Raw genomic sequence first — 70621 nt, 5'->3', positions numbered from 1 at the left:
GGGCCTGGTTCCGGCTTCTCCACCCTAGTCCTGCCTTCATCCTAGGGGTTCCCACAGCCCTGAAGACCCAACCAACGCCCCTTCATGGTCCTGGGATCCCTCGTCACCAACAACCCTCCCCTCTTCTGCCCTCTGCCCAGCTGTCCCCACCCATGACACACCCTGGACATTGTCCTCACCAGGAACTGCCCCATATGTCCTCCCACCTGTCGGTATTGGCCACTCTGTCCCCCTGTCCTTCCCACTCTGGCCTGGCCTTCACTCTCTGACCTCATCACGTCCCCCTCCTCCTCCCCCTGGGGGCACTGCCTTCCCTGTCCAGCCTGGTCCCCAAGGGGCCTTTTCACAGCCATAGTTTTGAGCACTGAATTAATCTGTTTCTGTTGCTTATAACAAAATATGTGGAACTGGGTAATTTATAAGAAAATAAAATTTATTGCTTACAGTTTTGGAGGTTGGGAAGTCCAAAGTCCAGGACACATCTGGTGAGGGTCTTCCTTGGTGGTGGCTTTACAGCAATGCAGGCGTCTCACACAGCAGAAAATGGCAGAGAAGAGAGAGAGAGTCTCATTGCTGTCCTTTTAAAGCCCCCAGAACCACTCCCCTGACCACCTCACCTGCTTCACACCTCCTCACCCCCCAGGAGCTGGGGGCCCAGTGAATCCATTCACTATGCATGGTCCTCAGAATCCAATCGCCTCTTCAAGGCCCTACCTTTCAATTACCATAATAGGATTTCCCACCCTCTTAGCAGTCACAGTGGGGAATAGAGCTAGTAATACATAAAACTTGTGGGACACAATCCATATGATTCTGCCTCTGGCCCCTAAAGATTATGACCTTCTCACAGGTAAGTACATTCATTTCATCCCCAAAGTCTTAACTTGTTTCAGCTCAAAAGTCCAAAGTTCAAAGTCCCATCTGTGAAATCAAATCAAGTTATCTACTGCCAAGATACAATGGTGGGACAAGCATAGGGTACATATTCCCATTCAAAAGGAGAGAAATAGGCCAGAGTGAAGGAGAATCGGGCCCCAAACAAGTAGGAAACCCGGCAGGGCAGGCATCAAATCTCAAAGCTGAAGAAGCTTGTATCTTGACTTCATGTTCAATGTCCTCTGCATGCCGGTGTGGGGTTCAGCCCCAAGTCCTCAGGCAGCTCTGCTTCTATGGTTTTCCTGGTCTCCAGCCATGCTTTCCCTCTCCCAGGCTGGCATTGCATGCTGGTAGCTCTGCAGGTCTGAGGTCTCCATGTCAGTCTCACTCCCACAGCTCCACCAGGCATGGCAGTGGTGGAGTTTTTCTGCTGCAACTCTGACGCCATGTTTCTGCTTGGCATCGCTCTAGTGAAGGCTGTCTGTGGTGACCCATCCTGGCGATGACTGATTTCTTCCTGGGTCCCCAGGCTTTTCCATACATCCTTTGAAATCAGGTGGAGGCTCCCAAGCCTTCGCAACTCTGGCATTCTGTGAGCCTGCAGACCTAACACCATGTGGACACCACCAAAGCTTCTGTCTGGCTTGCATTTTCCAAAGCTGTGAGTCCAGCCACACCTGGGGCCAATTTAGCCACAGCTGCCCGAAGCAGCTGGGATGCTGGTGTGGGGAGCAGCTTCCCGAGGTGGTCCTGGGCACTGAGCCTGTGGAGGGTGCCTCAGGCTTGTTTCCCAAGACCATTCTGTCTCCCTAGGTCTCTGGGCCTGAAACGGAAGGGTTGGCCCCAGAGGCTTCTGCAATGCCTTCAGGGTCTTTTCCCCTTTCTCTTGATAATCCCTTTCTGTTGTACTAATCTCAGCACTGTGGATTTTTCTACTGAAAATGGTCTCTGCTTCTCTACCACATGGCCAGGCTGCAAATTTTCCAAATCTTTATGCTCTGCTTCCCTTTTAATTATACATTCTGGCTTTACATCCTGCCTTCACAGCCATAATTCAGCATAGGCTATTGCAAGTAGCCATGTGGCTTCCTGAATGTTTTTCTGCTTAGAAATCTCTTCTTCCAAATGTCCTGGTTAAGCATCTGTAAGTTCCACATTCCATAAAATTTTGGGGCATGAACAGAATACAGCCAAGTTCCTTGCCAGTTCATAGCAAGGGTGATCTTTGCTCCAGTTTCCAGTAAGTTCCTTCTTATTTCTATCTGAGATCTTCTCAGAATGGGCTTTACTATCCATATATCTATCAGCATACTGGTTGCCACCACGTATCCAGTCTCTAAGACATTCCAAACTTTCCCTCATCTGTTTGTCATCTTCTGAGACCTCCAAACTCCTCCAACCTTTGCCCATTACCCAGTTCCAAAGCCACTTCCACAGTTTCAAGCATTTCTTAAAAGCAACACCCCACTTCTCTGGTACCAATTTTCTGTATTAGTCCATTTCTGTTGCTTATAACAAAATACTTGGAACTGGGTAATTTATAAGAAAATGAAATTTATTGCTTACAGTTTTGAAGACTAGGAAGTACAAAGTCCAGGGAACACATCTTGTGAGGGTCTTTTTGGTGGTGACTTTATAGCAATGCAGGGGGCTCACATGGCAGAGCAGAAAGAGAGAGACTCTCACTTGCTCTCCTTTTAAAGTGCTCAGAACCATGCCCCTGACCACCATTATTAATCCATTCACTGTGGCATGGTTCTACAATCTAATCACCTCTTCAAGGCCCCGTCTTTCAATTACCGTAATAGGATTTCCCACCCTCAACAGTTACAGCAGGAATTAAGCTTCTAATATATGAACTTTGGGAGACACAATTCAATCAGTCCACAGCAGGCACCCACTGACTCCCCAAATTCTCCTACCACATTCTCCAAAGACCCAACCCTGCGACAAGCCAATGGCCCTCCTCTGAGGAGCCCGTCTGTCCCCCAGCCCCGAGCCCAGCCGTCCCTTCCTCGGCTCTCTTCCCTTCTCCACCTTCTCCTTGCTCTCTGTCAATGCACATGCTCACCTCTTGCCAACAAGTTTCTAAAGCCCCTCCCTTAGCCCCACACCTGGCTCCAACCAGGCCCCATCCTACTTCTCCCCTTCCCAGCGAAATGTCAAGTGTTACTTCTGTACCCAACCCAGACTCACTTGCTCACCTGCCACCGCTTCCTCAGCCCCCTGCAGTCCACCCCATAGTCCACCAAAACTGTCTTACTGAGTCACTTGTGACATCATGGCTAAATCCAGCGGGTGCTTTTCTGTCCTTACCCTGAGCAAGCAACAGGCAGCCTCACAGCAAGAACCCTGTGAAGTAGATACTAGTATCATCCCCATTTTGCAGAAGGGACACTGAGGCATAGAGAGGTTAACCACATTGCTCCAAGTAGAACATCAGGTAAGCCTCAGAGCCAAGCTCCCTCTCCTGAATATCCCACAAGAACCCCAAATTTGCCACAACAAAAATGGGCTTTTTGGCTCAGCCTGAACTCGTTATTCCCAGCTACACTGGGCTTTGGAGTGGCCCATTAGTAGCAGCTGGACCTTGGGCGGTTTTATTTAATGCCTGTGAAGTGCTTAGCAGAGAGCCCAGCACCATAAGTGCTCACTGAAGACCCGCTTCTACTTGTCACTTTGAACCTTTCTGAACCTTGGCTGCCTCGTCTCTAAGATGGGGTTGCTAGGAGTATCCAGGCCCAGCACTATGGCCCTGGCCACGCCCTCAGCACATTGGTCTTTTTGTACTTTATCAATCAAACCAGCATCAATTTATAACCTTGTGTGCTTGGCATAAGTGCAGTATTTTTCAGAAGCCAAAATAAAAATCCAAGAAGCTGTAAAACCTAGGAGTCTGGAAGGCTCCCTGCAGGGTCAATTAGGGTGAATTAGAACCAACAGATGTGAATCTACCCACCCCCTCAATGGCAAGTTGGGCAGGTACATTTTGGAATGCTAATGAAGGCATCCCCGGAGGACAAGAGCCAGCTTTGCCTCCCTCCAAGGCCCCTGGAGAGGGGACAGGACCTCGGCCACCCCTGGCTGTGTGATTTGGCCCCACCAACATTTGCTGTGTATATAACTGTCTCCATATATTAGCGTCGTGTTACCCCTCAGCTGAAGCAACTCGAGGGTCTTTGCTTTGGGCAGCGGAGAGTGTGGGAGGCTGGATTCAGTCTGGGGCATTGCTCCTTTTACTAATCACCCTCTCCCTGGGATGGTTACCATTATTCCCACTCTACAGATGAGGAGACTGAGACCTGACTCCAAAACCCAGGATCTTAACTTCTCTATGTGCTTGTGGCCCAGGCTTGGCCTTGCCCACCTCCCTGCCTTCTCCCTCAGTGCCCTACTGCCTGGCAAAGAACAAAGATCTTAGAGCTGGAAAGCCCAGCTCTGCACTTACAGCGGGGCAGCCAGGAACAGGCCTGTCCTCTCTCTCTCTGAGCCTCAGTTTTCCTATCTGTAAAATGGGGATGATGGTGGTCATTGCCTCTGGCAGTTAAATAACTCATGTAAAACACACGCACAGCACCTGGCACGAAGTAAGCACTCAACTAGTGTTAAGCAGTTTAAAGATCCTCACAATCCATTCATGAGATCAGATCTATTGTCTACATTTTGCAGTTAGGTAAACTGAGACTCAGAGAGGTTTGGCAGCTTGTCCAAGTTCACAGAGCTAGGAGGCAGGAGGAGCAGGAGCCGGGCTCAAACCAGGTCTGTTTGGCTCCAATGGAGTCAGGGTGGAAGGAGAGTAGGTCAGGTCGGAGCCCCAAAGGCAGGGAAAGGAAGAGGGAGGGATAGAGAAGGGAAGAAGGAGGGAAAAGGGAAGGGAGGGTTGCCTTTGGCAGAGAGGACAACAGTGCAGAGGTGAGGCTGGTACAGGTAGCTGCCTTGGGCAGAAGGCCATAGCCACCGGGGGTCAGCGGGGGCAGTGACAGGCCGGCAGTGGACACCCTCACCCTCCCTCTGTTCTCTGGTGACCTTGCGGCTCAGCCTGCACTGCCCGCATCCTAATGAGCTGCTGCGGGTGGGAGTTTGGGGCGGCACTCCTGCGTGACAGCGCTCAGCAGAGCCTCCCACCGCTACAGCCAGAGCCAGAGTTCTGCCCCCCTCCCCACGGTGGCCAGACGTGCTCCCCAGGAGCTCTGTTTTGGGCCACAGGGGCAGGAGGTAGGCATGATCCCTGAACAACCAGCAGCTCCTAGATGGCCTCCAACCAACCCCAGAGACCTGGGACACATGCAGGGTGGGTGGGGCCCACAGACAATGGCCAGGCTCCCTGTACCCAGTGGCGGGCCCCGCCCATCTCTCCCTGAGGCCCTAGACAGCTAGGAATTCCTTGGACATGACACAGCCACACAAGGGGCTGGGAACCTGGCCTGGCATCCCAGCCATGGTTCTGGTTACAGCTCTGGTTGCACGCAGGCTGAGTGGCCACCAGCATGTCACTTCCCCTCTCTGGGCCTCAGCTTCTCGCAGTCAGAGGAGGTGGTGTGCAGCAAGCTGAAAGGACCTTCCAACCCAGAGTCTCAGGATCTGGATTCACAGAAGCCAAGGGTGGAAAGAACATCAGCTATGATTTCCTAATACTGTACTGGTCTACAGCCGACAATGTCGGGATCACCCAGGAACGTGTGAAAATGTCGATTTAGGGGCTCCCCTCCACCCCCAGGGGATCAGTAGACTGGCTACCTGGGCATCTGCACATTTAACAAGTATCCTAGACCCATGCCCTCAGTAAGCTTGCTGCCACTTCCGCGGTGGGGGAGGCTCTTCCAGAGATGGGATGCCCAGGGATCCTGGAGCTTCCCAAGATCTTCGCAGCTCCATCCCTGGGGTCTCCTCAAACCTGCTGCTGCCCTCAGCTGGGCTCCAGCATTCACTCCCATCGACAGAGTCTCCATAGAATTTGCCACCACCTCTCTCCGTCTAGGTCCTCTCCATCTGAGAGAGGCCAGAGCTGCTGGCCATTCTGACCTTCCCTCCCACCCGAGGTGAAGTTTGCACTAAGTGCACTAACTTGAAGTGAACAGCTCGATCTTCTTCTACCTGTGTATCCTCCATGAACTCCCCCCAGGTTAAGCTCTAGAACATTCCCCTCACCCAGAGGGTTCCCGGTCAAGACTCTACCCCTGCCCACCCTCCTCTGCTGTTCTGATGTCTATCACCATGCGCTCAGTGTGAGGCCTGATTCTGGGGTGCTCTTTTGTGCTCACCCAGCCCCTGGACTGTAGGCTCTGGGAGGACAGCAGCGTGGTTGTGCTGTCCCCTGGCACTGCCGGGCACGGAGCAGGTGCTGGAAGCCTGTGGGAGTAAGCACAAGAGGCAAGAGGTTGTACCTCTGCTCCGGTATCTGCCGTAAGGCCCAGGATCCCTGGCCTGGCATTCAGGGCCCCCTCCCATGTCTACCAGCCCCTGGCAGACTTCCCTTCCCCACTTCTCCCTCAGCCCTGACCTGCAGGAACACATGGCACGCAGGCTCAGACTCACCCACCTGCTGCAGCCCCACCACGTCCAAGGTCACGCAGCTCTTCCCTGCCATATCTCACCCCTGCCCTGTGCGTTTCCTCCAGCTGCTGCCTCCTGGAATTCTGGATTCACACACGCTTAGGATGAGTGCCCCCAGCCCCTGCCCACGGTGGACTCCGTCACCCCAGAAGGCTGCACTGACTGTGCTCTGTCTCATGTCCTTGTCTCAGCACTGCCTCAAGATGCGGGGCTACTTGATAGTCAGCAAAGTGACCCAGAGCCATAGTACTGAGCTGAGCACACAGCCAGAAGAGCAACTCTACCATACAGTCACATGCTCACACCTTTGCCCTTGGGATGGTCACTCTCCCTGTCTGGGCCTCAGTTTCCCCAGCTGTCAAATGATACAATCAGACTAGGTGGATCCTATGAATTCCTTTGGCTTTGATGTTTTCTGCAGGGCACTGCCTATAGTAGGTATGAATAAACATTTGTTAGACAAATAAATAGGCCCAAAGACTGAGTCCTCATTGATGGTGGAATTGTAGGCATTGGCTAGAGATGTTTTAGAGGCAGAGTTCCAAGTGTAGCATCAAGAGAGCTGGCTGTGGAGTTAGGCTGCCTGGGTAAAAGCCCGGTCTCCACTTTCTCGTCCATAGGATGGAGATCATAGCAGGGCAGGGTGAGGATAAGATGAGAGATCGCACAGAAGCAATTGGAAGGGTGCTTGGCATTTGCCTAGTGCTCAGTATGGTTTAGCTCCTATTGGCATCCCAGTGCCCACTGTCACTCAGTAAGACCCTGGAGTCAGCCACCCAGGGACCAGAGGGTGGAGCGAGGTGTGGCAGCGGTGTCTACCTAGTGCCGCCAGAGGGCGACATGATGCAGCCAAAGCCGCCCAGGAGCTCCCAGGCCTCCCGACTCCTCCTGATGGGGGAGACCACTCCCAAGAGGAGGGCAGGGCCAGCCAGAGGCCTGCCAGCTGGTGTAGTGAGAGCGGAGGCCCTGCTACCCACAGGGCCCTTTCTCTAGAAGATGCCCCACACCACCTTGGCTTGACCTTCTGCCCATTTCTATCATAGTCTGTGGCCAACAGCAGCCTGGAGAGCACCTAGACCCATTTAACAGTTGAGGAAACTGAGGCCTGAGAGAGGGTGAGGCCAGCTCCAGGTTGTGAGGTGAATTTCAGCCTCCCTGTTCAGACTGGCTCCCCTACACATCCCTCTAAGCATCCATGGTGTTACCCCCAACCACAGCTGGCAAGCCAGAACCTATGCCCACCTCTGAAGCTCCTTGGCTGGGACATACAGGGAAGCAGCAAGTCTGATGGTGGGGAGACCTCAGGATGGGGGATGGAGAGAGCTCTGGGGGGTGCAAAGAGAGACAGAAAAATGTGGGGTGAACAGAGGGGGCCATGAAAGAGAGAGGGATGTGGGAGAGACCTTTGAGAAAGGCACAGGAGAGAATGAATGGGATAGGAAGAGAGACGGAGAAGCAGAATCCTGAAGGAGAGAGAGGGAGAGAGAGGGAGAAAGGGAGGAAGAGAGAGAAGAGACCACCTCAAGAGCCAGAGGCAGAAGAAAGGAGGTAGAGAAAGGAGACAGATCCAAAAAGGCAGAGAGAGTGACGTAGGAGGAGAGATGGAGACAACGGAGGGAGACCGTGACAGCTGGGAGACAGACAGAAAGGGGGGAGCACGTCCCCCACCCAGGCCACCCCAGCAGCTTCCCCCTGGGTTGAAGGGAAGTCCCCATTCCCCCTGCTAGGAGCCCCGCCCCCACTCCAGCAAGCTTGTGGGCCAGACACCCCCTCCTGGGGAAGGCGGCTGAGCCTGGCTCCCCAGGGCAGCTGAGGCAGACAGGCAGGGTCCCCAGGGCCAGGTTGCTAGGAGATGTGGCCCCAGGACCCCAGCTTGTCTCCTGAGCCTCTCCCAGGGCTGAGCTTGGGACTCACCTGGGGACTCACTTGGAGCCCTGCCCCCCCAGCTCCCACCCCACTCAGGCCTGGCAGGCCCCCACCAGGCATCCTGTGGACCCCTGTGCAGCGACGAGGCGGTGAAGGCAGAGGGAATTCACATTTGGTGAGCACCTGCTGCTTGCCAGGCCTCACTGATTTTGCCACTCTGTCCTGAGGCAGACTGTGGGGCCTGATGTGAGCTTGAGAAACACTGAACTCCCAGACTAGGGTCTAGGGTACAGAGAGGCCTGGTTCAAATTTCAGCCTGCCCTTTACCAGCTGTGTGACCTTGGGCAAGTCACTTTCCCCCTCCGAGTCTCAGCAACCTCAACTTTTATTTATTTATTTATTTTGGCAACTAGCCTGTACAGGGATCAAACCCTGAACATGACCTCATCTTTAGACAAGGGTAGTATCTGTTTCATAGGGTTGTCCAGAGGAAGGAGACTCTTAATCGGGGAGGGGGCAGGAAAATAGGGGAGGCTGGTTGCAAGCTCTGTCCCTGTCCTGAGCCTGTGAGGGCTGCAGCTGGAGCACCTCCCCACACCTCACCAGTCAGCCCTGTCTTAGCCCCCCTTTGTGCCCACTGATCCACATCAGTCTCTGCAGAAGGGGCTGCCCTGACCCCTCCCCTAGCCACTCAGACAGGCATAATGAGGGCCAAACCCTGGGCACAGGCAGAGCCACGCCTGTGCCCTGTATGCTGCTCTGGGGCCTCAGGTAAGAGTCACTTACCTCCCAGGCCCTGTTTTAAACACCTTAGCAAACCCATGGACCCTCACAAGGCCATGGTGCAGGTATGACCACTATCCCCATTTCACAGGTGAAGAAATGGATGCTTGGAGCTGCGCCTCTGCCCTAGCTTCCCCAACCAGGAATGGGGGAGCCAGTGCTCGGACCCAGGCTGACAGTTTCCAGAGCCCCAGCTGTTAACCTCCAAGCCCCGTGGCCTGGCAAAGCCCCGAGACTCCACACAGGGAGGGAGCATGAAGGCAGAGGATAGGGCCATGGCTCCTCCCTGATGCCCCCACCCCAGCTCCTGGGCCTGGCTTGGGCAGGGCAGGGGAGAAGTCTTGAAGGCAACAGGAGGGCCAGCTTGAGGCCAGACTGAGCTGGATTTATTGTCTGCGTGCTCACACAGGGCCATAAATCTCTGGCTGCAGCTGGCCAGGCCCCTGGCAGGCTGCAGGGGGCAGCTCCAGGGAGCTTTAGAGCATGCCCCCCAGGGGAGAGCCTTCCCTCACCCTGCTGCCCTGGAGCTGCCTCTTGGGGGAGATCTAAGAACCGCCTCCAACCAAGGCCTGGCATCACCAAGATACTCTAGGGCTCAAGGACCTGTGACCTGCACAGGGTGTCCAGCCCAAAGCCCCTTAAGCAGGCCCTCTCCATGCCCGTGTCCACTTTCTCAAACCCTCGGGCCACAGCAGGGACAGCAGAGGCAGTGTGTGGGGTAGGGCTGCTTTTGGCAGCTGTGCCAGGGCCACTCCAACCTCTGTGCCCTCCAAGCCAGGCCATGGCTATGAGGAGACAGACACCTGAGGTTAAGGGCACCCCTTTCCCACCCTGGTCCCATGAACCAGGAAAGCCCCTTGACCTTCCACTTAAAAATTTAACAAGATGAAAGTGGCTAGCATTGCACCGGCCACTCAGAAGCAGTCCCTGAGGATGTCAGCTCCAGTGTATCCTGCCTCCATGCTGCTGTGGGCGCTAGGCACCAAGTCAGGCTGCTCTGGTTTCTCTTCCTGGAGCACCAGGCCCTTGCCTGGGTCCAGGGAGCTGAAAGGAGAGAGAGCCAGAGGGCAGGAGTGGTGCCAGCTGTGAAGAAGGGGGGATGTGGCAGCCACATGTCTGTGCAGTTCCATGCCAGGTGTGGGATGTCTCTTTCTACCAACATCAGGCCCCTCCCCCTCCCTGGGGGTGTGGCCCTTTGGGGGCTGCTGGATTCACCTGCCACTTCTTTGTTTCCCCACCACCTCTAAAGGCATACCCTGCAAAACGAGCCAAATACAGCTCAGGCCCTTTCTATCATTGTGCGACATTGTGCAAGTCCCAGGGCTATGTACGTGACTGATGTGAGACTGAAGAAGACTTTGAGGTGTCATTATGGCCTGAGAACACGTGAGGCCTTGGGTCTCAAACTGCGTGAGAGACTACATGAGAGTCTGGAGAGCGTAGGAGGGCATGATCAGGCAAGGGGTGTGTGTGCGTGTGTGTGCACGTGCAAGGAGTAAGCACATACATGCATGAGTATGTGTGTGCACACATGTGCCTGTGTGTACATATGTGCCACGTGCTTCGTGTCATGTGCATGTGTGCATTGCTCATGTGTGTCTGTGCACATGGGCACCTGTGTGTTCTGTGCTCTTGTGTACAGTCCTGTGTGCATGTTTGTCTGCACACACATAAGTGTGTGTGTGTGTGTGTGTGTGCACAAATGGGGCTGCGGATGCAGCAGATCTCTTCGGCTCCTCTGAATTCCTCCTCCCTCTGATTCCTTCCCCCTTAACCCTTTATCCCTCTTCCTCAGCCTCTGCCACTCTGCTTCTTTCCTACTCTGAGGCCCAGCAGCCGGGTGTCCAGACAGCCTGGGCTGGAGGCAGGGGTGACCGGGAGCTGATCACAAGGACCCTCTAATCCTCTTAGTTCCCACTTAACACCACGGTCTCCTGGTGGAAACAGCTCCTGCCTGCTCTCAGCTGGCCTGGGGCACCACGGCAGAGAGCTAATGGGCTCCCAAGCCAGCCCCCACCCAGGCTCATTAGTAACAGTGAGCCCCAAATCCTCGTGCAGGTTGGGAGGGACACTTCTCAATCAATAAGGCCTCTTCCTATCCATTATCCCTTTTGATCCTGACAATTTCCTGTGAAGTGGGGATTTTAATGCACATTTGACAGTTAAGGGCACGGAGGCTCAGAGAGAGAAAGGGGCTTCCTTGAGGCCACACAGCAGGTCAGGGGCAGAGCTAGGATATACAGGATGTGCACTGGGGGACTCCCTGGGGGAGGCTCAGAATCCCAGGGTTCTGACACCTTGGCGTCTCCTCTCTGCCTGTGCTCTGCTCAGGTCCTGGGGCTCCAAACTGCCAGCTGCCCCCTCCCCTTGCCTCCTGGCAGCAGCCTCCTGGAGGATCTGCCTTATCTTCTCCCTTACAAGCTCTGCCTTGGGGGCCAGGGGTCCTGCTAGGGGCCACCTTGGTGACAGTCCAGCCCGCATGCCAGTCCCCATGTTTTGCCTTTCCAGAGCCACGCCAGCTCATTTGTCATGCAGCTGTCAGACTGAGGTTGGTCTGGTCGAGGGCAGGCCTCTGCCAAGCCCGCCTGACCCGCCGCTGCCTTCCGTCGGCACGCACACCCTCACCCTGCTCCTCCTCCTCACTCAGATCACACGGGCTGAACTCCCTCTGCCCCAGCCTCCCCTCCCTGCAGATTCTGCACACTCTGGCCCCTATGCCTGGAATACCCCTCCCACCCCCATCACCCTAAACTCACTGCCTGCCTGACCCCTTCAGTTCTACACCTAAACGTCACTGCCTCAGAGAACCTTCCCTGACTCCCTGATCTAAACTAAGTGCCTTTATTGTTCTCTTCCAAGGCATGTCGCACGATTGCATGAATGTGTCTTTTTGTGTCTTCATTTTCTTCCCATTTGTCTGCCCCCCAGATGGTAAGTTTCATGCATAAAGTCAAGGGACATGCATGTATGTCTGTGTATGTCCAGTGTGGGTCATAGCGATGCCAGACACATGATAGGTTTTTGGTAAAACTTAGTTGGATAAATTAAGGGTAGAAAGATGAACAAGCAGGATGTACCCCCATATGCCTGCATGAATGAAGAGTTTGGCGATGGAGGGGGTGGCGAGCCCCTGCCCACGTCAGGCAGAGCAGCCCCGGTCTATTGCTCATACTACAGGGGCAGGCTGGGGAGGGATGCTCCGCCCCCTACTAGCTCTAGGAGGGTTGGACAGTCCCATGCCTCAGACTCCCAGCCCCTGCTGCTGCTGAGCGCCTGGCATCAGCCTCTTGAGGGCCTTCCAGAGGAGACAGCCCCCACCCCCTAGGCCTATGTAGACTCCACTATATAGCCCTGGCCCTAGCCCAAACTTGCTGTGTGGCCCTGGGCGAGTCCCTGCCCATCTCTGGGTCTCAGCTTCCTCATCCACAAAAAAAGACAGTTGAAAAGGATGAGCTCTGTCTGTGATAGCCAGCTTCCTAGAAGATGCCCAGCATTTGTCACCTCCTGGTAGTCCTTGAAGAGGGCTGACCTTTGTAAACAATAGGTTATTACAAAAACAACAGAGTGTGGCTTTCGAGGCTGGGTCACAGAAGGACCGGGAGGCTTCTGCCTTGCTCATTCTTGAATCACTCTTTCTGGGGGAAGCTAGTTGCCATGCTGTGAGGACACTCAAGCAACCCGGTGGAGAGGAGATGAGGATTCCTGCCAGCAGCCAGCCACAACTGGCTAGGCATTATAAGTCACCTTAGAAGCAGACCCTTCAGCCCAGGCGCACCCATAGACAACTGCGGCCCTGGCTGACATCTTGGCTGCATGAGACACCCTGAACCAGGTCCAGCCCAGCCAGTCCCAGATTCCTGATCTACAGAAGCTCGGTGAGATAATAAGTGTGTACTGTTTTAAGCCATGACGTTATAGTAGAACTTGTTACACAGAAATAAATAACAAATACACCTCCCATCATCCACTCTCTACTGCCTACCCCAATGGTCTGACCCATTAGCCTTTCAGAAGAGCCCCAGTTGATGTCTCCAATGTCAGACTCAGCCCTAACCATAGACCACCCCTCCTGTGCCTCCATTTTCACCCTTAACCATTGTCACTCTGCTTCCTCCAGAACCAAAGACAGGAACATGGGTGTGCCTTAGCTCCTTTTTTATCCCCAGCATCCAGTCACTGACAACACCTGGTCCATTTTATGTCCTGCACAAGCTGTAATTCTGCCCCTCTTGGCCATGCCCATGGGACTGCCCCCTCGGGCAGCACTCTCTGTCACCTGCTGCAGCAGCCATTCCCTGGCTTCTTTGCCTTCATCCTTGCCATCCCCATCTTGATCCATCCTCCACAGTAGCTGCTGGAGGGAGGGACTTTCTAAAATATAGATCTGACCTTGTTGCTCCTGCTCCATGACCTTCCATGGCTCCCCTGTTGCCTACAGCATAAGGAATAAACACATTAGGCTGGTGTTTGAGGCCTTTTGTCATTGCCCCCAGTTACCTCTCCAGCCTCATTTCTGGCTCTCCTTTGTCTGAACTATACTGTTCCACTGAGACTGAACCCCCTGCACTTCCCTGAATGCAAGAGCTTCGTGCCTCCATGCCTATGCTCACACTCTTCTCTCTACCCAGATTCCCTTCCCCTTCTGTGCCTGGAAAACTCCTACTAATCCATCAAGTCCAGCCATTCTGATCCACCATGAAGAACTGGTCTCGTTCTTGGCCCCACTGCATCTTGTTGTATGGCAATGATCTATCAGTTAACATGTCTTGTCCCCCACTAGACTGACAAGCTGAAAAGCAGGATGTGTCTTTCCCGTCTCTATATTCCCAGCACTTTGCTCAGTGTCTGGCGTACAGAGTCCATACAAGTTCTCAAAATGGAAGACCTTTAGGTTGACCTTTAAAGTCAATGCATTTAAAACCCACATTGAATGAATATATTTCTAAAAGGTGTTGTAGACTCCCCTGCCTTTTTAACACAGTATATACGACATGATTTAACCTTGCTTGATTGTATGATCCATGTCAATACAAATGCATAGTTTTTCAGAAGGAGACTTGGATATCATCCAGTAGATGAGAGACCTCAGGTCTAGAGAGATCAAGTAACTTGCCCATGTCAAGCAGCTTGTGTGATGAACTTTAATTACTGTCTGGGCTGCAATACAGTAATGCCCCCTGCCTTGCTGAAGGGTTTAGAGCCCTTGCCTTGCCCCTGCACTAAATGGCCCCAAAGTCTGTGTTCTGTGAGTTTTTGCACGTTTTCACGATCTTCCTATCTCAGCCTGTTACTACCTATTTCCTGCCTTACTCTTCTGATGTGTTACTCTTGGTCCACCGGAGGCAGGAAAACTAGATAACCAAGCTTGATGGAGCCACTTGGAAAGAAGAGCTATAGTTGCAGACTGAGATCTGGGAGTGCCTTTCCCATGGGGAGCATTGGTATGAGCTGCTGGGCAGGGGCTTCTTAAGGCCCTCCTGTCCTCTGCTGTGCCCCAGGTATGAGGGTTGTAGAGATACAAGACTGAAGGGCTGGGGTGTTCTAGCTGTGACATGTCCACGTAACAATGAGATCTGCAGGGCCAACCCCGTGGCTCACTCGGGAGAGTGCGGCACTGGGAGCGCCAGGGGCCATGGGTTCGGATCCTATGTAGGGATGGCCGGTGCGCTCACTGGCTGAGTGCAGTGCGGGTGACACCAAGCCAAGGGTTACGAATCCCTTACCGGTCACAAAAAAAAAAAGAAAACAATGAGATCTGCAGGCAGGTGAGCCCATTCATGGACAGGTAACTCCCCAGGGGAGGAGAAAGGGGCAGGCTCTGGAACTATGGGTGCTACCTAAAGGAAACTCCCTTCCCACACTGCTCCTGTCAGAGGCAAAATGCCCGCTGTGAGGGATTAAAGGAAAGAGTACCCTGGGGCAGGGGGAAGCAGGGAACGAGGTAGCTCAGGCTGCTGTATCCTGGGAGCAATTGTATGGGGGCAGGAGGGGGAGCAGGGAGCAGTGAAGAGACCTGGGTTTGGGTCCCAGCTGCACTATTAGCCGGCTGTATGTCAAGGAGCAGCTCAACTAACCCCTCTGGGTGTCAGTTCCAGAATCTGTGAAATGGACGTATCCCCTACATCATGGTGCTGTAGTGAAGATAAAAATAGTATTTGTGTAAGAACTTAGTAAATTCTAGAGTCCTGCACAAGGGAAGGTGATCTTCATTCATTCGTTTCACAAATACTTACTGACCACTTACCATATGCCAGGCAATGTTCTAGGAACTGGGGATACGACAGTGACCACAGTTAAGCCCCTGTTCTCCTGGAGCTTATGCTCTAAGGTGGCAGACACAAACATGAGTAATAATGTGTTGCGTGATGGGTCAGTCAGAATGGGCAACATTTTTTCTGGGATCAACGGCGTAAAGCCACTAAGAGTTATTTGTCATGCGACATATCTTTTGGAGGGACCCCTGCTGGGGCTCTGCTTTACATTATCTTCATTTGGGGACCCAAGCTGAAGGAGGTTCCAATCCAACTTCCACAGAAGAAAACATGGCAACTTGCACAAAAACCCCCAGCCACAGCCCTGGAAGTGATACCTGACTCTTACATCCTATTTCACTGCCAACTGGAAGGACACATCACACTCATTGTCCCCAAGGGGGAGGGAAGTGCGGTCCTACCTCATACTGAGAAGATGAGGAGCAGGGCATATCTGGTGGAAAGGATGAATGCCCACCATGGATAGATTCATGGATAAGAACCATGAAGAAAAATAAAGTAGGACAAGGAAAAGGATGGGGGAGGGGGACACTTAATTAGGTGAGAGAGCCCAGGAAAGGCCCTCTGAGAAGGTGACATTGGAGCAGAGACATAAATGAAGTCAGGGAGCAACCCTGCAGCAATAGGCAGGAGGGAGGAGCTAATGCCCTGGGGCAGGTGGAGAGCCAGGACAGCAGTGGGCTGGAGCAGTGAGCCAAGGGGGAGGGCAGGAGAGAAAGAGGCATTCAGAGAAGCCGTCGGATGGGCACTTGGCTGGCAACTGCAGGGCTGGACTTTTCTCCAGTAAGATAGAACTTATCTGCTGCCACAGGGTGACTGTGAGGAAGCAGTATTGTCGGTAGATAAATGAGCAATTCCTAGAGCCAGAGTGTCTGAGGCCATGGCCCAGCCTTCACCAACTGTATGACCTTGGACAAGTCACTTAACCTCTCTGAGTCTCAACTTTCTCACCTATAAACTGGGAGTAATAAGAGGGCCTACCTCCCAGGGTTATTGTGATGATAAAGTGCTTGGTACAGGGCCTGATGTTTTTGTGAGTAGGAGAGAAGCATTAGCTATTGTTACAATCACTTTCTGCCTCTAACTGGGGAAGTCCCTCCCTCTTCCCCTCTTTCCCCTCTCCAGGTCACCACTAGCCTCTTTAAGTCGTCAGTTCTGGATCTTAGCTCCCTCTCTTGAGTCCCAGAGCCTGAGAGACCCAAGTCCCTCTCTACCTCTCAGTCCTTGTGATCCTCCCCAAGCCTCAGCTTCTGCGTCAGCTAAATGGACCGATCCTCCCCACTGACAAGGCTGTGAGGCACTTGTGGGTGAACACAGCCTCTCCCCGGGGCCTGCCCTGCACCAGGTGCCCCCCATATGGCTGCCGGGTGGCTTCCTGGCCGCCTGCGCTCCCCTCCCCCCAGGGGCTGGGGAGACGGTGGGTGCCTCCCCCACAGTCACCCCCACCCCAGCTCTGGCAGGCAAGCTCTCTGGTTGGCATGAGTTGGCGCCTCACCCAGGAGGGGAGAGCAGCTGTGGAGATGGTGGGAGAATTCCTCCCGCTGCTGGATTTGTAAAACAATTGATTAAAGACAATGCAATTAATTATTCCTTGATGAAATAGTGGAAATTACCCAAGAAAATGAAGATTTCAGCAGCAGAACATTAAACCCCTCTAATTATGTCATTTCTGGAAAAGGGGGAGGGGATAAAAAGGATGGAAATGGTGGGATGGAAAAGAAGTTTAAAAATAGATGGGCTGACTCCAGGGCTCTGTGCAGGGAGAATCAGAGGGACGGATGTGGCACCACCTGGGTCTTGGCCGTACTGTTCACAAGGGAAGTCTGAGGCAGCAGGGCTCTGTGGTGGACTGGAAGCAGCCTGGCAGGCCAGACACTGGGACACGTGCCTTGGGAGCATTTGCTCATTGTCCTCACACTGAATCCCAGTGCTTTATTCCCTTTGTACATCTGAGAGGAGGCTCAGAGAGGTAGCCTGACTGCCTGAGCATGACAACTACTAACTAGGAGAGATAGGACTTGAACTCAGGTCTAGCTGCAGAAACTGCTTTTGCAACCTCACCTGGCTAGAGTCTACAGCAGTAGGCACTGCAGGTGCCCTTGGCGGAAGCTGCTCTGACAGCCAGCTCCCTGAGGGTCTCAGTGGCCCACTGAATCACAGGGCTGGGTGTGGGGGATGGGTGGCTTCCGGGTGCTGAAAATCTCTGCCAATCCGAATTAGGCCCAAGGTCCTCTGGGGGAGGGATCTCTCTAGCCCTCTGTCCTCTATGATCCCTCTAGATGTGCTTTTGCAGGCCAGGGAGAAGTAGCAAGTGGGACTTGCCATGGACCTGGCCCAGCCATCTCTCCTGGGAGCCCCAGGTACTCCACTGAGCCCGAGACTAGGGAGCTAAGGGCCTGGATCCTAACCTGCCTCTGCCTGGGGATGCTGTGTGGCCTTGAAAAGTTCTCTCGCTTCCTTGGGCCTCAACTTTCCTATCTGTAACAGACAATATTGGACCAATAGAGATACTGGTCCATTTGAGGATACTGGACCCAGCCTGTCCTAACTTCCAGGGTGAATTCAGTTCCAAGAAGCCAAAATCAGCTCAAGAGTGGGCAGGGGGAGAAGAGGGACGAGGGAAGTCCTAGAGCCAGTGGGGGAGGGGCTACAGGCTCCTGCTTTGGGGGCTGGATGGAGGAACTGGGAAGGAGCAAGAGAATCCCTGCAGGGGGCAAAGGAGGGGCAGAGACAACAGCCCCAGATCCCTCCCAGGGTAGGCTTCTTCCAGGGAGGGAATGGAGAGTGGAGTGGGAAGATAAAGGGACCTGGAATGAGGTAAAATCACCACCCCCTTGGGACACCACTGAGGGGACCAGTTTACCGGAAAGACGGGCCCTGGTAGGGCCAAAGGCAGAAGCCCCTTGATTCTTGCAGGACTGCTGAGATTCTTCATCATGGCTTGCTCTCATGGACCCCTGCTTCTGGACCAGATCTGGGGCAGATCCCATAATTTTTCTGGACACTCTCAGGCACTCTTAGTCTCATTTTCAAATGAATTAAAATTTCCAGTCTAATCTAGCATCAAAACTTCAATTTCTCATTCAGTCTCAAGAGTCCTTTCCCTCTCTAGCTCAGGCCTGACTTCGGCTGAGAAACCTGAGATGGGGACGGGAGGCCTGGTCCTCCAGGAAGATTGGGGCTCAGAGGCTGTCTCTGTAAAGCATTTCTTCTGGAGTGTCTGGAGACCCCTCACTGGATTTCTTCCGTCACTATTTTCCGGACATGGGCAATGGTGTCTGCAGCTGGTCTCTCCCGACTGTCCCTGCCCCAGCTTTGGGGGATTGCCCCCATTCAGACCCCAGGAGGTCACCTCAGTTGGCAGTTGGACCCTTTTGTGCACTGTGCCTTGTCACAACTTCTGTGACCTGCAGAAGAACCTGGGCTTGCAGGAGTCTGCTCAAGCCAGGGTCAAATTCTAGGGGACACATGCCAGCTTTTTCAAGTGTTTCTCCTGAAGCACCACCCCCTTACCCAACTTAAGATGGGGGTGGGGCACACCCCACCCCTCCCCACATAGAGCAGGTTGACCAAAGGAATCCTCACTGTCCCTTGCCCCTCCCTACCGTCATCACTCTCGCCTCCCTGCATATAACATGGGAGTGGGTGACGCGGGCCACAGAACCAGCTTGGGGTCCCCAGTCTTGCAAGACCTGAAGAGATCTCCATCTCAATTTAGAATGTGGGGGTTCTTGGCAACAAGTGCTCTCAGAAGCAATTCTAAATGAGCAGTGTCCCATCTGGATATCCTGTTGTGAAAGTAAGCCACTGCTCCTCCTGCTAACTTGGGCTCCTGCTCTGGCCACATCCCCATTCCAGTCGCCTCTCCTGGGCCCAGCCCCAACCCTCTCCCTGGAGCAGGACACAGTAGGCTTGCATCCGTTATTCAGCAGCAGCTTCACTCCATCCTGAAGTTCCTGGACAAAGGGACTGTGTTCCCAAGCAGGGCCAGACCCGCAGACTGCTGCTGCTTGCACTAGCTCGGCCCCCAGCCGTCATCTCTCTGGCAGGGATCAGCTGGCTTAATGGAGGGTCTGCAGCAGGGAGGAAGCCCTTCCCCTCTGAGGCAGCCACAAGAGCAAGGCTGGGAGCCAGATGGACCTGGGTTTGAATCCTGGTGCTACCACTTTCCAGCTATCATTTCTGAACTGCAGTTTCCCCCTCTGTACAATGGGTATGGTAACACTGAACCCACAGGGCTACTGGGAAGATGGAGATGAGATCCCAGCCAGGTGCCAGCACAAAGCAGGTTAGTTGCCTTGGAACCTCCCATCAAGAACCCCTCCCTCACTAGGTTCTACTCCAAGCCCAGAGACCAATTTCCTGGTTGAACGGGGTCTTGAACTTCCATCTGGGGAAGTCCATGCTGTGTAGTGGTGAAAGGCCTGGGAGAGGCTCTTTAGAACTGGGGGTGGGGGCCTAGCCTCAATGGGAAGGGCTGTTCTTCCCACCCATCTGCTCCCAGACCCCTCCCACCAGGGATGGCACGCCAGCCCCTCCCCCAGCTCCCAGCACAGATGGCAGGAAGGAAATGCCAAGGCACGGAGGCAGGGAGGGGCCACCCAGCCCCCGGCAGCTCCAGCCCTTGCCAAGCTTTCCACAGGAGGAAGAAACAAGCCCCCTCCCTCACCCATGGCACTACCCCTCTGAGAGCCACAGCCCACTGATGCCCTGGTGCCTTGTATCCCGTTGTCATGGTAACCAGGACTAGCTGACGTGCCGACAGGCAGACCAGGAGCCGCTGCCACATGAATCACTTGAACTTGATGTGACAGACACAGGCGGGCAGCCTGCATGGGGGTGGAGGGAGGTGGTGCCCCTGTGGGCAGGGATCCTGGCTGGGCAAGGAAAACTCACAAGAATCCCTCCACCCATGACATGTTTGGGGGCCCCAGAAACCCATGAGATCCTGGAGGTCCCTACCAAAGGCAGGACCCCTTGGGTCAACCATGAGTTCTCTCCAAGCTCCCATTTCCTCATTTATAAAATTGGGAGAATGGACTGGGTGGGAAAGATCAAATAAAATTTGCTTTGTAAATTCAAACGTGAAACCAATGTTGGCTGTTTTGAAAAGCACCAAGGCTTAGCCCTCACACAGCCTTGGGCTTCAGCCCTCTTTCTGCCATTTGCAGGCTCTGTGCCAGCCCCAAATTTCTGTCCTGTAGAACAGGGATAATTCTGCCTCCCTCACTGGATTCAACTTATCACTTAGTCACATAATAAAAATTTCCCAAACACAGCTATGTACCAAGCACCATGCTAGGGGCTAGGAACATAGAGTGACCAAGGCTGACCCATTTCCTGCCCTCGCTGGTCTTGCATTCTAGTGGGAGGAGCCGACCCAAAGCAAGTGCACAGACAAACAGAATCACTCAGGTTGTGAGGTTACTGTAAGCAATACAGACCAGGGACCGGCTGCAGAGTAACTAGGGCAAGGGCTTATTTTAGGAAGGATGATCAGGACAGACTCTCTATGAAGGTGACATCTCACTTGAGACGTAGGTGAGGAGAAGGAGCTGGCCTCTCAAGAGAGGGTGAGAGAGCTCCAGGCACAGGGAAAGGCAGGGCAGGTGTCTGGAGGAGGGATACAAGGTGGTGCATGTGAAACACAGGAGGAAGGCCACTGTGGCCACAGCAGCAGGTATGTGCAAGCTGGCAGTTTTATTCCACTATCACTGGAAAGTCTTGGTGCTTTAAGGAGAGAAGCAATGTGATTTGATCTCCACTAGCACACTAAGGACACCTGTGCTGGGCGTGGAGCATGCACCTCTGGGGCCAGCCCAGGGAGAAGTCAGTTGCAGAGGCCCAGAGCAGAAAAGATGGTCAGATTCGACATCATTTGGGGAGACAGAATTGCCAGAACTTGTTCATGGTCTAGATGTGGGAGGCGAGGGAAAGGAGAAAGCGGGTAATATCCCATCTGGGTCTCTGGTTTAAGTATTTGGGTGTTCAGTGGTGCCTATTTCTAAGATGGGGAATCCGAGTGATTTGTGAATCATTTGTAAAGTGGGACTTAAATCTGTGGGACTGAAATGATCTCTCCAGGGGAGAAAGGTTCAGTGCCCACCACTTCCCCTACCCCGGTCCCCAGAGGGCTGCCCTGGCCGCTCTGGAAGAAATGTATGGAGAGGTTACATGACAGGGGATCTCAGTCAGACCTCCGGTTTGTAAATGACAGATATGCAACTCAGACAGGCATGAAGAGGGATTTATTGGCTCACAGAGTCCAAGGAACTAGCCCACGGGAAAGGCCCAGACAGCAGCTCCACTCTGAGTCTCTCCACGCGCCCGCTCTCCCATTCCAGCTGCAGACCTCCTTCTCTGAGGCGGGAAACACAGCCACTGAGTCCTCCAGATGTTTTTAAAAGCAGAATTAAATTTTATTTTTAATTTTTTTCTCTTCAATAGTGCTGGCTTGGCTAATTTTTGGTCTAAAAATATGAAAAGAAATGATAATGTATAGTCTGCGAAGAGAGAAAAGACTACCCCAGAAGTACATACATTTAAAAAACAAAAAAGATTTACAAAAGCAATGAAAAAAATATATAAAAAGAAAATATAAAAAAATTATAACAGCATCCTTTCCATTTTTGTATCCTATAACTTCCAAGAAAGACTGATTCTCTTGCATTTCCAGTTCAAAAACTTGGGGAAGAACTTTGCTTGGTGAGGCTTGAATCCTGTGCCACCCATGGACCAATCACCTATGCACAGGGGCGGGGATCCTGTAAGAACATGGCAGCTCATGTAAGACAGGGCTGGAGGGGCCAAGATTCCCAAGAGAAAGGAAAGGTGCTGAGCAGATAATGTCCCCAACATCCCTTACACAGCATGAGTGTCAGCTGAATTCCTGACCAGAGAGATGGTAGAGAGTCTGAGAACAAGAAAAAGTTTGCAAAAGTCTGGAAAACTGAATAGTCGTCATTGGGAGGCCTGGGGTGGGGGGTGGGGGAGGCAGCCAGAGAAAAGTCTGTGTCCCTAAAAGGCATCTAGTGAGAGCGGCGGGTCAAAAACATTGTCTTGACGGAGGAAAGAATAAGGCTTCAGAGTGTCAGTGTGGAGAGGACAGAAGAGCAGTGTCTGGGCTCAGGGTGGTTGGGTCAGGAGCTCACCGAGCCTAACTGTAAGATCTGGTAAAAGTGCGGGAAGACCCTTAGATCCCTAGACACTGGGGTCACCAGGACAGGTCCTGCAGATTGCTTTCTGAAGAGTTAGAGGGCCTCTCGATGCTCACTAGCTGTGTGACCTCAGGCAAGCTAGATTTCACATCTCCAAGCTTCAGTTTGCTGGGATTTAAATTGGTGAACGCGTTAGCTGAAACAATGCATAAACGGAAGTGCCTCTCTTGCAGGTGGAGGGAAGCTAGATGAGATGATGCATGTGAAACACCTGCTACAGAGCCTGGCACACAGTGAGTGCTCAGTAACATTCCTATTATATTCATCACTGCCACAGAGGGGTGCATGGAGGGGGAAGGTCAAGGAGAACTCTCTTAACTTTTGAGTGCCCATGAGAGAACAGTCTCAAACGCAAGAGTCTTTAATTTGTGGTCGGTGACGTTACTGTGGGCAACAGTCACAGAAGCTCTACTTTCTGATCACCTGCTCTGTGCCAGGCACTCTGCTAGGTCCTTTACTGCATTATCTCATTTAATCCACACAACAATGATTTGAGATAGTCTATCTGTTAGCTTTTGCCACATAACAGATCACCCCAACATTTATGGCTTAAAACCACCACCACTTATTAAGCTCATCATTCTGTGGTTTGGAAATTCAGCTGAGCCGCTCTCCTGGCCTTGGCTGGGCTCACTCATGCATGTACAGTCAGCTGCTACTCAGTGAAGTGGCCCTGATTCTGGGGGTCGACTGGCTGTCATCTGAGTGCTTGGTGTGACTGGGCCATGTGTCTCTCTTCCTCCAGCCAGATAGCCCAGGCTTGTTCCCACAGCAGCTGGGCAGGTTTCCAAGAGAACCAGTGAAAGCATGCAAGGCCTCCTGAGGCTTGGGCTCAGAAATGGCTCTGTCACTTCCACCACGTCCTGTTGGCCATTGTCACAAGGCCATCCTAGATTCCAGGTGATGGGAGAAGCTGCTAAGTTACCTTGCCAAGGGGCATGCTCAGGAAGAGCTGGAGTATTGTGGCCACTCTTGCGATCTGCCACAGATTGGTACTAGTATCACTGCCATTTCCATACGAGAAAATTGAGACTCAAAGAGATAAAAATGTCTTGCCCAAATTATGCAGCTGGTAAGTGGCAGAGCCAGGATCTGAACTCCAGGGTCTCATGCCTGGCTGCACCGTGACATTCAGACTCCATTCTCTCAGGGGAAACTGGCAGGGCTCTTGTCTGGCACAATCCAAAACAGCCCAATCTAACAGGCACCAACGAGCTTGGCAGAGATGAAGATGAGTCAGGAACAGATAAAAAGTTGAGTCCAAGGCAGGTCAGGGGCTTCTGACAGGGCCTGTGGTTGTGGTAAGATGCCGGTTTTGTGACATGACTTCAGCCTTAGAGGCACAGAACTCAACTGAACAGGCCAGAGCTGACCCTCTCCCAGCCAGAAGCCTTGCCTGGGCCTCAGGCTGGCAGGGTCTCATCCTGAGCCCGTGGTGAGGAGGCTGCCTCTGGTGTCTCCTACTGAGTTCCAGACCACGGGTGGTGACAGTGCAGGCCAAAAGATCAAAGAGGTGTCACAAGGTGAAAGAAAAGATCTGCCCTCTCGAAAGCGTTCTGAGATCACCTAGGCTTGTACTGAGGGTGAGCAGAGAGGTACTGGGCTGGTTGGACTGCCCCACCCCCTCACCTCCACTGCAACCGGCCCCTCCTCCACTCAGACACCAGAGCCATGAGCACAGCTGTGCCCAGCCAAGCTGCCGGGTGCCAAGACGGGCCTGGCGGGCTCCCTCTCATCTGTCTCTCTTTAGCAGGAACAAATGGGAATGAGGGAATCAATTAACAAGGCTCCTTAGCCAAAGGACTGCTGCTCCCTCCTTCCCCAGTCTGTTAACCCTTTGCTGCCAGGGCTGAGAAGGGCGGCCTTGGCCTACCAATCGTGCTGGCCCCTGGAGCCCCTGAGCTGGAGGCTGCGCTTCTGCTGTGCCTATGCCAGATACTGGGGGCAGCTGCCAAGCTGAGGAACCAGAGCCAGAAACACGAGAACCTCCGTTCTACCTCGGTGGAATTTGGGGTCAGTCCTGAAGGATGCTAAGGGACTCTGGCCCACAGGGCAGGCCTGGCCCTTTCTTCTTTCTCCAGAGACCCGGGTCCCTCACCTGGCTCAAAAAGTCCTCAACAGAAGGGAAAGGGCTAACAGTGGTCTTGAGGCTGGGAGGGTACGTCACAGCCAAGCCCCACCTGGGGCCCACCCTGGATCTGAGAAAGGTTGGGGCCCAGGGGACAGGGCAGAAGGCTTCAAGCCACACTCATTAAGCCCTGACAACTCTAACTTCAGAAGCAAATGGTCAGTGCTAAGTATTCTTTCTGGGGAATTCAAAGGTAACCATGGGGGCCTGCAAGTCCTGGCTTGTCAGGAGCCCTGAGTTCAAGTCCCAACTCAACAGCTGACATGTGGCCTGATGACAATTTGAGTTATTACCCAATTGGTAATCACTCTTCTCCCACTCACCCTCACCAAACGTCTTTACTTGTTCCCCAAGGGCCCTTCCCAGCCTCAGCAGTTGAGCTTCCGTCTTGAGCCTGCTGTGTACGCAATTCATGGGGGGGCCTTCATAGCCTTCTCCACCATATGCGGTGACACTAGGGTCACCCCTACATCAAACAAGAGAAACAAAGACATGTACTCTTGGCCTTTACATTCAAAAGATACTCTTCTAAGTTAAGACCCCCCCAAAAATTGGACGCAGCTTGAATTGAGAGACTCACCCACCAATCCCCACTCCCTAGACTGAATAAAAGACTCCAAAGGCTGGGAAAGAGTTGGTGAGAGGAATGAAAGAAGACAGGTCAGCAGGGAGGACCACCTGCCGAGCCCCACCCACAAGCACCAGTGGTTTCGAGAAACAGGGAGCCAGCCACATGGCAACCAAGTGTGCCCAAAGACAATGCTCACTCCACACCAGTGAGTGAGCTCCATGGCCCAGCCAGGGCCCGAGACACACATCAGTTCATATGTTCAACCATTCATTGCACAAATGGATGGTGAGAGCCTACTATGTGCCAGGCATGGTTCTGGTCACAGTGGACAAGCAGACAAGGCCCCTGGCCTTGGGCAGTGTGAGGATGAGGACCACCGAGTGACCAGGCTTGGCCATTCACCAGTTGTTCAACAGGAGTCTTGGCTCAGCACCTGCCTGGCTCATCCAATGGGCACAGCCCCCTCCTGCCCCTCCTCAATGTCCCAAGACACTTGTTGTGAGCCCCCTGGGTAAGCAGAGGATGATAAGATGGAAGAATGGAGGCGAGACTTGGGCAAGGTGGAGCTAGCTGGGAGACTGCCCAATAAACAGAGAGTATGCTGCAGCCCCTTAAGCTGCCCGTCATAGGCAGGTTATAGCCAGACCTCTTTCCCTCAGCATGTTTGTCAGTGTCCCTCACCCACTGCAGAGGGGAATGTGGGCTGCTGAAAACTCCAGAGCCTCACCTTGGCCCCCCATTTAAAACTCTCAAGCCAGGGCTCTGATTGGCCCAGTTTGAATTAGGTGTCTATCACTCAGCCAATCAACATTGCCTGAGGGGTGGGATCTGTTAAAAAATGGCAGGTCCCATTCCAAAAAGCAGAGTTAGCATTGGGGGAAAGCAGTTCCCTGAAGACAAAACCACATATGTCCACCACACCAACCCTGGGCATGAGAGATACATCGAGTCTCACTTTTCTGACCTGTAAGATGGAGCTAAATAATAGCATCGATCTTGCTGGTCTGTCTCGAGGATAAGAGAAGACAACTCAAATAAGAGTGCTTTGCACACTTTAGCAGGTACTAAACAAATAGGAGGCACATTTGACTTGGGACCTCTCTGACCTCAGTCACCTCTTCTGTAAAATGGGGTGTCCTGGTTGATCTCCCCAGCCCTGACGCCCCAGGATCCTGTGGCCTAGAACCTCCATGACAGGCAGTGAATGAGCAAGACCCTCCCCTCAGAGGTCTAGCTCCCTCTTCCGTTCTCAGGAATAGGAACCCCTCCTGCCACTCTTCCCCTCCGCTGGCCCCATGACTGCCCCCAACTCTCCAAGTCTGCCTGGTGTCCTGAGAGGAGGCATGCAGAGCTGGACAGAGCTTGTAACCAGAGTTCAGACCACAGTTCCAGCTGGGTGATCTCGCTCAGGCACCTTAACTCCTCTGTGCCTCAGTTTCCTCATCTGTAACAATGGGGATGATAATAATAGAAACTCTCTCATACAGTTGTTGCATATGTGGCCTGGCACAAAGCAAACACCATGTAAGTATTAGCCGTTCATGTTATTAATGCTGCTGGCTCCGGCTCCATCCTGTTGCGGAAATAGCATGGACGGGTAAGAGCGAGCTGAGCACTGGGACAGAGCAGTAAACAAGACTGACTGACGCCGTCCCTGTCCTCCTCGAGCTCCCATCCTGGGGGAGGCAGACAAATCAACAATTGACCAGGACCACTCTCAAGGGAAGCCCAAGGGGCCATGCAGCCAGAGGAGAGGCCGAACCCCATGGAGATAGGGTCAGGACAGGCCTCTGGTGGAGGCGATGGCTGCAGGACAGTACAAGGGGGCTGGGAGGAGGTTCAGGGTGGGGAGTCCAAGCATAGAGACAGTGCAAGAAACTTAACATCCAGACACAGGCTGGTCTTGGTCATTTCAGGTGGAGGGAACGTGGGAGAGGTGGGCATGGAGGGCATCCTGGTGGTGACAGCCACACTCTGGGGCTGAAGGTGGAGCCTCAGCACTACCACCTCGCTGGACTGTGTGCCCATGTGTGTGATCTTTGTGTGATTGACAGGCCGTGTGTGTATGTGGGTTTGTTCCTCAGTAGGATTGTATGTGAGGATGTGAAATAATGTGAGCTAGAAGGGGGTGGGGCTTGGTATGCCTGTGTGAGACAGTGTAGGGTGTGACCACTGTGGGTGAAGTTGTGTGTGTGTGTGATGCTGTTTGTGCTACTGTGTCCATGGCTGTCCCCAGGACTGTGTGATATGTAGCTGGATGTGGCTGTGTATCGTGTGTGCAAGTGTGTCTTTCTGTAAATGTGTGTGTGTAAATGTGTTGTGTGTGTACATAACACACATGTCTGTGGAGTCCAGGGCAATGAGAGCTGCTTCCCCCTCTTCCAACCCTGCTGCAGATCACACACACACACACACACACACACACACACACACACACACACACTCACACACTCATGGGGCTGGGAGGGGTGGCTGCCCGGAGCTGCCACAGCCAGTCAGAACTTGCTAATTTGCATGTTAATGAAGCCCGAGGAGCTCTGCAGCTCGAGACTGACAGGAGCCCCGGCCCCCCTCCATCCTTCCCTGACAAGCCTGGGAGGGGGAGTGGGAAGGGCTGGGAACCAGCAGTGGGAAGGAGAGGCTGAGGCTCTGGATGAAGCTCTTTTTCTTCCTGCAGCTCTCCCCCCTTCGCAGGCCCCAGGCCCCACCACAGAGCTGCCTGCCCCACAGCCCTCCTCCATGCTCCCTCCTGGACTCTCGGCTAAGGGAGAAAGGGCTGGGTCAGAGCCCTCCCTGGGCAATGGCGACCTTCAGCTGAAGGCAGAGGAGGCTGCTCAGGGGCAGCCTGAGATGAGGCCGGGCTGCCCCCCTGTCCCCTACCAGGCAGATGCCCTGAGACGGGTGGAATCTGAGAGCAGCGGGCACGAGTGTGCCTGGGTTAGTGCCAATGCAGCCAGCAGGCCCTCCCCTGCCCCCTGTGCCTGGCTTCAGCCAAGGCTAAGTGGACCTCTGTGAGCTCCTTAGCCTGCGTCCCAAGAGGGGGGCCTAACCCATGTGGGACCAGAGCTCCCACGTCCACCCGCCACCAGAGTCCTGCCAGGAGGGGAGAGATGGGGCTGGGTCAGGGACAGGGCTAAGGCTCTGAATATGCGCTGTGTGAGGCTGAGTGGAAGGCACCCCTCCCCTCAGAGGGCCGTGCTCCCAGGGAGGGGATGCCAGTGGCCAGGGGGAATGGAGCCCTCAGCTCGGATCAACAGGTCAGTCCTGGGCTGTGTGGCTCCAGCTGTTTTGTTCTCATCACCTTCCATGTTCTCTCCGGTCCCTGGATCCAGCACCCTTCCCCTTCCCCTTCCCTCACACCCCTCATGCCCCATCCCCTGCCCCCCTTCCTTCTTAATCAGCCAAATCCCACAGGAGGCTGGCTCTCTGGGGAGCCCTCAGCAGCCTGCTCCTAAACACACTGTCTGGTTTTGTCTCAGAGAAGGTGTGTCCCCTGTCTTGGCAGAGGAACCTCCGGGCCGGGGCCCTGGCTCCTGCCTCCTGCCTCCTCAGCCTGGCCGTCAGGTACTTTTGCCTTCCTTCCCACGCCACCAGCTCTCTCTGCCCTGGGTCTGGCCCCATGCCCCCACGTCAATGCCTGGGCCTGGGTCCGCATCTCTCCCTCCTTCTTTTACCAAATGCTCAAATATTCATATTCATCCTCTCTCTGTCTTGCCCTATAGGTCTCTGGGCACCCAGTCCTGCCACTGCCCCATCCCCCTGTGTCCAGGCCTGGTCCCCAGATGTGCCTCACCAGAGCTGTCCTGGGTCTCTGCAGGTGAGAGCAGAGCTAGGCGGTTGCTGGTGTAAATTGCAGGGAGGATGTCTGGCAGAAATAAGGTGGTTTTTCTGCTTCAGCGACGACTGTTACAATCAAATTGTCCACAGACAATTAGCGGAGTGGGAGAAATAAGAATTAGATTTCTAATTATTTTCCCAGTAAAAGCCACCCTGGACCCCATGGGTGAGGGGGAAGGGCTTTTCAGGGGAGCCAACAGGCGCTTTCGTGGGCCTAGCTCCCCCGCAGCTGGGGTCGGGGAGCCCTGAGCAGGAGTTGGTGGGGACAAAGACTTGCACCCCACCCAGCCCTTGGCACCACCAGGAAGGGGGGAAGGAAAGGGCAAGGCTCACTTAGTCTTGGGGTTCTGGAAAGAGCTGGGAATGGGGAGGCTTGGGTCCCAGTACTGGCCTTGACTCTACTCATTTGTGACCCTCAGTTTGCTCATTCCACAAGTGGGGCTCATAAGTCCCAGGTTGTAGAGTTGTTGTAAGGGATCGGTGTGCCGAGGTGGTGAAAGTCAGAGGGCGGGTGTCCTGACCGTCCCCCACCCTGGGTCCCCTGGCCCCAAGCTCATGCCAGGATGCACACTCATATATGGGAAGCCTCCCCTTCCACACCACTCAGTCTCCCTGGACGTCTAGGTCTGTCTCCATGACAGAGGAAGGGGAATGTCAGGGAGAGGGGGGCGAACCCTAACAGTCTAGGTGCAGAGCCCACCTCTTAACAAAATGCCTCTCCCTGACCTGTGTGAGCCTCAGTTTGCACAGCTGTCAAAGGAGGCTAACGGTGCCTACTGTGTGGGGCAGAAGTGAGGGTTCAAGGACACACATGTAAGGGACATGGCTCATGCCTGCTACACAGCAAGTGTTCAGTAGTTGCCATTAATGGTGAAAAGACTATCTAAGGCAGCCAACCCAGGCCTTCAAGGCTAAAGAGGGAAGGTAGGGACTGTTTCTGGAGGAAACTGGTTCAAAAAGCTGAAGGAAGGGATGAATAAGTATTTATCAATCTCCACTAAGCACAGGGCTCTGTGCTGAGTGCTCTAGGCCCACCAGATGCAGCCCTCGCCAGGGGCCCCAGACTCCCAGAGAGACAGACAGAACCAACTGGGCTGAGTATGACAGCCCTGGGTTTGTGTCGGGGCTGTGCCCTTTCTAGCTAGTTAGGCTGCTTCTACTCCCCTCTCTGAACATGAGTTTTCCACTCTGTAAAGTGGGGAGAACAACAGTGGCTACTTCCCAGGACGTTTTGAAGCTGTGGTGATGCTTTGCAACTTGTGACATGCTATTAGGGGTGGAGGGGCTGCTGGCACAATCACTCTGACTTGGACACCAATACCCCACATGTCTTTCACATAGACTCGTGGTCTGCTGATGGGAGCCTCCAGGCTACCCAGGGCCATCAGCCAATGCACCTGTATACAGAAGGTCTTAGACAGGTGCTACTCATGATCACTCTCACTGTCACATTTGTACACACATACTCACACACACACACAGACTTCCTGGGCCAGCCCCATCCCGCACCCCCAGGAGGGACAGCCAGGATGTCCCCAGATGAACCTAGGAGAAGCTCACAGCTACACCAACCAGAGCTGTGCTGAGGAATGCAGCTGCAGCCCAGCTGTGGGGTCTGGGGTGGGGTGAGAAGAGCTGCTTGGAGACCCAGCTGGGAGTCAGGGCGGGAGGGGTGCTCAGCTGCATCTTGGGCTCCAGACTGCCTTACTACCTCTGGGGCCAGCTGGCTGGGCTTGGCAGGGAGGAGGTCACCTGCCTGGAGGTGTAAGAGCCTCCACCTGTATTGTTCCCCACCCCCAACTGCCCTCATTGCCCAGTGACAGAGACCCTGCAGATTCCCCTGCCCATCCTCACCCCCGCCACATGTTGTCTCGTTCTTTCTCCCTCCACCCTATCTTTCTGTCTCTCTCCCCCTGTCTCTTTCTGGGCCTGGGTCTCCCCTCCCCCCATGCTGGGCTATGTAAATGTGGTATTCCCTCTCATCATCGTGGCTGCCTGCTTGGCTCACATTTAATTTGATCCGCGGCAGCGCCACTCATCAAAGCAGGAAGACAATTAGGTGAATGTCAGGGTTGCCTAGGCCCCACAGGGGCAACCAAGGTCTGGAGCTGGGGTTGTAAGTGTGAGGGTCCGGGGACTGGCTATAATCCTAGCCTCCCTCCAGGCCTGTCCCTCCTAGAAGCCCAATGCCTGTTGGGTTACCAGAGCCTGGACTGCCCCAGTGAAAACCAGGCTCCCCTGTACTCAACACTCTGCTTTGAGAGTGTGTGATTGGTGCCCCTGCAATGGAGGAAGTGCTTGGCAGACCTCTCTTGTCCCCACCCACCCCCACCCTGGCCACAGAAAACAGGGGACCCAGGCATCTGCATGGCTACAGTCAGGTCGACCCCTGGGCTGGGTACTAGCTGGGGTTGGACAAGGATCCGAGCTCTGGACTGGGCCAGGGTCCCCTGAGAAAGCACACATTCTTTCCACAGTCACTCCCTGGCCCTGCCCCTGCGCTCCTGAGGGGTTGTCTCCTGAGCCTCGGCCCCGCCTTTTAATCCTCACCCTCTGTATTTCTCTTCCCCTTTCTCGGTGTCTCTGCCCATCTCCATGCATGTTTCTTACTTCTCTCTCTGTCTCTTTTCTCAACCTCATCCCTCTGCTCCCCAACCTCTTTCTCTGTGTCTTACACCTGCACCCTCCACCCACTCCCTTCCTCTTCCTCCCTGGGATCCTCTAGCCTCAGCTGCTTGTCAGTAATTCCCCATCTCTGCCTCCATGGCTTCCCCATGGCTGACCCTGCTCCAAGGGGCCCAGTGCCCCCTGGATTCCTTTCCACTGCCCCCCACTCCCCAGAGATCCCGTCAATCAATCCCATCTTTCCTACCTAAATCTCTGACATCTCCTTTCCTACCAGCTCCTTCCCATCAGCTGTCAACACATTCAAGTCTCTCCCTCCTTTAAAAACAATAATAGTAATAAAATAATTTCTAAAAATACTCAGCCTCTTCCACCTGCGGCCACCTCTCTCCCTGCCCTCTAGGGGATGCTTCTGGGAGGCCTGTCTACACTTGCTCTCTACTCTGTGTTGCCTCCCACTCACTCCTTGGCCCACTCCAATCTGGCTTCTGTACCCATCATGCCCTAGAAACAAGGCACCAGCTGAGGTCACCAGCAACTGTCTTGTCACTAAACCCCACAGTCATGCCTCATCTGGATGCCAGGACAGCATCAGACACAACTGGCCTCTCCTTTCTTCTTGGCTCCCCCAGGCTCCCATGACACCTCCTGGCCTTGTCCCCACCCCTCTGGCTGACAACTTCCTGGACTCCTCTGCCCTTGCCTCACAAGGCTGCTCTCCAGAGCTCTCTCCTGGGCCCCTCGTCCACGCACCCTTCACATGACCCCTGAGTAATGTAATCCTTGCCTGAGGCTTCAGGAACCACCCATGTGCCTGCAACCTCTGATCTTCAATGCCAGCCCAGCTCTACCTCCCAAGCTTGGGACCTGACTATGCACTGCCTCCTGGATCCCTCCCTGTATGTTCACGGCTAGCTCAGACCCAACATGGCCTCAACCAAGCCTGCCCTCTGACCCCACACCCAGCTCCTCCTCTTAGATTCCCCAGTGGATGACTGGCACCTTCATCTCCCAGTTTCCCAAGCCAGAAACTTCGAAGTCAGCCCAGAGCCCTCTCCTCCTACCACATCCCTACAGGAGATGACAAGGGGCTGCAGATTCATCACCTCTGTTTGAAAGTTCATCCTCATCGTCCCTGTCCTCCCTAAACAGACCTGCTCAAGACAGGATGTTCTCATTGTTCCCTGGAGGCATCTTACGCTTTCTCCCTTCAGGTGATTTACTCACCCCGCATCCCCACCTGGAATGCCTTCTTCCTCCTCTGTCCCTGTCCGAATCCATTCTGCCCACCTTCTTTAAAGCCTAGCTCCAGCGCCCTCCTCTGCCCCAGCTCCTGGGCCCTTCTTATTGGGTCCCTGCCTGGGCTCCCAGCACAGTCACCCCTACCCTTCCTCCTGCATTCATGGACTCCTGCATTCCTCAGACTCCTTCTCGTGAGCGTGATATATGACTGCTCCTAGCCAAGAAGCTGTGAACAAAGGCGAAATGGTCACTTCCTGGCCAATGTGCAGAACTGGTGCATGACCTTCCAGCTACTGCACCAACCAAGACAGCCCCTTTCAAGGTGGCAGATCCTCAAGACCAAAACAGCATGGAAGGCTGAATCACCCATGAAGGACAGGGGCCCTGGAGAGATGCCTGGACCTGCAGCAGACTTTGCATAAGCAAACAATAAACTTTTATTGTGCTCATCCGCTGATGTTGGGGCTGTTTGTTACCATAGCATAGCTTCTCCTATCCTGACTAATGTAACTCTGTCTGAGCATTACTGTTCCCATCTGTAGTCTAAAGACAACATCTGCTCCTCACAAGGCATTGTGAAGATTAATTACATAAAGGCCCAGCACTCAGCTCCCAAGTGCCTACTGCATGCCAGGCTCAGTGTGACGTACCTGACTGTGAGATGTCCTAGGTAGACAGGGCTCTGTGTATCAGAGAAAAGTGTATCAGGGCTCTGTGTTCAGTTGCTCAGGTTGTATCTTGCCCAATTCTGGTCACCAACAAAGATTATGATGTGGAATTTGTCCCCTGGAGTTGTGACTTGTAGTAGCCCTGTCCTACCCCCACTCCCAGTTCTGTTTTGAACCCGGTGATAAATGAGGAGACTTTGGTTTTGTCCCTATAAGACGAAGAACTGAGGGTCTGAAAAGGGCACAAGAGAAACAGAAACAACAGTTATAATATTAATATAAAAATCATAATATCATAAACATTCACATCATGCGGCTATGTGCCAAGTACTCCTCCAAGCACATTACTTAGATTTATTCATTTATTTTTCACAACAATAGCCCTGTGAGGTAGACACTGTCAACCCATTTTACAGATGAGGCAATTGAGTCTGGGATAAGGTAAGTAATTCATCCAACACCATGCGGTTTATAAATAGCAAAGCCAGGATTTGAATCTAAGGCAGTCTGGCTTCAGAAATGCTCTGAACCCCTCCACTGTATGGGTTCCTGGGGTGAGGGCAGTTGGGGTCCCTCCCCAACCCAGCACCTGGCTTGGATTTGCACTCCCAGGATTAGGGTGGGAGCAGAAGCTGAAGAAACCAATTTAATGAGACTATTTGAAAGATGATACACAGCACAGCTCCTTGGGGCCCGGATGACAGAGACACAGCTGTGACTAAGAACACAGCCCCGTCCGCTCCCACCCCCCAGCCCCTGCCACTTTGGCCTTTATGCAGAACCCAGAACCACTCTGGCATCCAGAGGGCAGGGGATTCGGAGAACATCCAGAAGGCTCCCCTTTGGCCTGGCTTTGGTATTTCATGATGGAGGGGAGGCTTCTCCAAACATGCTTGAGGATAGCAGATATGTAAAAACAGGAGTTTGGACAGGAACAGGATGGAAGCATGGGTGTGCTCTTGTAAAGAAAAACAGTTTTTTGCACCCTTGGGAGACCCCGTCTTTCCCCCACTGCATGGAGCCTGCCCCGAATAGTGGATACTTTGTGTGGAGGTTCCAAGGCCATGCAGCGAGTATGTGGGGACTCAGAGCCTGTATCATTTGGGCATAACAAGAAATGTAAATGTGACCTCACTTGTGCTAGCTCTGTGACACATTATGGCAAAAAACATGACCTCACTTAATTCTTACACCAACCCATTTTACAACTGAAGAAACCAAGGGTCAGAGAAGCTGACTGCCCAAGGTTAGTCAGCCAGCAAATGGCAGTCTGGCCGACCCCCGGCTCAAACACCATCTACATCTCCAGCTGCCCCCAGAAGTGCCAGCCCTCCCAAGAGAACTCCCCATCTCTCCAAGGATACCTCTCACTGGGGAACAGGTCACCCAGGTCTCCCGCAGCCTGGTGGAGGTCTGTCTGCCAGGGCGAGCCTCTGCCTCACCCGCCCACCCGTGTGCTAGGGACAGACGGGGGACTTTATGTGCAATCTGCCCGACTCTCCAGAAAGCACTTAGGTTTACGATGTGCATGAAATTGATCGCCAGTTGGCGCAGCCCCCGCTCGCTCAGTGCCAGCCCAGTGCTGGCAGGAGGCTGCCCCCCAACCCCCCACTTTCAAGGAGCATCAAAGCCGCCTGCCAAGGCCTCTCGTGAGGGTCCTTCTCCAGTAATAAGTACAGAATAGAGAGGGGAGTTCTGCCCAAAGGCCTTTCCACAGTGCACACACCCCCGCCCCGTGAGAGTTAAATAGCTCTGTGTTTTATGCCAGTTCCAGCCTCTTCTGCTTCCCCTCTAACGAGCCAATGCTTTCAAAGGCCCCACTAATTGGTGTTTGCACCTCGCACACCACGACACTTTGATAGTCACTTAGGATGTGAGTCCATCCATCACACCCACAGTACAGGGAAGCTGCTCACCTCGCTGCACCAGGGTGCCCGGGCCTGTGCTCACTGTGTACGTGCACAAGTGTGTGCATGCCTGTGTGCACATGTGAGAGGACTCATGTGCCTTCTTTCATACGAGCAGTATATGTGTCTATACCTATGTGCATATGTGTGCATAAATGCTCCTTTGAGCTTATCTCTTGTGTACCTCTGAGTATGTCAGTGCATGTGCATGGGTGAACACTAACATCTATGCTAGTGCACATGGGGATGTGAACTTTGCGTGCACACTTTCCTGAGTGGAAATATTTGTATGCACAAGTGATAGCATTGTGTGTGTTTATGCACGCACCTATGTGCTTTGTATATTTGTGTATGAACGTCTGCCTGCAGAAACATACATGTGAATTTTTACAAGTCTACTAATGAGGTACAGATTCATTTGTGACTGCATCTGTGGGTGTGTAGGTTTGTATGCCTTAGCATGGGGAGGGTGGGTAAACCTGCCTGCATTGTGTACATGCAGGTAGGATACGGAGATGAGTGAATCTCTGTGTTTATGAGTACCTTGGTGTGTAAGGGTACATAGGTATGCATGCACATGGACACTTGTGTCTGACATGCAGAGAAAAAGCATAACTTAGAAGCCAAGGGTTCGCAGGCTTTGGGTTTGAGGCCTAGTTCTGCCATCTTCTAGCTCTGTGACTGAGCTAATCGGTTAACCTCTCTAATCTTCCTTTTCTCATCTGTACAGTGGAGATAATGAAAGCATCTATGTCATGTTGTTGTGAGGGCCAGATGGGGTAATGCATGAAGGGTAGCAGGAATGTGTAAGATGTAGGGTGTGCCTGTGGGCAGATGGGGTGGGATCTCCCCTCTCCCTGTCCCTTCCTCCTCCCTGGGAACACCCATGGTGCAGACACTTTTCCCTAGCCTGGAAGAGACCCTGGGGGCATTTGGGGAGAGAACTGAAAGAATCCTGGAAAGGGCCCGATCAGACCCAGGTCACACAGTAACAGCTATGACCTCTGAGATCTTTGTCACATCCAGAGTTCACGCTTTTATTACCCACCTCTGACAGGTGGGAAACTGAGTTGCAGAAGTCATGGGAGCTGGTGGCAGAGTGGGAACTTGCTGTCAGGACACAGCCTACCATGGGCTGGTAGGGAGTCAGGACATTCTTCTCACTCCTAAGGGAGGAGAGGCAGCTTCACGAGGATGGCGTAGTGCTCCCCTTCGTGCTCCCCATGCACAAATACACAAACTGGAGCAGAATGGAGTCTCCCCCAATCCCCACTGGGTGCCTGCCTCAGGCTGAGTATGGGCAACCCCTCAGGCAGCCCAGTCCTGCCACTCTGTAAATGCAGACTGAAAAATACAGTTCTAGTCTAACCCTGTCCTTTACTCACCCAGCAACAGAGGCTCAGAGAAGGAAAGGCGCTGGCTGAAGGCCACAGGGCAGGAAAAAGCTAGAGCAGAGGCCCCTTGTGTCCCGACCGTGATCCTCCCCTCTCGCTGCCCTCATTCACCATGCTGCCACTCATCTGCATTGACCTGGCTGGTGGGTCATGGCTAGGGCAGGATTCTCCCCACAGCAGGTCACAGGGCCTTCACCAGGCTGGTGATCAGCCTGGAGGGTCCACACTGTCCCCATCTGGGGGAACGTGATCTCTCAACCTGGGCTCCTGCACTATCCACACCTAAGATTGCAACTAGTATGTGTCACTTTTTTTCTTCCTATTTTGCAAGGTGATTTTTTATGTTACCTTTTTAATTTAAAGATTAAAACTTTAAAAATTACAACCAGCAGCAGCAGCATTGCAACCTTGCCAATTGCCATTCCCACTATAGTTAGCACCACCATCCCCCAAGGTCACCACCATCTCCGGCATCAGGGTATGACTGTACCCACCCCACCCTACCCCCACCAATTCCCAGCCCTTAAGCTGTGGATAACCCCCAGCCCTTCATAAATGTCTCTGACATGGCCCCAGAATGAAGCAGAAGTGGTCCTCCTCCACATCTACATTTTGTTCCTCGTCCCCACTCTCACCCCACCCCATGCTCATTCCAGGATCATATGATCCAAAGCACTCCCCAAATCTGTACCCCTCCCCTGCTCCCAGGAGTCCTGGGCCTAGCCTGTCCTGCAGAAACTGCGGGCTGGGCTTTGGCCCTGAAGTCTTCACTGGGGCTGGCAGCTAGCAAAGGGAGCTGGGAGGGGCAAGAGGGGCGAGTGAGCAGCCCCTTCCTCAGGCCTGGTGCCCCACCCACCCAGCCGGAGGCCTGTCTGCCTTCCTGAGCTCATTAACTGCAGGTCACCGTTCAGCAGGAAAGACAAGGTGTGGGTTCTGCGGGCGTTCATTAGCCGTGAGAGGAACAGTGTGTGTGAAATTAGCAGTCACCTGAGGACCTCGATAATTTCATAATTAGGAGGCCTAATGGCTCCAGCTCTGGATGCCAAATGACTTAACCCCTCACCTGCTGGGCCCCCAGCCCCCAGCCCAAGGCTGCAGGGGAGAGTCTGCAGTCCCCCCTGCTTTAACCCCCCTCCCTAGGGCCCAATCATGTTTATTTCTGCCACCACAGCACCCAGCACAATGGCTGATACAGAGTGAGTGCGAAAGCAAAGTTTATGGAGTGAATGAATGAATGAACAGGTGTATTAATAGGGAAAGAGTTTGGGCCCTGCTGCAGGTGCTCAGGGGAGGAACGTTTCGGAAAGGGGTGTGGAGTGGCTCTCCACCTGTGTGAGTGGGTGTGTGGCTGTGCATGTGCCTCTGTGTGTCCGCGGATGTGTACGCACGTGTGCACACGCGAGCATGAGGGCACACACATGCGCGGACTCGTGATGCCTGCTTCTAAGAAACACATGTGTCCATGTCCAGTCTTCCATCTGGGGACATACTCATCCTGCTGTCTCCTGTCTGGAAACAGGGGGTGCTCTGTGGTGGGACCCCAAGCACCTCCCTTGATGCCAGCCTCTCCTGGCACTGCCTGAGTAATGGTGGCTCCAGAATACCTTTATGGGGGAACTTGAGTGGCATGGTTGGGGGGGAAATGGCCCTAGGAGGCTTGCCTTAAACCTGCATTTGCATAGCAAGTGCACCATTTTTACTTTGAATGTTTATTTAGGAATCTGGGAGACTGGTGCCAATAGTGGGGGGCTAAAGCCATACCCTCTAGCGTAGGGGGAGCTGGTTAGAACAGCCTCTAAAGACCTCCCACCCCTCCTTTCTCTGCCTACTCCCACTCCTCCCAACCTTCTCCTGGTCCTGAAGAGGTAAAGCTGAGGTGGAGGGGTGGGGTCCACAGAGCCCCAGGCCAGGGGCAGGGCTTCCCCAATCTGGGACAGGTGGCTCTGAGCTTCCCTGATCCTGCCTCACCCCCCTAACTGTACAGAGGAAATGGGGAGGAGAATGAAGAAATAGGGAGAAAAGGAGGTATGAAGAAAACAATAACTGAATAGAGAGGAAGAATGCAGAGGAAGGGGGAAGAAAGGAAGGAGGAGAAAGGATAGTGAGTCTGAAGGAGGTGAGAGAAGAGAAGAGAGAAGGTGGGAGGGAGGAGAGGCAGAGAAGCTGAGAGCACTATCAGCACTTAAAAAGCCAGCAGCTCAGTTCTTCTTTGGCACAAATAATGGCTTTTTATGAATAAATCATGTGTCAGACGCCTCCCAGGGAGTGGGCATGGAGGGGGGCGCGTCTGCTGGGCTCCAAGGCTGGCGGGGAAGGGCCAGTTACAGACCCCCAGCTGCAGGGGTGTTACCCCCTTTCCCCTGATGGGGCCCAGCAGGACAGAAGCTGTCTCTGGAATTACCACTGGCCTGAGCCGTGCAAAGCTCAGCCATTACTCTGAGGTGGTCTCATTGCTCCCTGCTCATGAGCTGGGCTGGATCCCAGGGTCTGGAGTGTCCCTCTGCTCCCCTCCCCTCTGACAGACAGCAGAGCAGCCCAAAAGATGCTCCTGGCAGGGGAACACCAGAACTGGTGCCCCCCAAGAGAGAGGTATGTGCCAAGAGAGGCAGGCACACCCAGAGGAAGGCGTGCAGTGCACATGTGGAGGCGGGAAGAGAAACTCACACGGGCATGGACTCCACAGCCATGTGGGCATACTCAGATGGATACATCGTCATTCCCAACACACACACGCTCAGCCACGTGCACACTCGGACAGGGAGACCTCAACCATCACCAAACCTGCCCTCCTCCTAGCGCACTCACTAACACCTAACACACACACACACACGCACGCACGCACGCACAAATATGCACGGGCCCACACAGGCAGATGCATATGAAGCTACATGGATACACACAGACCTGCACATGCACATCAGCAGCCCACCCTCCGTCAGCCTAGGGTGGGGACAGCTTTGCAGCCCATATGGAACCCAGACCCAGCTGGGCTGGCTCAGAGTCTGGTTGTGGGTGGGGCTGGGGCATCTGTCCTAGGGGAGGGACCATCAGCCTCTATGTGCTCCCCACCCGGCAGAGATACCCACCATAACCCACCATTGAGATCTCAGCCCCCCAACTCTGAGCCCAGAACCTGTGCAGACTTCACTGGCTCAGTGTTTCCTTGATCCTCTGCTCCCGGCCACCCCCTCAGAGGCAGTGGGGGCCGCAGAAGAGCCTGGGCATTACAGACACGCATTCAGGAGCAGGAACCCTGGCTCCACCCCTTGCTGGTAGTGTGACCTCAGACCATAATTCCAGTCTTATTTGCTCCCTTAAAACAAATCTGAGACAGGTGCTGCTGCCCAATCTTCCAGACCAAGAAAATGAAGCTCCAGGAGGTAAGAGCATTGGCCATTTTTATCTAGGACCATGTTCCTTTCACAAACTCCAGGATCCCACAGTGTCCTGGTTTTCCTTCTCTCCCTCCAGTTGCTCCTTCTCAGCCAGTGGTTTCTCTTCCTGTGCCAACAGCTTCTAAGGTGTTCATCAGAGCAGGCCTGGGTTCCCTGCTCTTCCCACTCTGCAAGCTACTCCTAACACCTCCATGATGATCTCTGTGCTACTGATTCTCTGACCTCCCCCTCCAGCCCAGATTCCTTCCTGGTCTGTGACCCCCCTACCCAGGTGGACATCCCTAAGCCACCGTGTTACCCAATGGCAGAGAATGCCACTCACATAGTACATATGCTCCTGCATATCCCTCTCCCGCCCAATCCCAAGGATTCCTATAGGATGTAAGTCAAACTGAATGTGTCTCAGCTGAGCACACCATTTTCCCCAGGGTTCCTCCTGCCTCCACATTCTCCATCTCAGGGAATGGCCCTGTCTGTTCAGGTACCCAACCAGAAACCAGGCACTGCTTGACTCTGTCTTCTCCCTCATCCCCCATGTCCAATTCACAACCAAGTCCCAATGACTCTGTATCCAAAATAGTTGTGAACTCATCCTTTCCCTTCCCGACCCACTGTCCTCCCCTCATGTCCTGGTTTAAGCCACCATCAGCACCTCCAGCCAGGCCCTGCTCTGTCCCATTTGCCTCCCTGTAATCAGTTATCTTTCCATCTCTGAGCCTCAGCCTCACTCAGCTACTTCTGGTTGTGGAATCCACATGCTTTCTTGACTCTGGGCCTCTGAACATGCCATTTCTCTCTGCCTTTCCCTCCCAATGCCAACTCATGGTCCAAGGCTCAGCTAAGACAGCACCCCCTCCAAGCACCTTCCCTGACTCCTCGAGTCAGGGATGAGTGCTGCCCCCCACACCCCGCCGCCATCACCCATTCCCACAACAGTCCCCTGCCTCCTCCATTCATAGCAGCTCTGTCTTATAATTGCTTGTTACTCATGCCTGTCCCCTACGAGCCTCTAAGTTCCTTAAGGGCAGAGACTGTGCCTATGGAACTACATGGACACATACAGACCTGCACACGCACACCAGCAACCCCAATGCTTGGTATAAGAAGCCTTGAAGAAATGAATGAGTGCAGTATTGTACTGAGCACTTTACATACCTTTTCTTACTCGTCAAGAGAGATCAATGAGATGAGTGCTAATATTTTATGGTCTAAACCAGGAAAACAAGGGTACAGAGGTTGAAAACTTGCCCAAGTTCACAAAGCTGGTAAATGGCAGGGAATAAATTCCAATAGCAGTCTAGATGTCTTCAAAGGCTTCTCTTTCCACCATCCCCACCTCACTTTCCCAAGGCATTTTCCCTCTCGTTTTGCCATCTGTTCCTTGTTTTCTCATCTGTTTAATGGGAACAAAAATTGTGCCCACTACAGGGCCTGGCACTAACAGGTTCTCAGTAAATATCTGTGCCTCCTCTCCCAATCTCTGAGGCCTCTTCAGGCAGAATTTCCCCAGGCCCAAAACTTCCTGCATGCACATGTTCATAGAAACAGGTGCAGAGTCCACTAGGCACATCTCCAGCGTCCGGAACTCAATAGGTGCTTAACCAACGTGTGCTGAGCAGACCAGCATCAGCCAGTGCTGACACACACCAGACACAAAGCCAGAATAGCGGCTCAGGAACACCCCCCGCCACCGCCACAAGATCCTTGCCAATTACCCCCGCCGCCCCGCCCCTCCTGCTAGCCCAAGGCGCGGGAAATATTTAAAACAATTTTATTCATGAAAATATGCTGTACAATGCACTCTACACGGCCTTGACACGGCACACACGCACACGCACACGCTGACGGCACGGCCACGGTACACTGCCTACGATACGCGCCGGGGACGCCGCGCCCACCGCCCGCCCCGACCAGACACTTATAAATATGGGAGACAGGGGCCAGGACTGGCTCGAGAGAGGGGTGTCGGACTGGGGGTGAATCCGGAGCTGAGGCCCGCTGGAGAGGCTGAGACCAGTACTGGGGGCGGGGGGTGGGGAATGGAAAGAGAGGGGTTGACCCCGAGGGGGGAGGGGAGAAGCTAGGGCCGGCAAGGACGGGGGAGAGGGGCTGCACCGTGGGGGAAGGGGTCGTCGGAGGGTGGTTTAGGCTGCAAGTGGACTGCTCAGAGTGAATGGCCAGTAGGTAGGTGTGAGTGGGTTTTCGGGAGAGGGCTGCTGGCTTGGGGTAGGTGAGGCTAAGACCAGTGGGAGTGTCATTTGGGAGTCTGATAGGAGTTTGGGACAAACTGTGCATCACGGCGAGGGCTCCACAAGTAAAACCGAAGCCGTCTCCTAGTTGGCTTCCCCGACCAGCATCCACACCAGGCGGCCCACCTCGCTCCCGCCCACTCCCACCAAGCCCGGAATTCTGCCTCCTCTCCCAGGCTTCCTGCCCCAGGGAGAGAGGGAGCGGGTCTCAGGAGTTTAGGCAGGAATGGTGGGGTGCCCCAGCCCCTCTCTCCTCCTTCCCTCAGCGGTCAGCGCCTGAGGGATGTCTGTAGCAGGGCTGGGGCTGCCTCCTGGACCCTCCCGTGGAGCTGGAATCGGGGATGGGGACCCGGGGATCGGGACGGGAAGACAGAGGCCCCTGGGGGACGGGACAGGGGCACCTGGGGTGCCGGAGGAGGCCTTCAGCCCGGCACCCAGCTCTGGTTGGGGGGCGGGGCCCCGGCCAGTCCGGGCGGCGGCGGAGGCAGGGCCGAGTCGAAGTTGAAGTCCATTTCGTCGCTGTCCATGAAGTCGTTGAGGATGATGGACTCGACGTCGCACTCGAGGCTCCCGCTGAACATGTCGAGGTCCAGGTCGGCCGGGAAGCGGTCGGGCGCGGCACCCAGCGGCCCGGCGGCGGCGGCCGGGTATGGCCCGGGCAGCGCGTCCAGCAGGAGGCCGCCGGGCGGGCCCCCGAAGGCGGCGTGGCCGGGCGGTGGCAGGCCTGCGGCGCCCGCCTCGCCGGGCAGCGTCATAAGGCTGATGGGGTGGGCTAAGGCACTGCGCGAGGGCGCCGGCGGCGCGTACGGGGCCGCCCCCTTGCCGGGGTAGGCGGCGGCCGCGCCCGCCAGCGCCAGCTCCCCCGGCGCGCCCAGCACGGGGCCGGGCCTGGGCGCGGGCGGCGGCGGCGGCAGCAGCGCGGGCAGCGCCCCCGGGCGGAAGGGCGCGGCGGCCGGCGCGAAGCTGGCCTGCTTGTTCTCCTGGATGGTCTGCATGGGCAGGCGGCGCAGCACGCCCAGCGCCGGCGGCCCGAAGCCCCCGCCCCCGCCGTAGGCGCCGCCCTTGCAGCCGCCGAAGTAGGCCGGCGTCCCGGCGCGGGCCCGCGGCCCGTACGCGTCCTGCGCGCCGTCCAGCAGGGCCTCGGGTATCCCCGCGCCGCCGCCGCCGCAGCCGCCGTGCAGGCCTAGCGGGCCTCCCAGCTCGGCCAGGCGCGGCAGCTCCCCGGGGCAGCGGGCGCCCAGCACCGGCGACAGCGCGCTCGCGGGGCTCGGGTACATAAGCGGCGACGACGGCGCCAGGGCCTCCAGGGCCTCGTCGTCTTCTAACTCGGCCGCCTCGCCGAGCAGGGGTCTCCCGCCGCCGCGGAAGTCGGCCCACGCCTCGTAGTCGTCGCTGGCGTGCGAGGCCGGGCTGGCGGCCCACTTGGCCGCCGCAGGCAAGGGCCCTGGGGCAGGCACGCCCGGGGGGCTGTCGTCGGGACTTCGCTCGGGGGCCTGCAGCTGCTTCTTCTTGCTCGCCTTGCCCTTGATGCGCAGAAACTTGGCCCCGTTGTCCATGGACACGGCCCTGCGCCGCGGGGTCTTGCCTGTCTTTCCGCCCTCAGGGTTCAGCATCCACCAGGAACTCTTGCCTGTGCCTTCGTTCTGCACGCGGATGAAACGGGTGTGCAGCGACAGGTTGTGTCGGATGGAGTTCTGTGGCCGGAGACAAGGGCATGGGTGGGAAGTGGGAAGTGAGGAGGCCATGGGGAAAGAGGAGAAAGTGACGGAAAAAAGAGGGGGAGAAAACAGAAAAAAAGTGAGAGGGTAAGAGAATGGAGAAGAGCCAGAGGGGGGAAGGGGAGGAAATAGGGACGAAAGGGTGAGTGGGGGGTGGGGTGGGGAACATGTGTAAGTACTAGGTAGGACAAACCCAGCATACCCGTCCTCTACCCTAGAACCCCACCCACACACACAGACACTGCCCAGAGGGTGGGGCTGGAGCTTTGCGCCTGGTCTTTCCCTGGAGTCGTGACCAACTCTGAGGGCTACTCTGAGCCTGCAGGGACCTGCAGCAGGAGAGCAGGCCCCCTTTCCGCAACTCAGCCAAGCCCCACGCAGGGCCAGCCAGGCTGCCAGGGCCCCCAGCAGATTATGTAAGGGCTCATGCCGCCGCGGCTCATTTGTCCGCCCCCCTCCCTCCCCAGCCTGGCATGGCGCCAGGAGCCCGAAAACCCAGGGCTCCAGAAATCAATCTCGCGGTGACTGATTAAGCCCTGTTTAGAACTAATTGCTCTTTCGTGTGTGGGGAGAATAAATTACCTGCTTTAATTTCGTGTCTTTAAAATGCAACTGCAGGTAGAGAAGACTGTTAACCCTTTGCTGGGAAGGCCTGGCCAGGGAAAGCAGAATAGGCTGGGGTTCTCCAAGGTGGGAACAGGCCCAGGCCCGAGTCTTTTCAGAGATCTCCCCCCACCACCACCCCCAACCCTTCTGAGCTCCTGAGAACTCCACACAGGTCTTGGATACCATCAATCCCCTCACAGGTCAACCTTTGGCCAAGGAGATCTCAGCCCCCACCCCTGCTCAGTGCCTGCCTTTAGGCAGCCTGCCCTTTAGGCTGCATGTAGCCCACCCTCCCTTCCTGTTTCATCTGACCCGCTGCAGCTCTGCCCTCAAAGCCCCTCCCTGGTGGAGCCTGGAGCCTTCACAAAACCCCACAAAGTAGGTGGCATAATCACGTATACAGACAAGAAGACCTAGGCTCAGAGAGGTGAAGTGGCTTACATAAGCTCCAGAGCCCTTTCTGCTGTCCCTCGGTACCTCCCTGTGCTTCACCTTGGCCACCCCCACACATGTCCTCCTCTTAATTTCTGTTGTGCCCCCCACGTCACTGCCTGCTTTTGCCAGGCCTGTTCTGGGGACAGGGGAAGGCAGGGGTGTCCACAGATCCGCTGATCTGGCTCCCCACGGGAACGTGGAGTAGAACTTCAGCTGTGCCTGCCACACCTCACCTCTGGGGCCTCCCACCTGGTGGCCTCAACTGCCAGCTCAGGCACTGCTGCACAAACAGCATGGGCTTAGGTATCAGAAGGCTGGGCAGATGCCTGGCTCTTTGGCCGCCTAGCTGTGACCACGGGCTATTTACTCAGTCTCCATGTGCCTCAGTGAACTACTCTGAAAAAATGGGCTACATTCAGAGACCACCTCATAAGGCTGTTAGACTGTTACACGAGATAATGTGTGTATGAGTGTCTGGTGAACAGACCAGGTGTGCACAAGTGTTGGTTAAATCCCTCACTCTAGCCAGAAGACCTCATCTCTTAGATCACCCAACTGACTTGCTCTGTCTCTATCTCCTTAATATCATGCCCCGAGTGTAGCTGTGCTGGGCACCAACAACTCTGGTTAACTGGAATTACCCCATTTCATATTCCAGGGAAGGGAGGCTAAGAGGCATGATGTAACTTGCTCATGGTCCCACAGCTAGGCAGCCATGCCAGGCACCACTCCAGCTCTGCCCAGCTCATGGACCTGTGTGCCCAGCCACACTCGTGACACTGTTCTGTGAGGGTTCTTCCTCCTGCCTCCTTCCTACCAGTCCCCAGGAGGAGGGGTCCTTCCTGCTGCCCAGAGTACCCTCCCACCCCTCACCCGAGCTGCAAGTACTGACCTGACTCTTCAGGGCCCTAGGCTCCCTGTTTCTGGCACTTTCTGGCCTTGAGAGGCGACAGCTGGGGCTTGCCAGCCTTGCCCTGGCCTGGCTTCTCCTGGAGACCTGAGAGGAGGGGAGCTAGACCCACAGAGAGTGGTGCTCCCTCAAGTAGATAACCTCCTCCCTGTTCCCGCCCTTGCACCTGGCTCCCCAGCCCCTCCCCACACCTGTGTTCAGGGTCCTTGGAGGCTTGGGTTCTCCTCCCCCATAGGACTGTCTGGCTTACAGAGGCTCCACCTCCCACCTCCCCACTTCTCCAGCTGGAGGTCAGTCAGGCAACGCCTCTTTATCAATGTCAGTATGTGCCAGCCTAGTTCAGGGTGCTGGAGGTGGGGAAGGAGAAAGGACATCACCGGTACCAGCACCTAGTCAGAACCTGCCTATTCAGGCCTGGGCACTCTAAGTACTTTATCTTACATAATCATTATGTCAAATTCCAAAGAAGTCAGGGATTGTGATCCCTATCTCAAGATGAAGAGAGTAAGGCTCAGGGATGTTAAGTGAGTTGCCAAAGTCACACAGCTCCTTAAACACAGAGCCAGGTATTGATCTCAGGTTGGTTTTACTCTGAGGACATCACATTCCACTATGGGAGAAGGAACCAGGTCGGAGAATTCCCAAAGAATCTTAGGAAGCCAGTACTCTAGTGTTCCTCAAGCTTTCTACGTAAACTATCTCTAGAAGCTGGTGGCGTGGGAAAGCTTGAGACATGTTGCAAGGTCAAAATCTCCTACAAGTCTTGTGCTTCCTTTTTAGAATTCAAGGGAATTTTGCATGTACTTTGCAATACAACCACATTTTCTTTAAAAACATTATTAAAATGTTTTGGATAACCACTAAGACATGCTCCAGGCCTATGAAGGTTTGCATCCTTTCCCCCTCTGTCCCGTACCCAGGCAGGTACCCCTGAGAGCTCAAGCCCCAGCCTGAAACATGGCTGGTCCACCTCAGGGAGAAGAAAGACTTGCCTAAAGTTGCCTAGGACCGGGTGTCAGAGCACAGAAGTGAGCCTTGGCCTCCTAACACCCAGCCCGGTGGTCTTCCCACTCTACCAAGTCTGACCTAGGGCAAGTCCCTCCTCCTCTCCAGCCCAGTTTCTCTAAACTGATGAGACGGGCCAGTTGTACTCTGGGGACCTTTTCAGTGTGACACTGAAAATTCTTGGAATCATCCAGTTCAGAGGTTTTCAAACTTTTTTCTTAAAGTAGCATAACTTTTCATAAATGTAGTCTACTGCAAAACTTCAGTGTTACACACACAAGCCATTGGGGTGGGGGCAGGAGTACCTGGAGCCCTGCCCACTCAACACCCACTCTCACAGAAAACAAGGCCCTTGGGGAGGGATTCTGCAGGCCAGATGGATGGGGCAGTTGAAGCCTAGAGGGGTGCCATGCCTTACCCAAGTTCATCCAGGGAGGTGGCTCAGAGCTGGGTGAGGACATAGGCCCCTGACTGCTGAGCTGGGCTCTGTACCAGGTGTGCACCAGGGCTGTGCCCATGAGAGAAGCCTGGGCCCTGCAGCCCAGTCTGGCTCCTTGGGGCCAAGCCAGCTGGTATCAATCAGAGCTCCCCACAAAGATCCAGCAGCAAGTGCTGATCACAACTCTGGCTCACCGGCAAGGCCTCCTGGGAGGCCAGAGGCCATAGAGGAGGTGAGGAAGGCAGAGGAGGGAGATGCCTGCCAGGCAGCAGTAACCAGGGCTCCCTCTTGAAGTTACCTAGCAACTCACCACCACAGCCACGCCCTGGAATGCCCAGGCTCCCCTGGGGCCCAGAGCTAGGCCCAGCTTCTGTAAGCCTCACACCTCGCACACCTACATCCAGGTTCAGAGCATGTTCCTAGGTAAGATAGGACCTCCCTCATTCAGGGCCCCAGGGAGACCATCTGGGGGAGAGGGAAAAGACAGTGGGTTGCATCCCATGCCCCCACACCATTCTCTTCCAGAACCTGGGCCAGGGAGACCAAACCCCCAGGGCCTCATCGACCAGGGAGAGGAGGCTGGCGCAGAACTAAGTGCACAGGCACTGGTGTTGGATCTCAGTTTTAGTGTCAGCTCCAACACTTATAAGGGGGCAAGATGCTCTGAAGCTCAATTCCTCCAGTAGCTACCTGCTTCCACCCTCGCTTCCCTCTACCCATGCAGCAGCTAGAGCAATCTTTTAAATAACTGGGATCACGTCTAGTCCTGCCCAGACCCCTCCAATGCCTTCTGTCTCACTCAGAGTAAAGAACAAAGACTTTGCCAAGGCCCACCAGAGCCTCCAGGACCTTTCAGATGTCCTGCTCCATCACTCCCTCCTGTTCCTCAAGCCTGCCAGGCACAGTCCCACCTTCTCCGATACCCACAGAGATCTCTCAGCTACTTCAAGTCCTTGTTCAGCTGTCACCTTTTGTAATGTGGCCCATCCTAACTGCTCTTTTAACAATTGCTCCTTTTCCTTAGCATTTCTTGGTCCCCTTACCCTGCTCTAAATTTTTTTAAAGCAATGATGACTTTCTAAATTAATATATAATTTATTTATCCTCTGTTTTCATTATTTATTGTCTGGCAGCCTTTATATTAGAATATGTTTCATGAGAGCAGTGGTTTTTGCCCATTTTGTTACTGTATCCCATGTGTTTGCTGCATACTAGGCACTTAAATGTTTGTGGAGTGAGAGTGTGTGTGTGTAAAGGGGAGTAAAACTGTGTCATAGGGAGAATTAAAAGACTGGGTAGAGTGGCGGCACACAATCAGGGCTTTTCCCAACTGGGCTAAGAGAAGAGAACACTGGAACATGAGAAAGGCAGAGGGGTGCAGGAGGGCAGGAACAGTAAGATGCACAGAAGGAACCGCAGAGAGGAACAGGGCTTCTGTGAGAGCTGAGGGAGGGCTCCCAAGGAGAATTAAGCAGCCGCCCTCTCCAGCCTCCACCCTGCTCCCCAGATAGACCTGGATAACCCAAGGCTTGCTCATACCAAGGTCTCTCACAAGGTCTGTGCCAACTGGACCAGAAGATACTCCAAGAGCCCCAGTGGGAACAGAATAACCTCATCCTTGCTGAGGGTACCTCCCTCACGAACAGGGTCTGATCCACTTGGTGGCGGCAGCTCATCTATCCAGCAGGACACCCTCATCTATTCCCAGGACACCCTTCACCCACAAGCAGTAATGCATTCATCTGACAGCACAACCCCATTTATCCAGCACACCAGTCCCATTTATCCAGCAAGTACAACCTCATTTGCTAACAGCACTCCATTCACCTGAGGGGCTTCCTCATTTATCCAGCAGGACACCATCATTTATCCTCTGAGTCGGTTGCTCTCCTTCCTCCCGTGGTGTGGCTGTGTTGTCTGACGGTGCAACCTGACTGATCCAGCAGGACATCATCTCCCCTGCAACTACACTTCATCCCCTGACAGTACAACCTCATTTATCTAATAATGCAGCCTCACCTTGCCTGCAAGTACCACCTCATTCCCTAACAGTACACCTTCGTTTATCTTCCTGTACAACCTCATTTCTCCTCCCAGCACAGCTTCTTTCTCTGACAGCTCAACTTCATTCAATCTTACCTCTCCAGCCAGGGCCTGCCAGATCTCAGGGGGTGAAGGGAGAGTGTGGAGAGATGAGAGGTCTCACCATTTGCTGAACCCTGCCTACAGAGGGCTGCCTGGCACTATAAGAAGGGCCCATGGAGTTTGAGTTCTAGGTGTTTGGCCTAGCCAGAGCTCCACTCTTGCCCCACTTCGCATCTTGTCCCCACTAGGGCTAATGAGAGCCTGCAGGATGAATTCTGGGACGTGGACTCCCATGCTGTCTGTGCCTCTGATCCTGTGATCCTGGGGCAAATTCAGTGGTGTGCTGGTAAATGTTTAACGACCAGCTCCCCAGAAGAAAAATACCCACTTGATTTGATTTGTAGCTTTTGCTAATTTCTGTGGTATAGACACTCCCATGGTAGTCAATTTTAAGCTGCCAGCATGACATCACTGAGTGCAGAATTGGGAAGAACTGTGCACGATCAGTACAAGCCAGCTCTAGCACACCACTGGCACGTGCTTCAAACACTGAGGCAGGAGAAGGGCACCACCCACTACATGCCAGATGCAGGCTAGGTTCTTTTTATTTTGATAACTATCCTGTGAGTAGGTACTACTATTTTACAAAGAGGGGTGTCTGATGCTTAGGTGGGTTGGGTGACTCCTGAGGCCATGAAGCTGGGAAGTGACAGATCCAGGTTTGGGTCTCAGAGCTATTCGATTCCAAAGCCAGGATCCTTCCCACCCCCACCCCAATGTAATAGGGGACCTTCTGCTTTGCTGCCCAACTGAGTGGCCATGCCTGCCTTGGCTCTGAAGCCCAAGATCTCCTGGCTTTCATCAGAAACAGAAGACCCAAGTCCTGTGTCCACCACCCACCACCAACCCTGCACTACTTCTGGCCTCCCTGACACCTGGGGGCTTCCAGGGTCCTCCAAGTGCAGTCCTGGTTCTTGTGTCCACCTATCCAAGCCCGAGCCCAAGGTCAGGTATGGATGCCTCTCCAGATTCTACTACAGTCCAAGGCTCAGCCCAGCCCCTCACTCAGGAGACTGACCCTGCAACCTCCCAATGCAGATGATGACCCACCTCTTCTTTAGTTTCTCCCCAGAGCAGGGCCTCCCCTGTAAAGGGGATAACAACCCCAACATCTGCAGGGATAGATGGGACTTGGATGAGATCCCACATGTCAAGAATCTCAACCCCTCCCTGTCTTAGAACCCCAAGAGCAGCCCCTGTCCCACCCTTTGCCCCTCACCCCGCTTGGGGGCCCCAGCCTGGCCCAGGAACATACACCTGTGTCCGACAGAAACAGACACCCTGAGGGTCAGTTGCCCTGGCACCTGGGGTAAAGCTGGGGTGCTCAGTCCAAGCAGACTTCCTGGCAAAAGAAGTGACCTGGATGACCTCAGAGGCCTGAGGCCATGTGCAAATACTTGGCACTAGGGTCTGTAGTGGAGGAGGGGTGGAGGGCAGGTGGGGGCATAGGGCCCAGGTTGTTGACAAGTGAGTGAGCTCAGGATCAGCCAGGAGGAACCAAATGTCCAAAGCAAGGCAGGAAGTCAAGGGTCAGGCCCTGACACACACACGTTCTCACCCTGCCCCCTGCCCCAGAGAGAGAGCAGAGCTCACACACCCAGCCTTGGCAGCAAACAAACCAGCAACAGAAGTCCAAACTCACCACTGCTCAAAAGCCCATGGCTCCTGGTCATCCAGGGGCTTTGGTCCAACTCCAGCCCAATACTCAAGAGCCCTCTGATGCCCTCCAGCCTCATCACCCCCATTCCCTTAGGCCCACCTAGACCTCCGGCCACCCTGTGTGTCCACACCTCCATGCCTTTGCACATTCTGTTCCCTTTGCCCTTGCCCCTCTCTCTGTTCTACCAGTTCTTGCTCCTCCTTCAAGGCCAGCTTTGTGGCACCTTCCTAGCCCCCTCTGGAAGCCCCAAAGACAGTTGCTCCAACCCCAGATAGTTGCAGAAATCTAACTGCAAAGCAGAGTATAATTGTGCATGAGTCTGACTCTGTACCTGAACTTTATGGGGCAATCCATGGCTCACAGGAAGTCAACAGATAGAGTGGAGCCCTCAGCAGCCACGAGCCACTCAGGCTGGCATTTCTATGTAGTTTCTGTTCAGCAAAATCTCAGGCCAGAGCTCCTCCCTCCTGGTTTCTCTGCCACCTCCCTACTTTTCCTCAGCACTTACTGGCTCCTTGGGAGAATTCAGCAAAGCGAGGAGGACAAGGACTACCACTTACTGAACATTTATCATGTGCCATGCACTGTGCTTGCACTCAACAATTATCTTATTGAGTCTCTGTAACAACCCTCTGAGTAGGTTTATTATCACTATTTTACAAGTGAGAAACTGAGGCTCCAAGAGACAAATTGACTTGCCCAAGATCACACAGCACAAGTGGTGGTGCAGAAATTTGCACCCGGGGCCCTTGCTCTTCCTCCTGCCCTGAGATGCCTCTAGGGAGGAGCCCAGGCCAGGCAGAAGTTCCAGCGTGAGCCTGGGGTAGAGCAGGAAGCCATCTACATGGCTCAGCAACCCATCCACAGGCGCTTCCCTCCCTCATCCAGGATTAAACAGAATCCCTAAATGCAAAGCCATTCAGACTTCTCCCTGTTTCTCCTCTCAGTCTGAGCCCCCTCCCTCCTTCTGCAGGCAGCACCTCCTCACTCCCCTGCCCCAGGCCCTGGGAGCAGCTGCGGTGACCTCACCCAGCCCTGCCCTGGGCCCGGCTCTAGGGAGGGCCCAGCAGCTGTGCCCCAGTCCTATAGGCTGGCTCCTGGGGGGTGGGGGGAGAGGAGGAGTGGGCACTGTGCCAAGAGAACCATCTGCTCTCCCAGGGGCATGGCCACCCGCACAGACACTGGCCTTGCCCCCAGGGGCCGCCCTTGGTCCTCTGTCCCCATGCCAAGGGCCTCCAGGAGCTGAGGGCAGCCCACCCAGACCGGGGCACCAGCCCTCATCTGCCATCTGTCTTCTCCTGGAGACTGAGAGGTCCTTGCAGGACACGATGGAGCACCAAGAATGTCCACCGAAAATGAACAAGTGCTCAGGGTAGCTCTATGGGCAGAGGCCAGAGACCAGGGCTGGGTATGTAAAGCGCTGCTGCCCAGCCCCAGCCTTGCCAAGCTAAAGACCTTCGATCCTCTCTGTCAGGGCCTCCATCCCCGCACATCTGCTCAGCTGGCAGGTGCCCCTGGCAGAGGGCAAGCCCCTTCCCCCAGGGCCTCAGCTCTAGTTACAAGAGGAGGAGGAGGCAAGGCCAGCTGAGGACAGAGGGAGGGGATAGGAGGGAGGAGGAGGAGGCCTCACAGCTTCCCAGAGTATTGGGGGAGGGGAACTCAGAGCAGAGAAGGAAGGGCTGTGCCCAAGGTCACACAGCCTGCCAATGGGGCAAAGAGGAGCCAATATCCAGGGTCAGGCAGCCCTGGGTTCAAGGGTGATCCTGAGCAAGTCATTTCCTTCATCTGTAAAAATGGGGGGGTTAAAACCTGCTTCTCGGGCCAGCCTGTGGCTTACTCAGGAGAGTGTGCTGCTGATAACACCAAGGCCCCGGGTTCGGATCCCATATAGGGATGACCGGTTGGCTCACTGGGTGAGCATGGTGCTGACAACACCAAGTCAAGGGTTAAGATCATAGGGAAAAAAAAAAAAAACTGCTTCTCTCCCGAGACCATGGGGAAGGCTCTGGAGGCTAGAAAGCAGTAGTTCAAACTAAGGGCAGGGGGAGCTTGGACATCCCGAATATCTGACACCTCAGGCACAGGGACAGGAAAGGGAGGCATTAGAGGAAGGACTCCTCCACTCCCCCAACACACACAAACACAGAAGTGAGTGTCTCTTAGGGGCCAGGGCCCAGAGACCCTTACCCCATACAGCACATGGGGAGTTGGTTGCTTTCCTTTCCCAGAGCAATGAATAACAGTAATGATATCTGCCAAGATTTCTTGGGGACTTCACGTGTATCTTTCCTTTAATTCCCACAACAAAGCAGGGTCATAGTCCTATTACTATCCCATTTTGTAGAAGCAAAAACTGAGATTCAGTTGCCTAAGGCTACACAGAGGGTAAGCAGAGCTCTGCTCCTCCAAGGCTCCTAACCACATAGCTCGGTCTCACCTCCAAGATTCTCGAGGAACCAAAGGGTGCTGCACAGTGCCTCAGGCTTGGCATCTTGGACTCTTCGGGCCTACACCCTCTCTCAGGCTCATCTTCTACCCTTTACCCCAGAACCAGGCCCACACTGGGCACCTGAGCCAGTCTCGGTTCCTGTCCACTCTCCACACCACTCCTGAGTGATCTTTCTGCCCGCGTCATTCCCATCCCCACAGCCTGCAGGGCCAGCTCCTGGGCGTGCCACCCAAAGCCACTCACTTGCTTACCCAGGCTCCAGCCAGCAGAGTCAGGCTCTGAGAGGCTCCCAAAAGAGACCTGAGGGTTTTGACCTCCTTTATCTGGTTCTTCTTCCCCACCTCCAAACACCCACAGCTCATTATCTGGCTGTCCATCATGACCCTGAGCAGTTTTTATCCTGAATCAGAATCGGGTGTCCTCATCTTATGGCCCCAGTTTGACCTGCAGGCACCTCAAGGTCAGGGAGCCAGTCCAGCTTCTCTCTGAGCAGCACTGCACAGTAAGTGCCCAGTGGTGTAGCCCTGAATCACAGGGAACGGAGCAAGCTGCCATCAGCCCTGGGGCCTGCAGATCAGGGAACATCAGGCTGCTCTGCCTCTGCCCTCAGGGACCCCAGGGCCATTTCCCAGGCTAAAAGTCAGAGGGCCAAACTCCAAGGGAGAACAGAGAGATAATGATTGGAGGGAGGGGAGTGGGAGAGCAGACAGGAGGAAGGTCAGTTTAGAATGGCCTGGCGAGGGCACTGGGCTAGGGTGGAGTTAGCCTTGGGGAGTTTCATTTCTGCCACTTACAGTGGGATACTGTTCAAGCCTCTTTATTTCTCTCATTCTTAGTTTCCTCCTCTGCAAAATGGGGATGGTAACAACACCAGCTTCGCAGGGTTACTGTGAAAGTTAAATGATAGAATATATGTAATGTAAATTCAGCACAGGGCAAACTGAATCCTGGGCTGGAATAGATCAGTGTGGCGAAAGGGAGGGTGACTGGAGAGGCTGACTGGGGCTGGTGGCCAGGCCTCGAGTGTCACACTAAGAGCCCAGGACTGGATGGAACAGCACTGAGCTGTACACCTGCTCCTCTTCTCTCCTCCACCAGATGGAGGGATCTCTGAGAGTAGGGCTGTGACTTTCAATTTCCTCACCATTCCAGTTCCAGAGAGGCTGGCTGAGTATTTACACCTGCATTCCCCTCCTCCTGCAGGCAGAGGCTCTCAGTAGCAAAGCACATCAGTTCCATTCTCTATCTGTGACCCTACAGCATGATTACTAAGACATGGGGGTGGGCACACATGCAGTGTGGTGGCTCAGTCCCTTGGAGCTGACCGTATGGGGTTTAGATCTCTGGAGGACCCAAAAGGAGTGAGGGGGACAGGAGTGGGCTCGACCTGGGCAGTCTGCTTGGAGAAGAAGCTGGTCCACACTGGGAGAAGAAGAGCAGACAAGCAGGAGGCCAGAAAGCCACCATCTAAGATGGCTTAGAATAACTCATTACCAGACACACCTGTTAAGATATAGAGTCCAGTGCCCACCTGCTGAGAGACTGATATAGAGAGTCTGAGATAGGGACTGGAAACCTGTGTTGCTGAAAAGTTTCTAGGTGACTCTGATCTTCAGTCAGGTTTGTAAACAACTAAGGATGTAAGGCAGGAATTCTCAAGGAAATGAGAGGGGTCCAGAATCACCTGGAAGGTGGGTCTTTGTTCAAACCACCCAAGCACCTTGCCTAGTTTCTGAAGGGTGTCCCGAGGGATCAGCCAAGAAGAGTTGAGAGCTGCCTTGGTGAGCATGTAACAAAGGCATGTGTGACAATGGCATGGGCTAAGAACACCAGTGGCAGGTGTGAAAGTAGCCTGAGATCAGAGGCAGCAGGGCAAGTGGGAGGGAGGGCCAGGCCCAGCAGAGGGCCCAGGGGTCCCAATAGAGCAGTTCAAGCTTGGTTGGCTCCAGCCCCTGAGGGTTCTGGAGCAGGAGAAAGCTTTGGCAGGAGGGCTGGCTGGTGTGTGGGACTGAGACAGCACTGGCACTGGGAGATGAAAAAACATGGTAGAAACACACAGGTCTGCATCTAAATCCAGGTGCTGCCTTGTCCCAGTTATACTACCTTGGCCAAGTGACTTCATCTTTCTGGGCCTCCATTACCTCACCTGCAAAATGGGGCTATTAATGTGTAACTGGCAAGACCCAGGGAGAATGAAATGAGAAAATTTTTGTGAAGTGTCCAAATAAGTGCCTAGATGTTAATTCTCTTAATTCTCATTCCCCTTCCCACAAGAGGCACCCCCTTAGAGACCAGAAAGGTTTTTCTCTGCAAAGAGGGAGGCCCTGGGGGGAGGGCGTGGGAGGCCCCTCCCCTACACACCACCTGGCCCCCCTCCCACCTCCACATATGGGTTGGGGGGTGGGGAGAGGCAGCAAACAGCCAAACCCTCCCAAACAGGAGTTGGTTTCCATGGCAACCAGGGTGCCAGGAGAAGGGTGGCACTCTAGATACAGCTGTCCCCCTGAGCACCCTAGCCGGGCCCTAGAACCTGAGCTAATGCCCACCCAACACCCTGAACCCCCCACCTGCCTGCTCTGGAGGCCATCTGGGACTGCCATGAACAGAACACTCCTTTCACTGTGCCCAGAGAATGTTTGCCACCTGGGTACTGCCACAAGCAGGGAAGACATCTCTAAGCAGGAGTACCAAGTTCAAGTCTACCCACACCTGTACTCACATGCATCCACCCATGAGGAGTCCTCTCAGCACCACATGCCCTCTGTCCAATGAACCCCTCATGGCTCCTAAAACCAGAGGGTTTGTAAGTCACAGCACTGAAAGGATGAAAGCCAGGTTAAGGCCCTTTGGACACAGAAGAAAATACTGAGGTCCAGAATGGGGGAGAGCTCTGCCCTTGCTCTCACACACTGATCAGGTTCCCCCACAGGTACTCAGTCTACCCCTCACCTACCCCTGACTCCAAGTGACCCCAAAGGGCTGCTCTAGGGAGATGGGCCACTGTTGGGGAGAAGGAAATAAGTCCGAACAGCTTTAAAACTTGTCTACGACAGAATAGGCAATCCCAGAGGTGGTGAGTTCTCAGTCACAGGGAGTGTGGCAGAAAGGGTTGAGCTGGGAGAGGAGGCATGAAAGTGGGTGTTGGGCTTCATGAATCCACCTCTTCAGTGACCCAAAGTCCCATTTGGAGGTGGAGGGAGTGGATGCCAATGCCCCTACCCTCTCCTGTTCCCCAGTACCCACCCCTGGGGCTGCGAGGCAGGCCCACAAGCTGGAAGTAGGGAAGGGGTCTGGTGAGTCAGCTGGGAGGTAGCGAAACAGTGAGGTGGGGAGGGGACTCCCCTGCTATAGCTGATGCACCCAGTCACCCAGAGGCTCATATCCACACACACAGTCCAGAACCACCCCCTCAACCTTCAGATAGAACAGCCTCCACAGCCCCCAGGACCCCATGTGGTTACCATCACCAGCCCCCACTCAAAGACAGGGGAAGGTGGGCTGCAAGGAGCAAGCCCAGACCCTTTCAAAGTCCAAACAGGAGCCCTTCCTTCCAGCCTCCTCCCCAACCCCCAATCCTATCCAATGGCACAGAAAGAGCTTGCATTTGGGGTCAGAAGGGGATTCAATTCGCAGGTCTGTCACTTCCTAGGTATGTGACCTCAGGGCAAGTCACTGCCCCACCTGGAAAATAGGGATGCTGACCCACCTGGAAGGATGGTGGTGAGTGAGCGATGGGACGTGCACTTGGCTAGTGGGAGCCTCTGTCCTGGCCTTCCTGCCCCTCTGCCAGGGCCTCTCCTGTGCCTCAACCTCCCTCCCCTCTATAGTCAGTCCCGGGGCTAGAGCCCTCAGGGCGCACAGAGAGGGGCCCGACCCGCAGAAAGTGGGGGCTGGGGGGGCTGAACTTTCGAACCCACAAACCCCCCGCGCCGTTCATTACCTTAACTCGAGTTAAAAATAACCGTCTCATCTCTTTAAATTAGTCTGTCTGCAATTACCGCCTGGCACGGCGCTGCCCGCCATCGTCCCGCTGGAGCGGCGCCAGGTGGCAGGCGGGGCCCTCACCCTGTCTGTCGGTCTGTCTGTCTGCCGGTCCCCCCCTTCCCCCCGCGGCGCGGCCGCCCAAGCGGCCTCCCGGCGGCCCCGCCTCCCGAGCTCCCCAAGTTGCGCTGGGTGCGGGCGGGGGCCCAGGGGCCGGCGGAGCGAGGGGGTCCGCGGGGAGCTGAGGACTGGGGCGCGGGGAGGGGGGTAGCGGGCACGGTGGCGGGGGAGGGGCTCCGGGAGCCCGGGAAGCCGGAAGGGCCCGCAGCGCGCCAGCGCTCGTGGGTGGGTGTGAGCAGGTGGCCGTGGGAGTCTGCCGGGCGTGCCAGCAACTGTGCCAGGAGCGGCTGGCACGGGCTCGTGCCCAGGAGGCGGGCAGCTGCCAGCCCCCCGCTCGTGCAGTGAGGGGGGGGTGAGGACACCCCCCCAACCGGGGTTCACACGGCCTCCTCCCGCACCCCCACCAGCCCCTGGGGCTGGGGATCCCCCGGAGGACAAAGGAGGAGGAGGGAGCCCTGCTGGAGCAAGCTGGGGGAAGTGGAGAAGGGAGCTACACATAACCACTGCTCAGCCAGGCTGCAGCAGGACCCTGCTCCTGGCCTCTCAGATCAGTCCCTCCCTTCCAGCCCCCACCCCATCAGGAACTTACTGGGCCAGGGCCTAGGCCAGACGGGAGTAGCGCCAGCCCTCCTGATCCCACCCCTCAATAGCCAGGCTGCTCCAGCCCCTAAGGGAGAAGGGAAGTCCCCATCCACTGCGCTCCTCCCCACCAGGCCTGTAGACAGGAATGGGAGGCGCCTAGGCCTGGCCAGGGAGCTCCCAGTGGAGCTGGCAGCCAGGAAACACAAAAGCAGGCAGAACAACTCCAGGGGCGCTAAGTGAAAGGAGCACCAGGACTCAGCAGTCTGGAAGGCTTCCCGGAGGAGTCCAGGGCTAAGGGAAAGTGGGGCTGGAGCATCTGTGAGGAAGTGGAAGGCCCTACCCAGATATGTACACTCATGGGACACTGAAGAGGAAGGGGGGACCTCCTGTCCAAACTCTAATCCCAGGCCTGGAGACCCTCCGCTCTGAGGAAAATATACCTCACCCCTTTGGTGGGGTTCCCAGCACTTAACCCTCTCTTTAGGCCTCAGACTGGTGTGGGTGTCCTGAACCTGCTGGTGGTCTTGCCTCCTCCAATTCCCGTCCTCAGCACCACTTGACTACCTCCCACATCACAGATGGGACCACAGGGCAAAGGCCAAGCATGCTGAAATGGCCCACTGCACCTTTCCCATACCACCTCCCTGCTAGCCTAGGAACCATCCCCCAAATCCAACATGCACAACTCCACATCCCTGCTTTGGGTATGTAGTTAACACCTCTTGGAAGACTCTCTCACATTCTCTCCTCCCCCATGAAGTCAAACCAGATCAAGTGCCACTTCCTCGTGAGGACCTCCCTGGCTCCCCAGGGTATCTAACCTGACCTCCCTGCACCCCTGCCCCCACTCCCAGCCTTTCCTGCCTGCAAAACCCAGGGCTGGGTGTGGAACTGGCTGAGCCCTGATGCATCCTGAAGGCATATCCAATGTCTTCCCCTTTGGTCCCCCCACAATATCTAACACAGGGTTTGGTTCACCCCAGGGATTCAAGTGCAACACTTATGTGGGGGAGGGGAAGGAGGGAGGAACAATGTGCCTCGGCTCCAGCCCTGGCACCTGTGCTATACCACCTCGCCTGTCAACCTGAGATGGGCTGAGATGGCTCCCCCGCCAGACCCCTGGAGGAAATGACTGGGAATGGGGGAATGGATGCAGGGGCAGGAGGCTCCAGGAATGAGAGGGGAAGGAGGCTCCCTGGGGAGCTGGGAGGGAGGTGGATAGGAGGAGGACAGCCACTGAGGGGACAGCATGGGTGCCTGGGTGGTCTCTGCCAGGGCCGATGTCAGGAGCCCAAGCCTGAGGCTCCCTCTCCAATGTCCCAGCCTAGGACTTGGAACCCAGGTACAGGGAGAACCAGTGTGTCCCCAGCAGCGTGGTACAGTGGAAACCATATCCAAAGGGCAGGCGGGAGATGTGGGGCCTCATCCAGGGCCTGCCACTCACTGAAGCCCTGAGAAGAGTCCTATCCCTTTTCAGGGCCTCAGTGTCACAGTCTGAGAAATGAACGCATCAGACTAAATTATCTCTGGGCACATTCCCAAGCACGTTCTAGGATTTATACCTGCCCCTGTCCAAAAGCCTTCAGAGTACCCCTCCTACCTCCAGCTACCAGCAGGACACGGTTCAGAGATTCTATGGGGCCCTGGAGGGAGACACACCTGAGTCCCACTACTATGTGACCTTAGCCTGTTCACTCCTCCACTCTAGACCTCAGTGCCCTCCTCTGTAAATGTTCACAGTAAAAACTACCTCAGGGACTGCTGAGAGCATTAAAAGAGATGTGTGGAGGTACCTGGCACAGAGATTGGCCCCAAGACCCTCAGTGAACTGCAATTTTCTCCTGGCTTCCAGCCTCATGTCCCATCTTTCCCCATCCTCCCTAATACATCAAACCGAGCTGGAGCTACACCTCCTGCAGGAAGCCCTCCTGGCCTACTCTGGCCCACTGCACTCTCCCCTGCATCGTCTGCACCATCCACTCATTTCTTCCCTCTTTCAGTAGACGTGCACTGATGGCTTCTTTCAGTATACATGCACTGGTGTCAATCTCTATGCTGGGTGCTGTGGGTAGAGAATGACTCCGACACTGCTACTGTCTTCCAAAGGCGGGGTGGGGAGGGGAAATGAGACGGGACACAAATGACTAAAACCCATCGCAGGCATGGAGCAGGCCAGAGAAGGAGGAATCCTAAGTACTAAAAAGGGCTAGGGAAGGCTTCCTGGAGCAGGTATCTGAACTCTGTGCCCCTGAGGACAGTGAATACATCTACAGGGAGGAGTGGAAAGTGGGCCAGGGCATGGGAAGCAGGGAAGGAGGTGGGAGGAAAGCCCAAGGGCAGGACACACAGGAGAAATAAGTGTTCTGGTGGGGTTGAGCCCAAGGGGATCAGAGACGGAATGGGAAAGGAGACCCATGTCTACTCCTCCAGCCTGTGTCCCTGCCCCATAGTGACAGGCACAAAACCTGAGAGCCACGGGGCTCTCAGGTCAGGACACCCTGACCCCGACAATGCTGTCACTGGGTATATAGAACTGTCCATGTCCACAAGCCTCGCCCTCCTCTTCTGGCACCCCACCTTCTGCTGACCCTGTTTGCAGCCACCACTGGGCACAGTCCCCTCCCTTGATATAGGCATGCCTCCCTCACAGAGGCCCCCTCTCCCATAGGGAGCCTGACAGCTCATCCCCTAGGCACAGGATGCCCTCCAACCTCCTCTCTCCCAAAGGCATAGACTATCCCCATTCTTCAACAAGATGGCCAGAGGAGGAGCTGGGTCTGGAAGCCACAGTCCAATTCAGCCCCTGTCCTCTCCCAAGATGGCTCCCCCCTTTCCACTGACTGGCACTGAGGCTTCCCTGGGGTGCCCCTGCCCCTCCTCCAACTCCTAAATGCATCTGGGCTCAGAAAGCCAGGAAAGTGGAAGACAGGCAGCCTGGGTGGGCAGGAACATATCCCCCCCACCCACCCACCCCCATCCTTAATACCCTACCTTCACACCAGCAGGGGTCATCACCAGCCCCCCATGCTGATCCAGGTAAGGGAGGTAGGCAGAAGCTGCCTATGGAGAACTCAGATCTCAGGTCACCTGCCGAGTTCCCCACCCCAGGCTAGTTGGCGCCCTGAGGTGAACTCCTGGCACCACAGGAAGAACTGTGGGTCCATGGTGGCACTCCTCACCCTGGGGCCAGCTCAAGGAAGGGCGGTAGCAGAGATTTGGGAGGGAAAGCAGCCACTGGCCTCAAGTCATTATTTCAGCTCTTTAAGGAGGGTGCCCTGGTGAGAGGATAAAACAAGAGTAACACAAAGCAAATTCGGGGGAGCAAGGGGGGCTCCCCAATGTCCGTGGCCTGGGAATGGGTTCCTCTGCTGTGCCCCGCAAGGACGGAGTGGGGATGTTCCTCGGGGATGCCTCAGAGCGGCAGTCCCTTGCCACCCCACCAGACCTCCCGCCCCGCATCTCTCCCCGCAAGGGAGCACGCACACAGCTGCTCCCAGCACGCCCCCACCTGTCCGTCGGCCAACCCCGCGCCCTGGGCGCACCCTTCCTGACCCCTGGGGGTGCCCCAGAGCCCCCTCCCGATGGCCCGTCCAGAGCCTCGACGCACCTAGCAGCCCCTGGAAGTCCCAGTGGCGTCCCCAGCCCCCCTTCCCAGCCGGACGCCCCACCTTCCAGCCGGCCGAGCTGTTGCTGTCGCCTTTATCCTTGAAGTAGGGCACATAACGGACCATCCAGTCGTAGATCTGCGAGAGCGTGAGCCGCTTGTCCGGGGCGCTCTCGATGGCTTTGGTGATGAGGTCGGCGTAGGACAGGTTCCCCCACGCGTTCCGCCGGGAGCTCTTCGCTTTCCGCAGAGGTCCGACCTCCGCGCCCAGCGGCGGCGCTGGGGCCATCGCTGGGGCCGTCGCCCGGCGCTCCGGCCCGCAGTCCTCGGCGCCCTCAGCCACCCCTGCGCTCAGCGCTCCGTCCTCGTCGCCGGCCAAGTCGGGCTGCGGCAGGGGCCAGGTACACGAACGCGGCCGGCTCTGCGGCGCGAAGTCCGGGTCCACGTCCACCTGATGCGCTCGCAGCTTCGCAGCCATGGTCCCGCCCGACTCGGGCGAGGAAGGGAGGGAGACTCCGAGGAGGGTGGGCGGGCGGCTCCGGGATCTGCGCGCCCCGGGGAGGCCCGCGGGAGGGGTCCCTGGCGGCGCCGGCTCAACCGCGGGGCGCCATGGGCCGGGGCGCGGAGGCAGGGGGCTGGACTCGCTGGGAAGCACGAAGGAAGGGAAAGACCGGGGCAGTGAGGGGGCGGCGGCCCGGGAGCCCAGCGGGCACACACCTCGCCCAGCCCCGCTTCTAGCACCTGCCGCCCGCCTGCGCCTGCAGCCACCACCGCCACCGCCGCTGCCGCCGCTCCCCGGGCGCCGGCCCCACGCGCGGGCCCCGCTCTCCCGGGACGAGGCCGGATTGCACCATGCCGGAGCCCGAGCCCGTGCCGGAGCCCGCGCCGCCGCCGCCCCACGAATGCCGCCGCCGCCGCCGCCGCTTCGGCTCCAGCGCCAGCTCCCGCGCCTGCCGCGCTCAGCGCCGGCTGCACCTCGGGATGGGCTGGGGACGGGGAGGGGGCGGGCCCGGCGCGGGAGGGGGCGGGGCGTGCCCGCCCGCGGCCGCGGAATCCTCGGCCAGCCCGGGTGCCCCGCCCGCGGCTGGGGGTGGGGGCGCGGAGCTCCCGGTTACGGGCGACCCCGCTGCAGCCCCTGCCTGCAACAGCGCCGCCTACGGAGCAGGGGAGGAGCGGCGGGCGCGACCCCGCCCCCTGCTCGGTGCTCGGGGAGGGGGCTCGGGGGCGGGGCTCCGGTGCTTCCATTGGTCCGCGGCAGGACTGTCCCGCCTACGGACTCGACGGAATCCCTCCCAGAAGCCCGTCAGCGGGTTATTGTTACAACCCGGGGTTTCCCGGGGCAACGGGGATGGGGCGGGGCTCAGGGCACTGGCCCCGCCTTCTACTCCGGAGATGAATGCCCCGCCTTCTGTTTCTAGACCCTTGAGGTTTCCAAGTCTTGGTTCCAGGAACCTGACGGGGCAGATGATGGAACTCACTTCTTTATGCCCTGGACTGGGCTGGAGAAAAGGAATGGATCAAGAATGCCTGGGTTCTAGAGCAAGCTTTGCCACAATTCTAGCTTCTCCATCTGCGAATGGGTTCTTCATAGGCTCTCATGGCGCCTGTGGGCATAGTTTTAGAGCTTCGGTTCTCCGAGTTTAAGTAGAGCAGAATCATCTTGGAGAGCTTGCTAACACAGATTGCTGGGCCCCAAGCCCAGTTTCTGATTCGGCAGGTTTGAATTAGGGTCGAGACTCTGCATTTCTAACAAGCTCCCAGGTGATGCACCAGGGACCACACTTTGCAAACCACAGCTTTAGAGTCTGTGGGAGGTCTTCGCGGGGGCTGTTGGAACAAGCGCTTGCCCTAAAGTTCATAGTGTTTGGGGTGAAGCTTCTCATTCATTTAACGACATTTACTGAGCACCTTTAACGAACCAGGCACTGTCCAGGGCACTATGGCAAGAGCAGAGACTGAGACAAGTAAGGTCCCTACTACATAGACTAGTGGAGGAGGCAGATAGATGTTAATCAGATCGTCATGTGACCTCAGAAGGAAGAGGCTAGCTGAAAGGTTGGGCAGTCCATGACCTCATCCCACAGGGTAGTCTAGGTTCCAGCCACTACTCCACCTGCCAGCCTTTGCTCAGGGTATTCTCTCTGCTTAGAACACCCTTTCCCCTCCCCAAAGCCCTCATCAGAGATTCTCCCATTCTTCAAAGTTCAGCTCAAATGTCAACCTAGCATGACACTTTCTCTAACCCCAATTCCCAAAACTTGTCTCTGTTCCTTGCTTGCCCAGACCACTTGCTGCCCTGCTGACAATATCTTGTGTCCCATTAGCACAATATTCCTATTTTGCCAATCATGAAACTGAAGCCCAGAGTGGGGGGGTGACTTGCCCAGATGACACAGTCAGGACTAGAATCCCAAACTCCAGACTCCCTCACCAGCCAGTTCCTTGCTCCTGGAGAGACTGGAGATGCATAGTTCTCTGAGTAGTGGGAGGTCTGGGCCCAGGCCACAGGAGACAGTCCTCCTCTCTCAAGAACTCCTTCCCTCCAGCTTATGACCTGAGGAGTAGGGCCAAGGATAAGGGTGGGGGCAGGACCAGAAGGACCCCTCTTCACCCCCCAGGGTAGGAGCAGGCCCAGCATGCAGATGCCTGGCGTGGCATCTGCCTGAGTCACATCCCGAAGGGGAGGGTGGGCATGGAAACTGTTGGCTGCCCCCCTCCCACACACACATCCTCCAGGTGGTTCTGTTTAGAGTCACAAGGGGCCTGAAATCACTGCTGGACCCCCTCCGACAGCTCTCACATGCCCTCCCTGCATGGGAAGCCCACACTGGGTGCTGCCCCTCAGGTACCTGGAGACCAGGCAAACCTCCTGCTGGTCTCCAGCCCTGGCCCAGCTCTGAGCTATGAGACTGGAGCCTGCTGGGGGCCATACCAGAGCTGGGAAGATCCTTAGCTGGGGGCCCTGGCACAGGCTGCCACTGCGGGTCTGGGAAGCCAGGTTGGCAGAGATATCCTAGAGGCTGACTCAGGCTCTGCTCCAGCCCCTGTCCCGCCCAGTGGCCACAGCTGCTGCCTGGACTCTCCCCTGGGGCCCACTCCTGGCACACTCAGCACCCCCCCACACACACACTCCAACTCACACCCACCAGTGCACACTGACACTCTTCTTCACTCACAACTTGGGCCCTGCTCACATGTTCATTATGGGGCAGGAGAACATAGTGATTAAGAATACAGGCAAGTTACTTAACTGCTCAAAGCCACTACTTCCTACTCTATCAATGAGTTCATAATAGCACTACCTTCACAGGATATTTGAAGAATTAAATAAGTTTATGGATATCAGCACCAGGCTCAGAATAAGTGCTCAATAAATGATAGCTGTTTTCATTACTGTTGTTGTTCATGCAGATTCCCTTCCTACTTTCCCAACTCACACAGTCGCCCCCACTCTGACCACGCACACACTCGCATCCACCCACACACTGGCACTTACAGATAGGCTTGCCACGTGCCCTGCACTTGAACCCACGCCTTGCTCCAGTTCCCTAGACCACCGGCTCTCACACTCCCCCCACCTTCCCCATGCGTGCTCCTGAGGGCCCACTCCCCTCCCTAGCACTCCCACATTCCTGCCTGCTCACAAGCAAGCCCCCACTTGAGCCCCTTTCATTCCTCCATCCACATTCAGGCACGTTTGCTTCCACTCGCACCTGCCTGCGCACTTAAACATCCTCGCATCCCAGTGCACACACACTGGCTTACCCACACACTTATGCATGTGTGCTCTACCCACTCAACTTGGACTTGGATCACAAAACTCAAGCATGTACACCCAAACAATCCCACCTCACGCCTCAATACCGCCCTTGGCCCACACCTCCCAATGACGAACACATGCCACACAAGTCTACCAATGCACACTACCATTGGCAAGACACCCCCCACCCGGGGCCACAGTGACAATCCCTCCACTGCTTCCCCTCCTCCAGTCAAGCTCCCCAGCCCCCCCAGCTCTCAGAATAGCCCCTGCCACCACTGCTGCTGCCACTGCTGAGCTGTCAGGGCCACCAGAGCCTGCCTCCCAGTGCGCTGCCAGCTCTCCTGGCTCACTCGGGGCAAGCGAGGACACAAGGACAGGCTTCTCCAAAGTCTGATGGGCATAGCTGCTTTGTCTCCCCAACAACCCCCTTCCAGAGCCCACCTGGAGAAAGTCAGCTCTCGGTGTTAGCTGCTGCCACTTGCACAGGCTTTGCCTATGTTCCTGGTCCTCATACCCTCTGCCAAAATCAGAGGGCTGCCTCCCCTTGATGGGCTCTGAAAAACTGAGGTCTGGGGAGGAGGAGGTTGGCTCAAAGTAGCACAGTGAGTTGGGAGCACAGCCAGACCATGACCAACCCAACCGTTCCTAGCCCTTCATGGGGGGGATCCAGAGGACCCTCCCCTAAACCACACTGTCATCAAGAGCCCCACCCTGCCTGTACTGAGCAGAGCCTGGGTGACATTTGATGCCACAGTTGTCAGGAAAAAAGAATAGCACAGGGGTGATGTCTGGGCACACCTCTGGAGAGGGAGGGGAGGGGCTGGTGGCCCAGAGGAGGCCTCCAGGGATGTAAAGGCGGAGCATCTGCAGAAGCCAGAGGGGATATCAGGACAGCTGGGAGCGCTTCCAGGGCAGGCTTAGGCCTGGACCAGGATGGGACAGTGTCAGGGAGTGGGTGGGGCTGAGCTGAAGAGGCATGGCTGAGGGGACAGTGCCACAAGGCAAGCCCCCATGAGAAGACCCAAGCCCCTTCAGCTGCTTCCACAGACCATGCCTGGAACAAAGTTTTGCTGGCTTTGGGGAGGGAGCTTAGAGCAGCCACTGCTGAGTGTCCAAGAACCTGGGGCCCCATCCCAAAGGACCACCACTGCCAGTGGTAGAGAATCAGTGCCAAAGTGAGCTCCTCCTACAGGCCAAGCCCATTCTGCACACAATCCAACCCATTCAACCCTATATTTTTAGTCCCATAAGTTTCACTGAAGACTTAATAAGTGCCCCTGCCTGACAGGTGTCCACTAAAATCTGGCTCCTTGGGAGCAAGAACTTGGCCCATCTTGTTCACTGTGTGTCTCCAGAGCCTAGAGCAGGGGCTGGCACAGAGGAAACCTTCAGTATTTGTTGAATGAAGGAATGAATTGTTTTATGCTCACAACCACCTGAGAGGTAAGTAGCCTGCCTCCCTAGGACTCAAACTCGAGTCTGACTTTGCTCCTTGCACAGCATCCGGGGCAAGGGGAAAATAAGCTTAGGGGCCAAGAACTTCCCTTCTCTGAGCCTCAGTTTCCTCATCTGTGAAATGGGAATAGCTATACTTACCTATGGTGGATGATCAAGATCCCACATGTGAGGTGCCCAACACAGAGTAAATATTAAACCAATGTGCGTTCCCTTCATCCTTCTCTTCCACCTTGGATTTGCCCTGATAGTCTAAATTTTACCAGAACCATACCTGGGATCCACAAGGCCTATAAGTCACTCCTCTTTCCATACCGTGAAAAAGGAGGTATGTTAGTTTGCCAGGGCTGCTGTAACAAAGTACTACAAAGTGGGTGGCTTAAAACAACAGGAATTTATTGTCTCACAGTCTGGAGGCTAGAAGTCTGGAATTAGGGTGTTGGCAGCGCTCTGCTCTCTCTGAAGCCTCTAGAGGACAATCCTTTCTTGCCTCTTCTAGCTTCTGGTGGTCACAGGCAACCCTTGGTAGTCTTTGTCTTCTAGACAGGTCACTCCACTCTCTGCCTCCGTTTTAACATGGTGTTCTTCCCTGACTGTGTCTTCACTTGACAATCTCCTCTGTGCCTCTCTCTGTGTCTCTCCCCTTCTTACAATGACAACAGCTACATTGGATTTAGGGTCCATCCTATTCCAGTATGACCTCAGCTTAACTTAGCCAATTACATCTGCAAAGACTTCATTTCCAAATAAGGTCACATTCTGAGGTTCCAGGAAGGGCATGATTTGGGGGGTGGGGGGGACACTATTGAACCCAGTACAAGAGGAGTAACAGAAAAGGTGTAGAATTTGGAGACAGGCAAGTCCAGATTTGAATTCTGCCTCCTTCACTAAGAAGCTGTTGACTTTGGACTTCTCTGAGTCCTATTTTTCACCCTATACAAGTGAGGACAACACCACTGACCTCCCAGGGCTGTTGCAGGGAAAAGACGAAGTGAGGACTTGACCGCAGAATAAGAACTAGCAGCTCACCATGGCCCCACAGCCCTGCCCTGTCCTGCCCTGCCCTGTCCTGCCCTGCCCTGTCCATGTGATTTCTCCTCTGGACTGTCCTAACCCCAGTCCTCTTATCTCCCTGATCCACTGATGCTATCAGAACACTGGTCTGGAGTGTTTGGCTATGGCTCTGCTCTTAGCTAAGTCACTTCTCCTCCCTGCAGCTCTATTTCCTAATCAGTCAAATGGGTGGGGGGGCCTGAAGCAGATAATCTCAAAGCTTCCATCTGAGGCTGATGTTCACAGGGCCCTGAGACCTCCTTGCAAAATACTAAAGTAGTTTGAATCTCTGAAGAGCGAACCATGACTGCAAGGGGTCCTCATTGGAAAGGGAGTAAGGGTTCTAGGAGAAGATTTCCTCTTCCAGCTTCCCCTCTTGCCGGGTCCCCCCAGGCCCACCAAGCCGTGGAAGCAGGAGCCCTGTGAGCCCTGTGTGTGAAGAGCCCCAGACACCAACAGTGCCCTGAGTTTGTGGCTCTCCCCTCAGCGGCCTCAGCCCCAGCACTGGCCAGTGGGTGGCTGTGGAGGGAGGCAGCTAGTACCAGCCCCGTCAAGGACCCACTATGTGACCTGGGACTTGGTTACTGACCTCAATTGCCCCACCTGCAAAATGGAGATCCCAACACCCACCCCCCGGAGAGGGTATGAGAATAAAAGGAATGTGGTGGTGGACGATCTTTGAACCTCCGAGGAACTGTAAGTATTCCCCTCTCTCTGGCCCACAGCATGGCCTTGCCCTGTGTCCCCTTGGGGCATGGCAAGCATCACAACCTCCTCAACCTGACTCTTTGTCTCAGGACCTTACAGCATGAGGAATCCTGGCAGAGAGGCCATGGACTCCTGCTGAATCAAGATCACTGGAGCAACAACCAAACAGAGGCGGCTGACAGAGGAGGGAGGAAAAGGCCTCCCATGTGCCGGGTATTGTGTGGTCCCTTTCAGTTAATCCTGAAAGCCACACGCTGGAGGAGTCCACACTATTCCCATTTGGCAGCTGGGAAAACTAAGGGCATCTGCTGAGGAAACTTCACAGTGCTGTCATGAGGATGATAATAATAATAATGACCACTATGACCTGAATGTATGTCTCCCCAAAATTCATATATTAAAATCCTCTCCCCACAATGTATTAGGAGGTGGACCTTTAGGAGATAAGTCATGGGGTTGAAGCCCTTCTGAATGGGATTAGTGCCCTTATAAAAGAGGCCTGAGAGAGACCCCTTGCCCCTTCTGCCATGTGAGGTTGCAGTGAAAAGTTGATGTCTATGAACTACAGCGCAGCCCTCTCCAGACACCAAATGTGTCAGCACTTTGATCTTGGACTTCGCAACCTCCAGACTGTGAGAGAGAAATTTTTGTTGTTTATAACCCACCCAGATTATGGTATTTTGTTATAGCAGCCCAAACAGATTAAGACAATGACAACGATAATAATATTATTAAGCACCTACTAAGTTCAGTTTCCACGGTCCTCACCTGATCCTTAATTAACCGTGAGAGCTCATTTTATTTTAGAAGGGGTAGCAGAGGCTCAAAGACATAAAGTGACTTTACCCAGGTCACAGAGCCAGGATCTATGCCAGGGTTTTCCAACCCCAAAGCTGATGTTTTGCCACTACAACTGCTTTCCCTCACCTGGTTGCTCACTGCGCAGGTGGGTGACACCACATAAGGGTGGCACAGACTGCCCAGGCCAAGGGCGGTTGACAGGGTAGCAGGATGGGACATTCCTCCATGTTTTGTGAAACACTCTCAGCCCATACCCTTAACTTCTACTTTTTAATCACTATAGTTGAATATTTGGGTTAGACTAAGTGAGGACAAGTCAAAAGTGAGGACCAGGCCAATGCTGTCATCCTACCCTTCCTAAGCTCCCATCACCCAAGTGCTGAGAAATGACCCCCTCAGCTGGCTTGACCCTGCCTGGTACCCTGGGACCTGGCTCCAGCCCCAGCTTGCTTTGAAGGCATTTCTCTGCTGTTCCTCTGGCACTAAGCATGGCCCAAGCATAGCCCCACCACAGTGACCACCTGTAGCTGCAGTACCCAGGCCAGCCATGTGTGTCCAAGTTCTCTCTGCCACTGCCATTCAGAGGCCCCCTTGCCTAGTAGAG

At 55.0% G+C, this 70621-nt stretch overlaps 1 protein-coding gene across 1 annotated transcript; it reads right to left on the bottom strand.

Moving 5' to 3' along the window:
- Window positions 1-42089: 42089 nt before the first annotated feature.
- FOXO6 (forkhead box O6) lies at window positions 42090-63204 on the bottom strand. Its single transcript, XM_063106285.1, has 2 exons — window positions 62302-63204; window positions 42090-44277 (listed from the first exon to the last, which is right to left on the bottom strand). Exons 1-2 carry the CDS (start codon window positions 62713-62715, stop codon window positions 43006-43008), a joined length of 1686 nt encoding a protein of 561 aa, XP_062962355.1. The 5' UTR covers window positions 62716-63204; the 3' UTR covers window positions 42090-43005.
- Between the last annotated feature and the right edge of the window lie 7417 nt (window positions 63205-70621).

Source organism: Cynocephalus volans, chromosome 8, assembly GCF_027409185.1.
Source record: "Cynocephalus volans isolate mCynVol1 chromosome 8, mCynVol1.pri, whole genome shotgun sequence".
Taxonomy (NCBI): Eukaryota; Metazoa; Chordata; class Mammalia; order Dermoptera; family Cynocephalidae; genus Cynocephalus; species Cynocephalus volans.
The sequence above is the reverse complement of the archived record's forward strand: the minus strand, read 5'-3'. Positions and strand labels throughout refer to the sequence as shown.

Excerpts from the sequence above, each read along its gene's own strand:
- FOXO6 (XM_063106285.1), bottom strand. The coding sequence starts at position 62,715 with ATGGCTGCGAAGCTGCGAGCGCATCAGGTGGACGTGGACCCGGACTTC. Across the intron at positions 44,278-62,301 it reads ACAGCTCGGCCGGCTGGAAG|AACTCCATCCGACACAACCT; the intron begins GTGGGGCGTCCG and ends CTCCGGCCACAG.